This window comes from Copidosoma floridanum, unplaced genomic scaffold (genome assembly GCF_036245765.1).
Source record: "Copidosoma floridanum isolate Cflo_tuat_1 unplaced genomic scaffold, Cflo_Japanese_pri ptg000078l, whole genome shotgun sequence".
In the NCBI taxonomy this organism is placed as follows: domain Eukaryota; kingdom Metazoa; phylum Arthropoda; class Insecta; order Hymenoptera; family Encyrtidae; genus Copidosoma; species Copidosoma floridanum.
In genome coordinates this window covers 19,344-86,096 of record NW_028321955.1, presented here as the reverse complement: position 1 = coordinate 86,096, position 66,753 = coordinate 19,344, and the positions used below count along the sequence as shown (strand labels likewise).

The 66,753-nt window shown below is 35.6% G+C and overlaps 1 long non-coding RNA gene across 1 annotated transcript; it reads right to left on the bottom strand.

Moving 5' to 3' along the window:
• Positions 1 to 7,114: 7,114 nt before the first annotated feature.
• Positions 7,115 to 55,835, bottom strand: LOC149372972 (uncharacterized). The gene is made up of 3 exons (XR_016293550.1): positions 55,677 to 55,835; positions 7,970 to 8,117; positions 7,115 to 7,912 (listed from the first exon to the last, which is right to left on the bottom strand). It is a non-coding gene; the product is annotated as an uncharacterized LOC149372972 (long non-coding RNA).
• Positions 55,836 to 66,753: the final 10,918 nt, after the last annotated feature.

Genomic DNA, 66,753 nt, shown 5'->3' with positions numbered 1-66,753 from the left:
AGCACTACAAGGAAGGTAGGTATTAAAAAATATGGATGAACTTTTTATTATAAAATAACATGAATACAATCGTTGCAAACCCAACAAAATTTGAAGCTCGATAACTTTGTTTATAATAAAGATATTAAAACTTAAAGAAGCTCAAATTGTTTGTAATCGTGATCTCTATGCATATATAAAATGTAAGAAAAGTATTTCTTAAATTCACCGAGTTAAGCAATTTTTAGAAAAGCCGTAATTTAAAAAAAACTAATTAATACCATTTATAAGAAACGAAAGAAAATTTTTTTAAGATACCGAAGTATCAAATAGGTTGTAGAACTAGTGTAAAAAATTTGGGACGTATGTGAAAATACGTTGCAAGCCATAACGTTGAACTTAATTTTTTCAAAATTGTTAATTACATAATCTATTTTGCAAAATTGTAAAACCGATCTTAACGACATTTAATACGGAAGTTTCCGTAATTTAGACTGATTTAATCTGAATTTATAGTAAAAACAAGCCAGATGTATTTTTTCTAGAGCGTTGAAGTTTAAGTACGTTTTTTTTTGCAGTTTTATCTAATTCTGCAATCGAAAAATTAAAATTTTATGATTTTTATGAGATTCATATTATAAGCTCATTGAAAGACAAAAAAAGCACCCTCTGCAACATTTTTCCTACTAGTTCTGAATATTAAAATAATCGTCCTAATTCGCCAAAAAACACGGCATTTTTGGAAAATTTTGCAGTTCTTTAATTCTTTTTCTTTTTTTTTTCATTTTCACACGAATGTAGGTTGGCACCAAGCCTGCAAATTGTTTAAATATTACAGAATGAATTTAATATCTAACTCAATTACATCACGTTAAAACCGAAGCTCCATGGTTCGCACGAAAGACTCGCATATTAGGGAAAAAGAGGGTAATTGCGGAAAAAAAACTAGGTATGTAGAGGTTATAGACGTATGATACGAAAAAAGTATGGGGTGTATGTGAAATATTAATACTACTACTGGTGCTGCTGCTATTGACACTGGAGGTGGTGATGGTTTCTTTGGAATCCGGTGTGTGTGTATATACTATGTAAGTTGCTGCATACCCCCAAACATCACGATTGGCATCTTTAAGGAGCGGCTTGCCAAACTTGAGGTTGCCGTTCGCGTGTGCGGAGAAGTGGTGACATAGTCCTATCCAGTGACTTTAACTCCAAGGCCAGCGCTTGAAGGGGGGCCGAGAACCAACTTAAATGGGTGGGTGGTGCTATAAATGGCCACAAGGCTGGATCTCATCGTCTTGAACTCCAGTAGTGCAGCAACATTCAGACAACCCAGCAACCAGGGCATGATTATCTACCTTACACTGGCGTCGTCACAAATGGCGGCGTGGGTGTCTGACTGGCAGATTCTGGAGAACTTCACAGCTAGTTACCACCAGTATGTCATCTTCGTAGTTAGCAAGGGCCATGGTGCAAGCTCCCAGAAAATAATTCAAAAACACGTCACCAGATGGAACGTAGCGAAGCTCAACAGAGACTCAGTGCGGGAGGCCATGGTAAGCGCACCCTCTCCTATTAATTGAAACAAGATCACAAATGCAGCAGAGGTCAAAGCTCTCGCGAAACGTGTCAAGGAGAGGTGTGAAACGTGCATGCCCAAAATTAACACCAGGCAGGGATAGCATTCATGCTACAAATGGATCGAGAAAACCTACGCGGAGAGGCACAGCACCTATGCGATCTTGAACAGCAAAATAGAAGTCACCAAGAGACGGAGGTGGCTATTGCAACGTACAAGGAAGTAAAGAAGGTCTTAGATGGGGCGATGAAGGTGAGAAAGAACCGATGCTGGCACGAACTCATCGCTGAGGTGGATAGAGACACGTGGAGACTGGAATACCAGATCACGATAAAAAGACTGCGTGGCTCAGGCCCGATGATTTACCCGTGATAAACTAAGATCGATGGTCTCGGAGACGCCAGGTCGCAAGGTCTCTGGTCCAGACGGGATACCTACCGAAATTCACGAGTTCATGGCTACAGAAACATACCACGCCTTGCTAGACATGATTATGATGCTCCTTTTTAAAGACAAGAAAAAAAACCTCCCTTCTGGTCCTCTCAGATAATCAGTATGGGTTTAGAAGGGAACGTGATGAGAGAGGCATGGAAACCCTGACATAAGACGAGATAGCATTGCATGTCAAAGCAAGACCCCAAGAGGATATCTACCACAGAATCTGGTGGGCAGTTGCGATAGTATCAGTGAGGCTTCGGGATTACAGTTTCAAACTAGCGATCCAAAAGACAAAGATGGTAGTCTTTGCCAGACAAGAATGGTTCGAGAAGGGGGGACTTCCACTTTAATGTTGCTGGTTAGACTAGTTGCGCAAGCTCGGTGGTGCGCTACCTAGAAATGTGGGTCGACTCTAGGCTAACTTTGTGGAAGCACATCAAAAAAGCAGCCGACAAAGCCGGAAGGATTGCGAGAGCGCTTGTACGAATAATGACCAATGTTGTGAGCCCACGAGAAGCCAAAAGATGGCTTCTTGCGTATGCCCTCAACTCATACAGCTGTATGGTGAGGAGGCATGGGCAGATGCACTGGAAAAACGGGACGTTCGAGAGCGTCTCACTATGGTACAACAAATCACATCCCTGAAAATTACGTGCCCCTAACACTCGGTCTTCTCCACCGCAATCATGGTGACGGCATAAACGATACTCATTGTGTTCCTTGAACTGGAGTGACGAAAGAAATTTTTATGCTTCAGTGACAAAAGTGACGGCAACAGGCAGGAGGAAACCATGACAACACGGCAACATGAATAAGATCGGGCTGGTGTGGGTAGGTGGACGCACCAGCTAATACTGGAATTGCGACCATGGGTGAAGTAAGGGCACAGATATGTCAATTTTTACCTTACCTAGTTCTTATATGGGCATGGCAACTTTAATGCTTATCTTCATCACGTGAAATTAATAGCATCACCTAGATGCACTTTACTGCCCAGCGTTGGATAATACCATCGAACACATATTTTTTGTGTGCAAGAGATGGCACCATAAGGGCCAGCATTTCACAGACAGGCACGGTGCGGACCTCACTCCCAAAAATATTATCTCTGAGATGCTTCGCACCGAAGCAGATTTGAGGGCTGTAAATAGCTACGGCTGGTCGGTCGTCTGTCGGAAAAAAAAGAAAGCCGTCCCACAGGGTGCAGGCGTTGCCGAGGAAGCTTTCTGAGGCAACAAGGTTCTCACAGAAAGATAATAAATATATATTGCAGACCCACACGGTGCTAAGTACACTTACTTATCAGCTGGGGGGAACCTCAAACGTTCAGTAGTGCTTGGAAAGATTGCAGCTTTCAAAGAAGCGCTAGAAAAGGTTGTTGGTCCACGGAAACTCTTAGTCCTTTCCAGGACTCAGAAGGATTGGCACCTCTAGCAACTTGTGGCAAGCTTGCTCGCTAATGCTGTGAGATACGATAATCTCCCTGGAGGCTTTAATAAGGAGTAATGCTAACACAGTTACAGGGTGAAACTGGAGGAACGCGGCATGGGGGGAGGTGAGTGGGTATGAATACTATTACTACAACTACTACGACTACTACAACTACTGCTACTACTCCCGGCTGGAACTTTTAAGCTAGTTTCTCTATACCAGGCGCTTTCCCAGGTGGCCGATAGGGGCACCCTCTTAAGATCTGAGGTGAAACCGGTCAGTTAGGGCGGCTATTTGCGGTGGCGGTGAGGGGCATAGATAGGGAGGCATGCGCAGCACGGCGTTGGCATGCGTGTCTGTATCTTTGTTGACGTAAGCATTGTGCTCTCTGTCTTCATTGATGTGGATGCGGGAGCCAGCGCTGCTTGTGCTTTTTGCTTTCTGCAGCCGCCGCGCGCCGTAGATGACACATTAATGCTTGTTGCGGGCCAACAAAAACTAGCACCCCGTCGTGTATAGAAGTAAGCGGTGGTTATAACGTTCTTCTCAGATACATGTATTACACTCTCACTAAACAACACACAGATTCACTCACTAGTTGTTTCGGTTTGCGCTAGGCAGGATCTCTCTCTGGATGGTGTGGGGGGCCTGGCAGCTGGTGAAGCCAGACGATGAGGCTTAGGTAAGTCTGGGTAACCGCCATTGATATGGCTGCATGCCTCATAAACAAAAAAGACATGGTGGGCTGATTAATCTAGACTTAGTACCACTGAAGAGGCTACATGGCGGCACTTTAAGTGGCTTTTATACGCCAGCTCGTTTGGTCGGATTGTCTGCGCCGGTCGTGGGATTGTATACCTGCTGCCCGTCTTGCTGGGATGACTGTAGTGTACCAATATATACATACACTAAACCCAATCACTACTCTTAAACTTCCTACACAACGCCAGGATAGTCTTCACGGGTGAGACTGAGGAAAAGTGGAAACTCCCAGCCGGCGTGAGCAAGTAGCACCTATCTTCAGCAACGAATTGGGCTGCTGTACTGATTTTAACCATTTTCAGATGTTTATTTTCGGAAAGAAGGGGAGTGTTGACTTTCACCGGCCAACACGATCTCAAGAAGAACAAAAAATGAAGAACATCAATGTCAAACATGAACCCCAGGCGGTTACTTTTCCGAGGAAATCCGCTGGCAGTTCCAATTCAGTGCAAGCCCGGGTGACTGCTGCTAGCCCCACAGATTCTGAGGGGGGGGGGGCAAAGACGTGTCTCACGGCCAACAGAGACTGTTAAATGTTCAATGGCCTTTTCTTACAGATGAAGTCTTTGAAGTATAGGCAGTGATATCAGCAAGGGTAGTAATGTGACGGTCTTCAGCATCCAGACTCAAAATAAGCTTGAATCGATGGAAAAAAATGATTCTGAGTTCAAAGTGAAGTCACAGCGGGAGATTAAACAAGTTCAATCGACAACAAGAGAGATTGAAGAGACGCTGAAAGCAATTACTGATAAGTACGGAATACGGCAAACGCTGTAAAAAATGGTCTTAACGCTGCGCTTAAACACATGGAAGTAGCAGAGGTAATGAGAAAAGGCGCACTTTTGAATGAAAAAATGTTCATAAACAGTTGGAAGGATTGCTTCAAACCGCTAAAAATTAGGAAACAAAGGCGAGATAATTTCCGACGACATGGTTACAAAAAAACCCTGAACACTGCCCTTAAAAAAATGGAGCGAGTTAAAAGAAACAGAAGCCCACCAGACAGCTCCGAAAAACGCCAACAATTCATATTTTAAAAAAAAAGGAAAAAAAAAAAAAAAGAAAATAGGCAGAAGCCAACAGGAAGAGGTTCTTCTGAACGACAAAAAAGACCAGAAGAAGAGAGTAGACCCAACAACAACAGCACTGGTGAAGATGGCCGAAGGACAGACCTTTGCTAATGTGCTGAAGTCAATAAAGGCGAACTTTGACCCTGACAAGGCCAATGCCGCAGTTAAAAGTGTTGTTACAAGAAGGAAAGGAGACACACTGATAAAAGCCAAAGGTGTAGAGGATGCGATTGCATTCTCACAACAAATTAAAAAGTCGGTAGCTGGAGAGGAAACTATCAAAATGAACACGAAAAAAGTGATACTAGAGGTCCAAGATCCGGACGCTATTGTCGAGGAAGACGAGGTTAAAGAGGCTTTTGTCAAGACTTTTGGACTAGATAGCTAAAAGCCTAAAGGAGCTCTCTTAAAATCAAACATTAGAGGACAGAGGCTGGCGTTGATAACAGTAGTCGAAGCAACTGATAGACAAGCAGAGAATGAAGGCAGATTAAGAGCTGGCTTCATAAGCTGCCAAATCCAACGAAGAATCGAAGTAACAAGATGTTACTAATGCCTGATTTACAGACATGTCTTAGGCAACTGTAAAGAAGAAAGGAGGTCCAAGCTTTGCTTCCGGTGAGGAAGCTGCAACCACCGGAAAAAAGAAGTTCAGTGTTTTCTCTGTCCAATGACGGACAACAAGCACGAAGCCAGCAGTGGGAGCTGTTGAGGAAAGCGCTAGAAGAAACTAGAAAAAGGCTCAAGCAGGGCGCAAATAAGGCGGAAAGGCCTTGCGTAGAAAGGTGGGCTAATGTGGACCTACGCTGCTCTAAGTACTTGTACCTATCAGCAAGGAAAAGCATCAAGCTTATAGTGGTGCTTGCTAAGTTTGCTAACTTGCCTACTATGGAGCACTAGACAGGGTGCTGGTCCTCAGGGACTCTGAGTTCTTTTCAGGACTCGAGAGGATTCGCACCTTTAGCAAATGGTGACGAGCTTGCTCGTTAATGTTGTGAGACTCGATGGTCTCCCCACCGAGTCCCACACTATCGCTGTCCCTGAGGTGTGTCTCAATGCATTTCCCCTCCCTCTACAAAAAAAAACTACTGTTACTGCGACTGCTGCTGCTGCTGCTGCTGCTGCTGCTGCTACTACTACTACTACTTTATAAATAATAAATATATAGAATAAGAGAAAGGTGGTGTTTTTTAGCTCCGTACTTATTACTGTGAGAGATTCGAACTATTAGCGTTATTAATATTGTTGAACATTTGACGGAATTCAATTTTTTGCCATAAATTTATATAGATTTATGAGGTATGTTGTATTACAAAAAAATTGAAAGTTATATACAATTCTATTTAATCAATTAAGTTGTGTGACTCTTATTTTAAGATGTAACAATGCGAGCCATGGGAACTTTATTTTCATCGGCAATACCATGACCCACTTGGTTTTAGTAAACTCACATGTATTGTTTTTTTTAAGCAATATGGTGCGTATTTTATAGTTTTTATTTAATTTAAAAAAGTAATTCATAGCTATAGACAGTAAAAAATTTTCATGTTTTTTATAAACTAAGGCATACGATTTTCGAAGCCTTATTTTCTTGCATACAATTAAAAACACGTTATAATAATAAAATAAACACATTTCGTTGGTTTAAATTTTCTGAATCGAAGATTGAATATTACTTTTTGTTAAGCCACAGCATCACACAGTTCTACAGTTAAATGGAATTCTAGCATATTATTACAACAATTCTGATTGATTATGTATTTGTTAATATTCTGTTAAACATTTGTACTGGAAATAAACTCAAGGGCTACATCTATGCGAAAAAAATGAGAATTAGATTATTACTTACATATCAGGATAAAAATTATTTAACCATGTTTCCATCTGAGTACTAGTTGACATGGCTAAGCCGGCCCAAGAGTTAAGTTCTTCTGGGTGTAAACATAAGTCTAACATGTAATATTTTATTGCATTTTCCCACGACTGATTTGATGAGGCTTTGAAATAATGATCAGCAATGAGGTAATATATGTATGATATGCCATTGCCAATTATTTTTTCTACTCTTGGAATATCTCCTCGATTTCCAAGTAAAAAGGCATTCATATCTTCTAGTTTGTAAAATGGGTCACTATCCGATGGAACTAAATGACATATTTTTTTAAACAAGACAACTGTGTCTAAATTTATAGAATCATTTTTTCTTGATACAAATGATGGAAAATTTACTGGTTTATAAAACTCGAACAATAATTGACTTTTCTCCCATGTTAGGGCTATAGTAGTTTTAACATGCTCATCAAGGTATCTAGGTTTTGATCGTATACCACTAATAAACTTTGATGGATGCCCATACAAACAAAAAATTACTTGTTCTAGAGGCTGTCTCAATTTTTCTTTAATGTGGGAAAACGGTGGAAAGTTTAATTTTGGGACGAGTAATTCCATTATAAAAAGTAATAGTTTCCCATTTTTCATACAGCACAATCCATGTCGACCCAAAAATTTATGAGCTTTGAGCAAAATTACAATAGATGCTGGAATATCTTCATTGTCTTCATCTTCATTCTCCTCAGATACTTTAAAAAGAGCAGTAGACTGTAGTTCATTTTTAGTTACTGATGTAGTTTTTGCTCGACGTTTATCATCTTCACTAAAAGAAGTAAAATATTAATACAATCGTGATTATTCAAATACTTTTTTTACTTACAATTGAAGGATATGGTGTAATAAGATCCATGGTAAAACGGTGTCAATAGGTATATTAAAACTTCTTCCAAGTAAATCTAATTGATGACAAAGAATATGAATCAAATTTTGCACTAAACGAGTTCTTTGGTTGAAAGGCAAATATTTCACTGCAAAAAATAAGCTTAGTTGAATTTTATTTATTTTTATAGCATTTATTATATAAATTAGAGCTCTTATGTTTTAATTACTAGTTAAAAAAAAAAAAAAAATAAAAAAATAAAGTGCAGTTAAGTAAAAACTAAATATTTTTGTCATTTAGTAATAATAGAGTTAGCTTGGTGGTGATTATACTAGACTCGAAAGCGACGCTCCTAAAAAAGTTGGCTCTCTGCTTGAGATTTTCGATTTTTTTCAATTTGCTGTACGTAATTCCATTACAAAAATTAATTGCACATAAAAATCTCAACTCTGTTATAAATGCATGTATTAAAAAAATTTTAACTGTACAGATATTAAAACAAAAAATAAATGCAGCACTTTGAGTAAAATGCACAAAAAATTTCGCATAAAATTGAAAAATGCATGATTGTGGTGAGTGAGTGTTATTTGTAGTTAAAATAAAATCACAGAACTGTTACGATATACTTAGAAGTCCTGTAAAATGCATTTAAATAAGAAGCCTGTTAATTTATCATGTACTATAATAGTGACTCTCAAATGTATAAAGTTACATGAGAGTCAGACAAAGTTTATTTAAAAGTCACAATTATACTTCTGTCTTACTTTTTGTATACTTATCGAATAAGAACTCAAAAACTTGTTTATTAATCTCCGAATTTCATATCTTATCACTACATGTGACTGTGTGTCATAGTAAAAAACAGTAGATAGATACATAAAACTTTTTTGTTTTAACGGTATCTAACTTAATTATGTTTAGGTAATCTCTCCCTCATGTATCTGTACCTCTTCCAAAGACTAGTTATTGACAACCAAATTAAAATTTCTTTACCTCCCTTGACTCACTGTAGCCCGACTCTACCTGTTTGTCTTTCATCTTTTTTTTTCTAAGTAAAGTTTTCTTAACTTAAATTTTAAAAGAAAGAACACTACGACTATTTAGTTTTACACCTAAAAACTTATGTTCACTTAAGTAATGAATTTTTTTTTCTTCACTGGGTTACCACGACAGTCTACTGGCCTAGTCACTGTGATCGCCCAGTCACAATCTATGTGTGGGGGTGTATTGACACACCGATCCCTTAATTAATATCGTACCTATCATATCATGGGCACATTGGGAATGTCTCCGATAAAACACCTCGCACGTTAAGCTGAACATCCCACTCGCCACTAAGCACCTTTTTCCTGAAATTCCTGAAAAAGACTCCATATTTTAGGACGTCCACTCCTCACCGGTCAAGCTGGCACTCTTTGCCAAAGCATCAGATCCAGGCTAATTAGCATCCCCACAGAGGTTCTTTGTTTCAGGGTTAGTCTATTGCCTAGAGACAGAAGAAATACGATTAAATCTTATGTTTCGTAGAAAAGAAAGAATTGGTCATTCCCCTACAGAACTTCCCGAGGAAAAAGGAAAAAATAGTTTAGTCAAAATCAGAAGTCAGCATCTCTTATTTATTCAACAATTTATAAACAAACCCCAATTTTTTATTTAGTTTTTCGGTTACATCTTAAGTTTTGTTAAAGGCATTTCACGACCGTCAATAACTTTGTTATCAAATTTTCTATTAATTGGATACTTTTTCAAATCCATTATTTATTGTTAATAAGACATTAATGGCAAAAAATTGCAAAAGAAATCATTTCACACCAAAAAACTTTCGATTAACGTAGAAAAAAAATATTATATCAATTTGAAGGTAACTGTAAGAAAATATTGATTGTAATTTGCAAAACAAAAAGCTATTTGTAACATTGCAAAATAATTACTAGTTTTGTACAAATTGATATTTTTTGAGTAAAACTTTGAAGTGTTTTTGAAAACTTCATGGTCGGTTTATCAACATTTTCCTGCAGTAAGAACATTGCTTTAAATTTTAATAACAATAATAAAAAAAAATTGTTTTTTGTAAATTTTTACATTTTTTTATAAAAATATTATTTTGCAACTGAAACAATTGCGAATGTCTCCGTCAATTTTACATGCTTCTTTTCCCAACAAACGTGAGTGCCTTTCCCTTATGAACACGAATTTATTTTTAAAAAATGCTCTAGCTCACTCTGAAGCCAAAATACAAAAAATAAGAGTTTTTTGCAAGAACGGACTGATAATTAAATTTAGTATAGCAAAAAAATTTGTGTATCATCTTCATGTATTTCCGCATCACACTATAGAAGCGCATTATCAACTTCATTAGAAAAAAAGCTCAAAAAAAAATTTTAAAAGTAGCATTGTAACAGCCAGGGCAGCTCAGCGCTCTCATCTGTACCCCTCACTAGGTGGCCCACCAGATGCAGTGCGCTCAGGGCAACAACGCGGGCTGCAGATGGCGTTTGAATTCAATGACTTGTTATACACAACTATATAGTAACAAATATAATGTAATGATATTGTTGCATAACATGTTTAAGTAACAAATTACAAACAAAAACTTATCGGGATACAAAATTCATAAGTTCAAATTTTCGTGTACATTAAATTTCAGCTTTTTTGGTACATAAAAATTATGCTTTTAAAGGGGATCTATTTTTGCAATAACTATCATCTGTATCACTATCTGTTGCACTCTCCATTATAGCATACATACAGCCGTCAACATTTTAAAGCAGGGACAGGGACCGAAACACACGTTTCGCTCAGTTTTGATAAATTATTAAAACCAAAACGTATATTCAATATGGTTTCATTTCTTAACAACCAAGCAAAGGAGTTATTTAATTTTGTTTTGTTTTTTAGTCACTAAACAAAAACGTACTTCAGAAGAAAACACTTTAGGTTTTTTTTGTCTCTTGATAATGAAACAAAAGTTAAACGGAGTTCAGTTTCGTTCCTTACACACGAAACAAAATATAATGAGAATTAAATTCGGTTTTAATAAACGAAACATAAGTAGACATACTTATGTTTCATTGTACTTGATTTCCAAAAAACCATAACATTACTCAAAATTTGTTTCGATTTTTTTTAACGAAACAAAAACTTATAGTAAGAAGATATAGTTTCATTCCTATTTTATTTTTATAATATAAAAAACTGGCACTCTAGGAAGACAGAAGTTAAAACTTTAAGAATAACGTAGGCATTTTTGAATAGTCAGGATGTATTTTTTGTAGGAAATACTTTTTACGCGTTGCTGGGCTGGGCAGTGCCCTAAAAAACCGCAAGAGGGGTGTCGGGAACCCCGACACAAGCAAAACTGCTTTACATGTGTGGCGACGAAACATCCGACATCAATGCTTTCAGTAAATTCAGCGGATACACTTATAAACATGTCAAAGGACACATACATACACACACATGTATATATGTTCCAAATATCTAACAATTTATTAGCAAAGATGTCAGGAAAGATTAAGTTCTGAAATAAAATAAGTGTACAAAATGAATTTATAAAAAATAGTATAAACTATATACACGGTACATGCAGCTGCCAAAGCAGAAATTTTAGGTAGGCGACCAGTAGGGCCTGCTAAGGCTCCCTCTTTAGCCTACTGAGGTTCTACGTTGACAGCGTCAGAGGGCATTTGGTAGGCCCTAAGTAGGCTGTCTTAATCGACGTGACCTAACCACTTTCAATTTATAAATATAGATATGTCTATATAAGAATACATATTGTATTATAATTAAACTAAAGTCCTGCTTCACATAGAAGAAATTATTTTCAATTCCTTCATACATTAGATTTTAAATGAATAAAGGAGTGAGTGTAACCTTTGAAATATCACTCACTGTTAATTGAAAATTAACAATATAAGTGTATGATTTGTGTGAGTTAACTCTTAAGTACTTTTTAATATAAATCAAGTAATAAATACAAATTAACTGCTCACACTGCAACTTACTTTTTTTTTGTACGAAAACACATTGACTTAATTGAATGACAGATGAACTTGACTTGATAGCAGACAACTGAATTACAGTATACAAACTGTTGCATATAAAAGATTTTTAATGTAAGTATGGTTTTTAAGTAGTTTTCGACACATAAATTCTTTGAAGCAATAAAAATTGCTTATATAACCGGTACTTTGAAAAACTTGTTTTGTTTAAAACAAATTTAATGACGACTGATATTGTCATTCTCATGTTTATGAGAAATCTCATTAATCATGTCAATAGCAATGAATATTAATACTAGTCACTTGTGTACTTATATATAATTTTAGGCTACAGTTAACACTGTAACTATAGCTGATATAACTATGTATACAATGTGTAAGGTAAGATAAAGGTAGCTTATGAAGACTGCTTAATAAGTATCTCACGGAAGTTCCCTGACGCGCCTAGGTGTGCCCTCAGTAGACTACCTAAGTAGGGCCTCACGAAATAGAAAGGTGACGAACTGTCATTTCTGACTAGGTGCATGTATAAGTATATACACGATGTTGTATACAAAGTCAACGAAAGATCAGCTGAGATGGGCCCTCGGGATGGCAAAATTCAATCGCTTCCGAGATCATACAACTGACTCTGGATACAGTGGCAGTGCAGCAGCAGTAACAGCAGCTCTAAAGATATGAATACACACACGTTATGCTGCTACGACAGCTGAGTAAAGTGGGGGAAGCATGTCAACCTATAGATTTTCTCCAGTGCTTTACTTAAAGTAAGTCACGGGACACTTTGGAATGAAGTCCCTACCGTATGCAGGGTTTAGACTGATAGAATTAGATTTCACACCATTGAAAAAAAAATTAATTCCTATAAGCGAATAAAAAATTGGATTAGCGAGATAAAAGTGGTAGAAATTGCTACAACCAAAAACGAACCTCTGAATTTGTCAGCAAAGTTTCCAAAAAAAATGGTAAAAGTGCCAAAAGTTCCAAGAGCCGGAGACAGTAATGGATGGAAAAAAAGTTTAATACAAAAACGATGCACCTTTCCAAGCCACTCAAAAGTAGCTTTGTTGAAATTAATTTCATTTAATAGTTTTTTTGCAAATTGCAAAAAACCGCAAATTTGGCCATTTTTTGAAAAATTCATAACTCAGTCCCATTTGGATATGAAAAGCTGAAAATTTGAAACGACTTTCTTTTCGTAGTCCTTAACATATGCTCCAAATTTCAAGATGATACAATTAATAGTTATTGTAAACCGTCGTGTTGAAGAAAAAATGGTCCCTTCGAAAAATGGCTCTAAAAAAGTTTTGAGACTACTTACGGCCATTTTTCAAACGCGCTGCTCTTCGTCAAGAGTTAGTGTTCAACATGCTAAAATTTCATAATCCCATCTTGTTTAGCAGTACTGTTAAAATTGCATCGAAAAACAGTGATTTTCGCAGGAGGCCGTCGGCGGCGCGTGGTGGGGCAAGCCACCGAATTAGGCCACGCCCACTTCCTCGCTGAGCGCTCGGCGCACTTTCGAGCGTGTAGGTTTAAAATGACTACGCGTTGTAAGACCAACGATATCTCCGGAACTAAGCATCAGAAATTAATGTTTTTTTTAAATCTGGGGTAGCTTTCAATAATAATGAGATTTCAGTAAAATGTGATTTGAGATAAAAAGTATTTGTGTAGGATGTTATGTAATTATTTCATAAACCCTTCGGCGAAATATATCGATTTTATCACGTGTCTTTTCGACATTTAACGAAACATTAGTCATCATAAGTGGGAAGCTATTAAAGTACGTGTCGAAAAACGCATTATGAAACTTATTTTCTGTATGTACAAATTAATATTTTTATAATCATTATAATAATGATTATAATAGTAATAATAATAATTATTATTATTTATTGCAATGCTGACAATAATTATGACATACATACAGTCAGAAAATGAATATATGTAATATCTATTACAAAAGTACTAAAATTTGCAACAACTAGTAGAATAATTTTCAGAAGTACCGTTTTTCTATGATTACTATTATTTTTATTAATATGTCGATACGCGCACTCTCAATATTATAGAAAGCTACCCCAGATTAAACAAATAAAATCAATTTCTGATGCTTAGTTCCAGAGATATCGTTGGTTTACAACGCGTAGTCATTTTAAACCTACACGCTTGAAAGTGCACCGAGCGCTCAGCGAGGAAGTGGGCGTGGCCTTATTCGGCGGCTTGCCCCACCACGCGCCGCCGACGGCCTCCTGCGAAAATCACTGTTTTTCGAAGCAATTTTAACAGTACTTCTAAACAAAAAGGGATTATGAAATTTCAGCATGTTGAACACTAACTCTTGACGAAGAGCAGCGCGTTTGAAAAATGGCCGTAAGTAGTCTCAAAACTTTTTTAGAGCCATTTTTCGAGACCATTTTTTCTTTAACACGACGGTTTGCAAAAACTGTTAATTGTATCATCTTAAAAATTTGGAGCATATGTTAAGGACTACGAAAAAAACGTTAAATCAAATTTTCAGCTTTTCATTTCCAAATGGGACTGAGTTCTGAATTTTTCAAAAAACGGCCAAGTTTGCGGTTTTTTGCAATTTACAAAAAAACTATTAGGTGATTTTGGCACTTTTACCATTTTTTTTGGGTACTTTGCTGACAAATTCAGAGGTTCGTTTTTGGTTGCAGCAATTTCTATCAGTTTCATCTCGCTAATCTAATTTTTTATTCGCTTACAGGAATTAATTTTTTGAAAAGTCTAATTCTATCAGTCTAGTTAGCATAACTTATCATCTACGTGCCACGCGCTTATTTTTTCTACCCCACCTTTTTCTATTATTTTGTTTATTAATGCAATAAAAATATACATGTATACTCATAAATTCATTTGCCATGTATATATTTGCTAGCGGCTTAGCCTGAGACTCACTGAATGGAACACCACAGTGTGTTGACACATAGTGTAGAACGTTTTTAGAGGGGTAGTGTCACAATGTATAGTCAATGTGTGTTTTGAAATACATTATGTATTTCAAAAAAGACAAGTGAAAATAAATGTGGCAATGCCACACAAGGCGAAAACCCTCTACATATCTATACGTATAAGTATAGTATAGTATAGTATAGTATAAGTCTTTATTTCAGCCAGGGGGTACAACCACGTATGGCTTCAAGGGATTATTACAATGTATGTATTAAAAATAAAATATAAACAATTAGTTAATACAAGTTAGTACGCAAATTAATAGGTAAATACATAAAGAATGTGAATACATTTGAGTTAACAATTAGTGTTTAAAAGAAAGAACAAAAGAGAAAAATTAATTAAACAATTTCATTCAAAGATAAGAATTAGAAGTTTATAATCTAGGCAGAAATCTGGTATTCAGTATCCCACTCACTCTTGTCTTGGTTTAGGAGAAACGCAAATAGGAGAGTTTTAAAGCTATTTATTTTAGATGCGTGAAATACAGTTTGATGAAGTTTATTTATGAAAATCGATGATTGAACAGCAAAGGATCGTCTCATAGATTCAGTTCTGGAGTAAGGTAAAATGAGATAATCCATGGGAAAACGAGTAGACCGTCTAAGATCTGTAAAATTAGATGTTAATCGATAAAGGGACATAATATATGATGGACATTCATGCGCTAAAATGTGCAAGCGAATCAAAGACAGACAGCACAGTGCTGGAGAAATTACAGATAAGAGAGTCGAGATTGATTTGCGTGCTATCTGTCACATCCAATGGCTCTAGAAATGGAAAATGAAAGTTTGAGAAAGCTTTTGTAAGTTCAGTTGTTAAAACATTTAGGTTTATTTTATTGAAATTACGTGCGAAAAATTTTTTGATATACGGGTGTGGTTTGAACAAGGACAAGGTGAGCTCGATAAAATCATGGCCGGCTATGAAAGGTGAATCAGATTTTGAGTAATTGAGGACGGCATCAGAGCTATGGACAATAAACAGATCAAGCCAGGTGTGTGTAAAATAATCATAGCGAGGGGAATGGTGTGTGGGTTCTGATTGCACTAAAAACAGTGAATAGGAAGCTATGTATGATTTAAAAGATCGAGTAAGTATAAGTATAGATACGTTCAGAAGTTATATTGTACGTCAACATTGAGTTGGTGATGAAATCTACGTTGCAACATTTACATCTTCACGGATCTTAAAATACCCACTTTTGATTTATAACTAAACAACGGTAAAGCTACAGGTGATTTTCTTGAAATATGATGATTTAAACAGACTATTTTACATGATATTTGAATTTTAGCAAAGTCTAAAAGTTTTTTGAATTACTATCTATAAAATACTTTTTTCCCAATAAGAGTACGTGTTGAATACGTATTTAATTTCTCCAAAACCGTAGAGATAGCGTGTCTGAAATTTTAATATGTTTTTCTACCTATAATTGTTAGCTTATACAAATTTTTTCAAGGCGTTCTTAAATTTTTAGATTTGGGGACACCACCCCCTTCATTAAAAATTTTACATCTATTTCTGACACTTCTCAGAAGAAAAATCTTCTTACTAAAAACATGTTTGTTTGGAATCCATGTAGTTTATTTTGGCAAATAATAAGCAGTATAAAGTGAAAAAAATTTAATTATGCTAGAAAGTACCGTGTGCTTCTTACGCCATAAAATAATTCTTGTCCCTTACGTGCCGTTGATTTGCATTAATGATAGACAATGTCTTTAAGAAGAGGACTGGATTCACTGCTATAATGGACGCATTTCTGGAACAGAAGAAATCTTCTTAGCACGTCTATTAACAGCTGCTATTGTCATTTGAGAATTTTGAGTTTCACAATCATCTAAACTTTCGTTCGGTCTTCTAGATGACACTTACTTTGCGGCAGTTGTCTTGCGAGACAATCTCGATTTTGGCATTTTGTATTTTATGTATATTAATTATACGAATAAAAATAACAAAATACCTTATAGTTTCAATGGAGGAGAAGCTAAAAAAACAAAAAAAAAACTGCCAAATAATAGGACTATTTTCTATCTGTATTATATAGTTGTATTGACGAAAGTGAGTCTCAGCTCCCCCCCACTGCCCCTCAGCTTCCCCTTGCTCCCCCTCCACCTCCCCCCAATAAAATACTTATTTATCTAATGTTTTACCATCACAAATGTTAAAAAATATACGCAATTTAGTACCTAAGTCGTACCTCGTTTTTAGGGTTTTTTAAGTAACTGATCATAGGTCTCCCTCTGTCTATTCGCTTCCCCTTACTCACTATGTGTCTCTAAAGTACCATTGTTTGTTTAACTTGATTTAACTTTAACATTTCAAATCTCTTTCTGGTCCATGTCTACTTTACCCAAATATAAAATTTTTGATTACTTGAGGACTTTATTAAGTAAAAGACAGAATTCAGAAGGAGGTATTATTAAATAGACGAACACAATTAAGCTTTTAAAACAATAATTCATTCTGTTAGCTTAATGTTGTGACATTTTATGTGTCATTCTAACCCATCTATTCTTTTAAAACCCTTTCCACATTTTTCACATATTTGTTTTTCATGGTTTTTATGAATTAACATACGTCTGTTTTAATGTGACGATCTTTAAAGTAACATATTTTTGAATTACTAAAAAATTTCTAGCTAAACAGTATTTTCAATTTCTGATTTATTCTCAGATGCAAATTGAATAAAAATTCTTTTTGGATGCTTACATCTTAATAAAGCAACGTATAATTGTCCGTAAGAGAAAAAAGGTTTTTTAATATACAATCCTGAAAAATAAAAACTCTGTTTTTCTGATTTTTTAATAAATATAGAACATGCTAATACGAAGGGAAACTGTTTTCTACAGCAGACAAAAGGTAATGATAATAAGATGCCAGTATTCAATGTTATTCTAGGAATATAAACTTTGCTTTTTTTCTCCCATAATTATTTCTGCTTCTATGTTATACTTAAATAATTTTGTTATTTTTAATCTTGTGCCTCTACAGAGACCGTCTGATATACTTAAAGTTCTTATTAACACTACTATAGCATTCATTTTTAATGTCAATTCGTGTGTTAAATTCAATTTCAATGAAAGACCCTCTCTAATATTAGTTTGAAATACTATTGGAAAATAAATATTTATGGTAATTTAATTGTATTAAGTTAATCATATGTTTTATCAACTCCTTTGTGAGTCACGTATTCTGCTGTTGTGAACTAATTTTCAGCTTGCATTGATAAATACACAAGTAATGTCGTTAATTTGTCTGCTCAATCTGTTAGTGGGGGGTTGGCGCGCGGAGCACGCAGGGGGCGTTAGCCCCACTAGTGTATGTATATATATATCAAGATTTCTTGCACACCACATACGCTCAGAAACGATCAAAATTATATAAGGTATAAGATTTTAAGAGATGTGTTATTACTCGACGATGACTATATGCTGATGTGCGTGTCACACGTTACTGAAGCCTACTACGAACTTTTACTGGTTAAAGTTACTCCATAAAATTTATTGCGGAAGCGGCTCAGTTAATTTAAAGTAGCATTCAAAACATAACCACTTACCCTCTAGTGGTCAAAAGTTAAAATTTCTTTTAAGAGCTGTTCTGCAGTTGGTTTTTATAAGAAGCATAAGCAAATTTATATTGAAGTTATCAATAATTTTAATAGCCTATGAGACATTAGAAGTTGTAACTGAACTTCTGTCAAAATTTGGGATTGACCGGTTCAGTATTTTTTAAGATTTTTGCGAGTATACAACGAAAAGCCGTCTCTTTATCTAACAGTAAGATTTTTTCGCTATTAAAAGATTGCACTTATTGGCAGTTTGGTAGCTAAGAATAACAAATATTTATTTTTGACTTATCTTGCTTTTCCTCTAAAATATCGTTTTTTTTTCATTTTTTTTAGTTTATGCTGTAAAATAATTAAATAATAGATTCTAAATGTATATCATAATTTTCTAATCATTCAATACTTTTTTACAATTTTAATAATTAATTTTTTTTCTTTTTTTTTTGTTTTGTATTTTTAGCCTGCTTTTTTCGGAGTTGCAAGTTGTTAATATTTGACTCACCCAAAAAGTGCACCACGCGCTTAAAGAAGTTATCATTTAAAAAATGGAATTATATAATTTTCAAGATTATTAAAACTGTCAACGTGATGAATTATGTAGAACTATTCAAGAGTCTGTATCTGTCATGCATGGCTTGAACTAAACACTTTACGCATAAGCTACGCCTGTAATTCTCATATGATGTAAGCTAGCATCATACAGTGTACTTGTTTCGATAAATACTATCAACAGAATAAATTCACAATGTTACTATATGAATCCATGCGTTTTATGCAGCATTTAACTTATAAAATTGAAGTATAAATGGTATTTATGCTGTACATACTTGATTTCTTGATTGATAGAAGTTGTCACTATACCTATCAGTATACTTTTTTTACATTATAGTGCTAAACTTTCACCTTTAATAAAGGGCACTACTCTGGGCATTGAGCCCTTAGAAAAAAGAAAGGAAGATAAATGGGAGGCTTTCCTTTACTGAGAAGTGGGTAGAGGAAAATTAGGCAATTTTGCTGCGAGAAGCTTGTCTACTCTTTTCTCGAGGAACATTACGTGGTGAATAAGCACATGTGAAAATTCACAAAGGTACTTGCCCGAAAAAGTCGCACTGGCCAGGAATTGATTTGCTATCTCTCGCGTGCCGACCCACGACCTAGCCGGCTAAGCCACCACGCGCTCTATAAGTTGAGATATAGCAACTGCACGGGACATGAGACTCTCATGATGAGAAAGAGAGAGAAAAAAAGAAATGTGCGTGCCGGACTCCTGCTAGACTGTCAGTACCAGTTTCACCGTTGCCGGTCGCACAGCGGTAGTTGTGCCCGCGAAAGCAAAAATATGTAAGTACACAGAGGCATACCTGCATTGCTACCAAAATAATATACCAATATCAAAAGCGTAACGGGACTTAAAGCTTATATACTTATATACCTACAGCTACAGCGTGATAGAACGTGAAGTTTAGACGTGACAGACTCGTGGTTTGACCCCCTCTCCCCATCTGAAAAAGCCCAACGTGCCTAAAAATGTTTTTACTTCAAAAAAAATAGAACTTATTTTATGTATAGATAGTGTACCTATGCCCAAACGCCACATTTTTTGAATAAATAAAAAGAAATAGATAGCATGGTTGAATACCTGACAACAAACAACTTTTATTTTATTTAAGTTTATCGTGAATAAAAAAATGCCAAAAATATAAGATTGGTTTCATCAGGTGAACTATAACTCTGTAGTTTTGTTTTGCTTCGTTTTATTCTCATCAATGAGTGTTTATACATATACATTTATATCTCTATATTGTAAAGTTGTATAGACAAACATGAGTCACAGCCTCCCACTTTTTCTCCCGCTGTCTCTTAATTACCAATCACCACCTCTTTACCTCCCCCTAAGAATCACGTAATTATTTGCTTTCTCTAACAGGATTATTAACTTAACGAAAATTGGATTAGGTTCCTCTGCTACTTCTCAGCTCTCTCTCTACTCTCCTTCTACTTCCTCTTAAATATTATTATTATTATTATTATTATTATTAAGCTTTAAGGGTGTTTTTAATCACTAACTATTTAGTTATGCCTCATTCACGCCCTGCCTTAATACCAGCTTTTAAAAAAAAACTATACTGTATGTTTCACCAAAAGTTTTTCTAGAAATTTTTAAATGAACTACTGTATTTCTTGCTCAATAACTGGATTATTTAAAAAATTTTTTTCATCTGCCATATAAGCTCTTAAGCACGATATTTTATACATTGTTATAATTTAAGACGATTTTTAAAAATTTCAGGTGTGAATACTAATTTCTTACGTTAAATTCTTTTGAGCAAACTTTTCGATGTATTATATTTTGAGCCACAGTATTTACAGGTGAAAAAAAAGGCAACATCACGGTAGTCAAATTTTTTTTCCTAACCACGAGTTTTTTCTTTGGAAAGTAACTATTGTGATGTGTCTTACTCGCTTAGCTATAAGCAGAAAGACGCGGCACATAACTATTTTCCTTTAGGGCTAAATGGATAAAGCGCATAGTTGGCACTAGAATAAGTATGAATGAGCAAGATTAATATTTTAACGCACAGTTGCTGTTTATATTTTTACACAACTCAATATAATGAGTACATAAAACTACACTGCTTAACTATCCGACCTGGACTAACTTTATGCAGCATTAGCCCTGCTGGTGCAAATTCGACAGTTGCTGATCAGCACAATGCATTTACGCGATAGAGATAGGATACACAGGAGTAGGACTACCTTACTGGCGCAGTGGTGATATGTTGACGGTAACACTGGATGCAAGCACCAGGAGATCCGATCGGCAGGTGTCGGCACTTGGACCTAACTGTCCTTGGCAGCGTGCGTGAGAGGGTTATTGCAGCAGCCCCCAGTCGTTAACAAGTAGTCGTTGCCGCGTCTCCTGTTGTCACTTGGTGCCGTAAAATACTATTAACAGCAATTTGCACACACGCCCGTGAAAACGCACGACGACTATGTTTACCTCCTAATTACACGTCCTGACGGCAAGCAGACCAGAACGAAAGTATCTCTCTTGCCAGCTCGCCGATTCGTGCTATCTTCGTATCCTAAGTACCTGCATGTGTTAGTATACACACACACACACACACCAACTGCTGCGCACAGTCAAGAGCTGGCCTTGATACCCATAGTAAAGATGGGTGTCGGTATATGGGCCTTGGATAAGGTAGGATTAGTGTGCATTGTACCGCCTCTCCTCTTGCATGCTACTGTTAAGAATACACTTGTACCGTGACGTGGATTTACCACGTCACACTATATATAACTTTAGTTACTACAAATACAAGAAAGTTTCTCTACTAAAACATGTCAAAAAAAAGGAACTTTAGTTCAGTTTCAAAAAATGTCTTAAAAGAGAAAGAAAACGTTTTTCTACACTGCAGTATGATAAGAAAGGTTTATTTTTTAAAAATATTTTTTTAATTCATTCTTTTTTCAGATTTTCGCAATTTTCACAATTATTTATGTATATAAAAACGTAGCCCTTTATATTTACACTGCCACAATACTAGTATGAGGCATGCCTCAATTCTACACAATAAAGTAGAAAATTCCACTACTGTCGAAATCTGGTCGCCAACTACACGCTTCAAATGATGCTTAGCGGATCTGACTGCTAATTCCCATAAACCCCTAAAATGTGGAGCAGAAGCCGGAATAAAGTGCCACTGTGTACCTGATTCACCTAATTCATAGGGAAAATTAGGGTCCTGACTACGTTCTACCAACATTCTTTTTAACTCAGTATCAGCACCGATGAAATTCGTGCCATGATCACTGAATAAATCTGTGCAGTGGCCACGTCTAGAAATAAATCTGCGAAAGGCAGCTATAAAGGCCTCCTTTGTATAATCCTCCACAACTTCAAGATGTACTGCACGAGTTGACATGCAGATGAAAACTGCAATGTAACCCTTGAAAGTTCCTTTACCCTTGTGTTTTGTCAAGCGTATTGGAAAGGGGCCAGCATAATCGATCCCTGATTTTTGAAAAGGAGAACTCTGAGTAACACGAGAACAAGGCAAGTCTCCCATTAACTGAGATTGTGATTTAGACTTATATCTTTTACAAGTGATGCAACGAGTAAGCTCAGCTCTTACAGTCCGTGTACCACTTACAATCCAGTACGTTTGACGGAGTGTAATGATCGTCAACTGCACTCCACCATGTAAAGTTAATCTGTGATAATAGTCAATGAGCATAAATAACAACTGATCTCTATCTGTTAGTATCAAGGGATACTTGGCATCATCATCAAGTAAGGCTCTACTCAATCTACCCCCAAATTTTATCAATCCACAGTTTATAAACGGCGTAAGATTAAGCAAACGGCTAGATCGAAGTAGTGGTAAGCTATCTTCTAAACTACGATCTTGAATTTGAGTTAGTACCTTGAACTTAGCGGAAAAGTGGTATTGTTGATGCTGATAAACTAGACACAGTCTAGCACAATCAATTTCTGATGTTAAAAGGTGAATCGAGTCAACTTTAATAAAAGAATACAAGTCAATAAGCTGCAAACTAGCCTGTAAAGGGGGCTTAAGATTTTCAGCTATAGGTAAATATGAATTCTTTTGTTTAACCTTATGTGAACAACGGTATGTAAAACGAAGGCAATATGCTGTTACTCTTAGCAACCGTTCCCACTTGGAACAACGAGTTAATAGAGTCATATAAAAGGACTCAGAACTATTTACAAGACTATTTACAGAAGGCATTGAACTATTTACATTTATAGAGGTTGGAGAAATCGTTTCTACTCCAAACTCTGGATGGTAAGGGTGCAATTCATGAAGAATCTTAGGGCCCTGAAACCATAATATTTGATTCAGCAATTGGCCCAGAAGAACACCTCTAGAAGCTACATCAGCTGGATTTTGCTTTGACGTGATGTAATGCCACTTAGCATATGAAGTCAAGTCATGAATTTTTTAATACCTATTAGCTATGAAAACTGGCCATTTGGAAGGAAGTCCATTGAGCCAATATAGTACATTCCTAGAATCGGACCACATGTGAACTGGCACTTCTTTCAATGAATTAACATCAACGAAATGACTAACTACTGTGGATAACAATTCTGCAGCACGTAGCTCTAGTCTTGGAATACTTAGCGTTTTGATCGGAGCTACTTTCGTTTTGGCTAATTGAAGATGAACAAAAATCTCACCCTCGCGTACAACGCGTAAATAAACAGCCACTGCATAGGCGTTTTTAGAAGCGTCGGCAAAACCATGAAGTTCGAGAGATTCACAATCTAGTGAAAAATGATTCCATCCAGGTATTCGAACTTCGTTCAACAAAGGTGTTTCATTTAACCAATCAGTCCAGGTTTTAACCAAATCAGGTGACAGAGAATCATCCCAAGACACTTGCAACAACCAAAGAGATTGAAATAGTATTTGAGCAAAAATTATCGTTGGAGCCAACCAGCCTAAAGGGTCAAAAAATTTTGACAACTGCGCTAATAAAGTACGTTTGGTCCAGCGAACGGGTGTGTCAACGTTTACTATAACGCAAAATCGAAACTCGTCAATACTAGGATTCCAATGTTAGCCTAAAACAGAAACAATTGGTTCATCATCGCTTAGGATCTTTGGCTTACTAGATAAGTGGCTTTTTGGTAACTCAGCTATTAACTCAGATAAATTGGCTGACCATTTTCTCAGTGGAAATTGACCTAATTCACACAATTAAATCAGTTGCCGACATTGAATCTTAGCATCTCCTAACGTATAGCTACCAGACAAACAATCATCTATATAGAAGTCTTCACGAAGAACTTGAGCAGCTATAGAATGAGATTCAGTGTAATCCTTGGCAAGTTGCCTTAAAACACGTGTGGCCAAGTAAGGTGAACTTGTCAAACGATATTTAACAGTGTTTGAGACGTAAGATCGAATAGGTAAAGATGCATTAGGTCTCCGTAAAATGGCCTGAAACTCATGATCATCTTACCACTAGAAGATCCCATATTTTTAAAAGGAGTAGTTGCGCGAATATTTACAATATTATTTACAGGTTTACAAGGAAACGATTCCATTGTAATGATTTGTGCCAAAATTAAGTCTCGTAGTTGACCTAAAGTAGGAGGATCACTGCTACTACCTAACATTTTTTGCCAATCTTTGTTCGCTTGAAAATCAAATCTACCAACTACAAAAGCGATAAATATGTCAGCATCTCCTACTGCTCTCTCTAAAGATATCAAGGAATCAACAGAACTTATCATCTCCTTAGATATACGCTTCATTTCAGAGCAAGAACTGCCTCTCATAGCTTGACAACTGAGAATAGTAGTTGTATACGTTGTTCAGTTTTGTACCTGAATATTTGCCGACAAACCTTTTCTAAATTCAAATTGCGTCACGTTTGTTATTCTTGTATTAAAGTTGAAGTAATTTTCCGATCATACGACTTTATCATCGCGTACATTTGCAATGCCCAAGAGACCGTTTTACCTTTACTCTTGTACCTTTATTTATCAATGTACTAGAATTTCTACTTTAACTTTTGTCTCTATAAATATTGCTCTGCGAGCATAGTATGTTAGTTAGCGCGCCGCGGCGGCAGAGAAAGCTTCTCTCCGCTTGCCTTCACTTGAGCACATTTTCATAATTTAAGCACTGTAAATATATTGTAAATATTTTTATTGCACATTTGCGTTATATTTATTTTCCGCCGTAAACCACTTCCACCTCTACACGACTGAACTGGATTGGGAGCAGCATAAAACCCCTTCCCTCGTGAACATTTTTGGTAGCAGAGCGTGGTTCCAGGGACCGACGGTCAGTGCAGGAGTGGATATGTGCTAGTGCTCAGTGAAGCCTTGAATTTTGCCTTGACCATTTGATGCCGTGTAGGTGAACGCGCTCTCGCGAAGCTGCAGTAGTGAGTCATTTAAGGAATCAGAGTGTGTGCATGCTCTCCGTGCTTGAATTTGCCAAGGCGGGCGGTCGTTAGCTGCCAACACTCAGCCCTATTATCAAGCGCTTCATCGCGACATCGACTGCGTCATGGCAGACGTCAAGGAACTCAAAATTTTACTTAAGCGTTAACAGGAGTTGTACAAAAGCATTAGCAATGCTTACGAAAACCTCAAGAAGCGCGGCAAGGATAAGTTCACTCGTGCAATCATCGAGAGCCGTATACAGCAACTACGAATAAACTGGGATGACTTCAAGGACACTCATCTCAGGATTCTCAAAATTGCTCCAGACGATACTAAGGACATCGGCTATTTCGATGAAAACAGCTACGAAATCACCGAAGAAGCTTACCTCGATTCGGCAGCTAATTTGGCTGAACAGCTCGAAAAACTTCCTGCATCGCCCGCATCAGACCCAGCTCCTGTTCCACCAGCTAACTCTCGCAACCTGCCGTCCATTGCTGTGCCCACATTTTCCGGACATTTCAACGACTGGCTCGAGTTTAAGGATCTGTTCTCTGCGATCATAGTCAACGATTCTCGACTTTCCAACGTCGAGAAGCTTCAGCACCTCAAGACGCATGTGCAAGGCAAGGCGGCTGAATTGTTGAGGACGATCCAGGTAATCGACGCCAACTTCGAGGCTGCATGGAAAAGGTTGGAGAATCATTATGCAAACAAGCGGCGCTTGGTTGCCGCACTAACTCGCGATTTGCTAGCCGCGCCGGCTGTAAGCAACGAATCGCCGCTCGAACTCAAGGCATTGCTCAGTAGCACTGTAAATGCCTTGGCTGCACTTAAACAGCTTAAGCGTCCGACGGACCAGTGGGATGACTTGGTGGTCGCTGTTACAGCTCGGAAACTCGACGCTCGAACATTCCGAGAATGGGAGTCATCGCTCAGCAGTACCCACGAGCCTCCTGCACTTGAAACGCTCGTGCGTTTCATTGAACAACGCATCTCGATGCTCGAGATCGTCGCGTCTTCTACAGAGAAGGCAACACGGAAGAAGGACAAGACGGCGTCTTCTACTTCGCACGCATATACCGCCTTTACGGAGAAATGCCGCTTTTGCCAAGGTGAGCATTTCATACTACGCTGTGCCGATTTCAAAGCAAAATCGCCACATGAACGCAAACAGTTTGTTGAGGCCAAGAACATGTGCTATAATTGCCTTGGTGCTCACAAACTCGCAAGCTGCAAATCAAGCAAACGATGCCTAACTTGCAACGGGCATCACCATACGCTGCTGCACGAGAATCCTGCCACTACAGTGCATCTTGCATCTTCTGCATGGCCTGCTACACTCACGAAAGGGAGTCGCGTATCCTGTCATTGGATGGCATCGCCAGACTCTTCAAACACTACGCTGTTGCCTACTGCGCTCGTCCGAATTCAAGGCCCGGACGGACGCACACTCATCGCTCGTGCCATGCTCGACAACTGCTCTCAGCGATCCTTTGTTGCAAAGAGCCTGCTAAGTAAACTTCGCCAGGAATATGAAGAGGCCAGCATGGAGGTCATTGGCATCGGTGGCATCAAGACTCCGCGAGTTCATGGAAAAACTTACCTTACTCTCGCCTCCATGGTTAGCGACGGGAAGCTCACGTGCGAAGCTCTAGTGCTCTCGCTCATATCCAGCTACAGGTCAGAAAACTTCAAGCTTCCAGGCGACTGGAAGTATCTACAGGGCTTAGAGCTTGCAGACGACTTTCGAGCCGATCTGACGGAAATCGAGTTGCTGCTAGGAGCTGATGTGCTTCCACGAGTTCTTCAAGAGGGCTTACGCATCGGACTACCTGGGACACCCATGGCCCAGCGCACCATATTCGGCTGGACGCTTTCCGGTCCATTACATTATTGACATTTTCAAAATACAGACTTTAAGTTTGTTTTACATAAGTGCAGTGCTAATTGTTAATACTCCGTTTACCCCGAACCGTAGTATGGCGGGCGGTATGTTCAGTTTTGTACCTGAATATTTGCCGACAAACCTTTTCTAAATTCAAATTGCGTCACGTTTGTTATTCTTGTATTAAAGTTGAAGTAATTTTCCGATCATACGACTTTATCATCGCGTACATTTGCAATGCCCAAGAGACCGTTTTACCTTTACTCTTGTACCTTTATTTATCAATGTACTAGAATTTCTACTTTAACTTTTGTCTCTATAAATATTGCTCTGCGAGCATAGTATGTTAGTTAGCGCGCCGCGGCGGCAGAGAAAGCTTCTCTCCGCTTGCCTTCACTTGAGCACATTTTCATAATTTAAGCACTGTAAATATATTGTAAATATTTTTATTGCACATTTGCGTTATATTTATTTTCCGCCGTAAACCACTTCCACCTCTACACGACTGAACTGGATTGGGAGCAGCATAAAACCCCTTCCCTCGTGAACATACGTATTAATGAGACGACGTTTATTATCATAATACCGGGTTATGGTATCCCAGGCCTGTATATAACTCTCTTCAGACAAGGGTATATTTTAAATGAAGTCTGAAGCTTCACTCTTTAGATGCGCCCTAAGATGTTGATATTTAATAATAGCTGGTAATTCTTGCTTTCTATGGACTATAGCCCTATGAACATCGCGAAAATTCTCCCAACTAGCAAAATCACCATCAAAAGATGGCAAGTCTATTAAAGGTAAAAAAGAGAAACTCTGAAACAAACTTGCATTGGCATTGGGAGAAGGTAAGGTGCCTGTTGGATTCGAATAATCATTGAGCGAATTGAAAAAATCGTTAAAATCACCCTGAAATGAATAAAAAGTATCCTCTTTCACTTTATAGCACTCATTTTTGAAATAATTATGAGTTGTGGGTAAAGGTTTTATATTCATAATATCATCATAAGTAGATTTAAAATAATCAAAAGAATCTCTGAGTTGTTGAAGCCTAGAGTCAGCCTGACCCTGGTCATTTTTACCTGGCCAAGTTTCTTAAAGTTCGTAACGGAACCTTTTATTTTGTTAAACAGTTTAACTTGTACTTCATAAAGGTTATCCATTTTGATAAGGTAAATTTTAATTTGAGTAATAAATATTCAATAAATAAATACAAACCACGCACCGTAGTCAAATTTGAGTCAGACAAAAGCTAACTAATTCAACAATAACGCTAAACGACGGTAGTGTTCTTAATTTTTACAAGTGCTTACATAAAATTAAATTCGCAAAAACATATTCAAGTCAATCGGTAAACAAAAAAACGAAAAACTACAAGGAACTGATAATACATACCACAAATATACAATTTTACAAACCGTGTAAACAGGACCAAGTATTCGTAGTTATGTTGAGTTCGAAAGACCTGCAGTACTTGACAGCAGCGATGCTGACTCAGTAGCCTGTATAAGTTGGCAGTAGCACACGATGAAGATGAAAGGACCCGTGGAGCCAGCAGCAGCAGCGGTGTTGTCTTAATAGCCTGCAGAGGCAGGCAGCAGCATACGCTGACGACGACCAAAGCACGAGCAGTAGCAGCGGTGTTGTAACAATAGCCTACAGAAGCAGGAAGCAGCACACGCTGACGACAACTTAAGTACAAGCAGCAGCAGCGGTGTTATCACATTAGCCTGCAGAGGCAGGCAGCAGCACACGCTGAAGATGAAAGGACCTGTGGAGCCAGCAGCAGCAGCGGTGTTGTCTTAATAGCCTGCAGAGGCAGGCAGCAGCACACGCTGACGACGACCAGAGCACGAGCAGCAGCAGCAGCGGTGTTGTCACAATAGCCTGCGGAGGCAGGCAGCAGCACACGCTGAAGATGAAAGGACCCGTTGAGCCAGCAGCAGCAGTGGTGTTGTCTCAATAGCCTGCAGAGGCAGGCAGCAGCCCACACTAAAAACGACCAAAGCACGAGCAGTAGCAGCGGTGTTGTCACAATAGCCTACAGAGGCAGGCAGCAGCACACGCTGAAGATGAAAGGACCCGTGTAGCCAGCAGCAGCAGCGGTGTTGTCTTAATAGCCTGCAGAGGCAGGCAGCAGCACACGCTAACGACGACCAAAGCACGAGCAGTAGCAGCGGTGTTGTCACAATAGCCTGCAGAGGCAGGCAGCAGCACACGCTGACGACGACCAGAGCACGAGCAGCAGCAGCAGCGGTGTTGTCACAATAGCCTGCGGAGGCAGGCAGCAGCACACGCTGAAGATGAAAGGACCCCTGGAGCCAGCAGCAGCAGCGGTGTTGTCTCAATAGCCTGCAGAGGCAGGCAGCAGCACACGCTGACGACGACCAAAGTACGAGCAGCAGTGAGTCCCCTACATAAACAATGGACTCGCTTGCACCCGACGACAAACGAACAAAGAAAAGAGAGAAAGAGATATGTCTGTGTGTGTGTGTGAGTGTGTGTGTGTGCGTACGGACTACGCACCGGCACGTCGACCGCGTCAGCCTCGTCACCCGAGAAGACCGCAAAAAGAAGCCAAGATGGCCGATAAAACGACCATGTGTCTTACACACAAGGAAAATGTCCTGCACCTATATTTCACCTCCCCAAATCAATAATCAATGCACAACACACTTTTAAACACTTGAACTGTTTATTATAAAAAAACAATCTCTCTGTTCAATTTTACTTTAACATGTCATAATGCTTGCTTACTTGCAAGATAAAAAAAGGAAGAACTAATTTATGAGTCAGACGGAGAAATTACGTGTCAATCGAAAATGTGAATCGTTTTTTGTTACAGAAATCTTACATAAAAACGATACACGTGAAAATTATAAACACGAGCGCAAAGCGACTTACCGAAAAGGGCGTTTGAGGCTGACTGACGATAACCGCAGCAGCAGCAAGCTGCTGGACAAAGGTAAGTATAAACAGAGTCTATTGGTGTTTTAATAGACGCGTGCACGCTTATGATTGGCCCTTATAGGTAAGAGAATATCCTAAAGCGCGAGATTTCAAATTTCATAAACTAAGTTTTCTATTTACATCAGTGTAATGTTACTGATGTTTCACACTTTATATACGTGGCATCACTTGATATTACATCCTGAAACAACAGATGACTGTCCAATGAGAAGTTCATATATAAAAAAAGCTATTTCTTGGATTTTTCACTTTCACTTGTTACCTGTGACTGCAATAATAGAATTAGTTGTCTTCTTATGATAAGGTACGCACACTTACAATATACCAAAGTGAAAAATTAACCTGAATGTGTGACTTTTTCAAATAATCAATGAAGAAGTCTTTATTGACATTATCTTATAATAAAGTCAATATAGAAGAGGACTCTTTAAGACGTAAAAAATAATCACATCAGTTATATCTATCTATTTTCTTGAATTTTTGACAAAAATTCAAAACGGACAAAGATTTTTTTGGTTTCTTTTTCAATTCTCTCTCAGAGTAGATTATTTTACTCCTGAAAATATTTTAGATAGCGTCTTCGCAAAGAATTTTGTATTATAATGAGTATGTCAAAAGTAGGGAGAGAACAAGAATTGGTTGATGATGTAGCTTCTAAAATATTGCAGAAACTTTTCTGGCCTACTATCCGAATGATTTGTATGAATAGTAGTGTTTATCACGTTCCCGTGATATTTTATTAGTGTTTCAAAAGTTTTACAGTCCTAAACACAAGTAGATATTTTGACATCCGAGCACTATATCTTATGCGCTCGAACAATTTAATAATAAGCTTTCAGAGGTAGTTAATTTTATTTTTCTTAAAAGTTCCAGAAGCGAAGTAAATTCTATCTTTTTTTATAGAAAAAAAATTTTTCATTCATATAAAATATGCTAATATAAAATCCATATAACTTATATCTGTGGTAATTTAATTAATTTTAATACCGACAAACAGTATTTGTTTTGCACGCTGGTGTAGGGTTTGTTTATCGATGAACGAAACGATTGGCGTTAGCGATGTGTTATTAGTAAATTATTTGTACACATATTTATATACCTAGTGTTATAAGTAAATCATATATATATATATATACACCTTTTCGACTATGGCACTTTTTAAGCTGAGCTGAATACCATACACATACTTAATTAGTGTTGTGATTAAATGTTAGTGGCTGCGGGGAGGGGGACAATAGAGTACCTATGAGTTGTACAAAGGCTTAATTCGCAGCGTTAGTCCACGCAACGCTTGATTTTCAACCAGTTGATTTTATGATGCTGCATACTTATGCATACGTAAACACTACCTATATAGGCTATTTAAAGAGTACAGTATATACATATATGGTTGATTCCACCGTAACTTACTTAGACTGTGTCCTCGTCTATCTTGTGCGTATTTAGTGCTATACGTCTGGCTCCAAATGAGAGGACTACTCTGGACACTGAGCACTTAGGAGAAGGAAGGGAAGAGAGATGGAAGGCCTTCCATTACTGAGAGAGGGGTAGGGAGATTTAGGCAATTTTGCTGCAAGGAAGTCACCCTTCTCCTCCTCAAGGAGTATTCCGTGGTGAAAAAGCAAATGTGAAAATTCACAGAGGTAGTTGCCCGAAACAGTCGCACTGGCCGGGAATCGAACCACGGTCTCCCGCGAGCTAACCCACGACCTAGCAGATTGAGCCACCGCACGCTATGTACCATGTTTACGTGCACGTTTTATATGTCCATGGTGTTTAGTACCAGAGTTTTAAAGTCCCAAGGGTGTTATCACGTAACTTTTTTTGGCTGTATGATCCTGTATTATAGAATAGGCTGATATACTGAAAAGGAGTTACGCAATCCAGCATGATAAGCGTACTACAAGCGCTGCTTGGGTAGTTAAAACTGCAACTGTAACTTGTTCCTTTTATATTATTTTGAGATTTTTGCAGGCTTCATGGTAATTGCAGTGTTGTCTGTATTTTATTCTGTCAGCCTAATTGATTGTTTACTTTGATTTATTACCTAATTTATTGTATTTGTGCAGTTAAAAATCATAGTTAACACCTAATACAAGCTGAACTCTAATTATCACGAAGTCTACCAAAATTTCAAAACAATGTGAATATAGCAGGCTATAATTCCATTTTCAACCACCAGAGCAGCGCTAGCAATACAGTTATGCTGAATACCCCACTAAAGGTCACAGTAGCCACCTGTTGGGAATATGCCTGTACCACGTAATATGATGATACATTTATGATTACTACAGGAAAAGTAGTACAGGGTTTACGAGAGAAATTAAGTTTTTTTTCCACGGTGAAAAAGTGACTAACACAAAAAATTGTTGGAGTTCGTATTCCTAAAATTATGAGAATTAGGTTATTTTTTTCATGTGATGAAATTGCTTATTGAGGCCAAAAACAGCGTTTTAAAGTTAAGAAGTACAGTTTATCCTAACATCAAGCTGTTTTTTTACTTGTTGAACAGGTGCAACAGCGACAGCAGCAGCAGCAGAGACGATACGCACAATGTTAAGTTAACTGTACTTTGTACCGTAGAAAAGATGTTTTCGGCCTTAATAAATGATTTTATCATATAAAAAAAGACCACATAACTTTCACAGTGTTGAAAATATACTCTAAATAAACTCAAGTTTAGCTTATGGACATCTAAACTTTACAAATAGCAAAAAATTGTCTATATTAGTTCATTAATAAATAAATAATCAAAAATTATAACTTAAAAACGTGCATACATAATTTACTACAACAATATATACGTTGGTCTGCACATACGACTTATAGAAAAAGTCATACAGAATATGGCTTCGAACTTCGGCCAATAAGATTCCGCCTGCGACACAAGCACGCCGCTTAGCCACACGGCTATAATGAAATGGTACACATCAAGAATTGTCTACGTATCGTACCAATAGTTTGATTTATTTTAATTCATATCATAAAATTGACTTCATAATTTTTCTAAAAAAATTTTCATGTAAATGTATTCAGTTACAATTAATGGTATGTGAAACATTATTTTCTTAGTGTATTGTCAAGCATATGATCTACAATAAACGTTTTCATCACGTTAAATTTGCCAATTTTAGGTGTACATTTATTGTTTGACGTACGATTAATCATAACTATATACATTAACGTACAATTTTTTTTACAAAAATTATAAAGTTAATTTTATAATATACATTGAAATAAACTATAGTGTTGATACGATACGTAGACAATTCTCGATATAAACTATCTCATCACAACCATGTGGTTAAGCGTGCTTGTGTCGCACTCGGAATCTCTGTGGCTGAAGTTCGAGACCATACTCTGTACGACTTTTTTCATAAGTCGTATGTGCAGACTAAGTAAGATATTGACGTGATAAATATATATGTATATTTCTGGTAAAAAATGACGAGCTTTCACAGCCCGAAAAAATCGAGAGGCGAGGACAGGAAAGTACACAATGAGAAGGCCCGACATGTACAGTGTATAAAACAGACAATCTTTATTTAACTACAAGACATTAACATGTGCGAGAATGTTTGTTAAGATCAACCGTGGTCCACAGGACGTAGCATGTGCTGTCGATGCGTGAGCCAGTGCCAAACTGTCGTATGCTTCAATCGGTCGAAAGAGTGATTCTAGTGGTTTTCAGGAGGAGGCACCAAAATACGGTCTTGTATGGGTTATGTGTTGGCCTTTAGTTGGCACTTTCTAGCAGACCCATAGCTGCCGTGTTAAAAGCCTTAAGAGGAAGGTTTCTAGGACGAAGAATCAACACCTTATTAACATAACTAAAATTGGTTTTTATTCACTAGGTTAATATTACAATGCTTCTTGTTAGAAGCTGTACAGATGTGCTCACAATGGCAATCGAGAGACGGCGCAGCTTGTCGAAGCAAGGACCGAGAGACGCATGAGCAGTAAGCGCAGAGAGAGGGGAAGCCTCTACTCTAATCTGACGGGATAGAGTCCCCACACTTGCTGTCACGAAGACCGAACGTGGAATCAAATGCTGCTTTCGACGGTGCGTCGTGTTGGAAGGCGCGGTGGCCTGCGTTATATATATGTTCTTAAATTATAAATTTTTAATAATTTTATATTATTTAATAATTACAAAAAAACGTTTGCTAATTGTAAAGTTTGAATAAACATTAGTTAAACTTGAATCAAATATTTTAGAAAAAATCGAAATTTGGGATTTTTTCATTGCTCATGTTTAGCTAACGTCTGGCTAAACTTGAACTTTGGTGAAAGTTTAACCAAATGTAAAAATTTTTACGCAGAGCCTTTATGATGAATATTTGGAAAGCTTAATGTTTACAGATAATAAGTCAAAAATTACTTGAAAATATTAGAAAATATAAGTATTTCTGCTTTGATGTATATTTATTTAAAAATTTCGATACTTAAAACGATTGAAGCAAGTTCTTAACTTAAGTGTCCAAAATCACCTGACCAGGCTTGAAAGTGGTGTGTAGTGTTATACTGTACGATTTTCTCAACATATATTGATCAGTGTAGACGGTATCATCCGTGTGATAACAGTAAAACTGAGGGCCTAAGGTATTTTTAAACAATTTTTAAAAAACTCGAAATTGTATATGATTTCTTGTTTTTTTTTCTACTTATTCAAAAATACTTCAGGCCCTTAGTTTTACTGTTATCATACAGATGATACCATCTGTACTGATCGATATATGTTGAAAAAATCTGACTTTTAACTAATTTTTATTCATTATTTGTGAAAAATTTACAGATGTACTTTACAGCTATATTTATAGCTGAATTTTATACATTATTATAACTGTTTTATAGATAGTGATAGCTATAATTATAGCTATAAATTATAGGCATATTAATAGCTATAAATTTTTGACCGAGATATAGATTATAATTTTACTATTTTGCAAAGCTGAGTATTAACTTTAGAAAGTACAATTTATTAATATTTTATAGAAGCCTTAAAAGTTATTTGAATACTTAATTCTTATTTAACACATAAAACTTTTCTACATTTTTTTTTTTTTTCAAAGTATATTTAGAGGGTTACAATAACAATAATTAGCAAAGGGACTTTTTTAAGTGTAATAGAGAAAACACAAGCAATTCAGCCGCATTAAATGAGCTTATCTAAATACAGGACGAGAATACAAAAAAAAAGTGCTTTTTTAGTGCATAGAGCGTACAGTCTGAAGCGTTTTAATAACCATACAATTAATTAACTCAGTGATTGACTCTTAAGAGTACGGAATAATTATGTTTTAAATGCTTCAGTTTATAGTATTCTGATTAATTAAATACCTGACTACCGAACGTAGTCACTGGGTTGTTGGCACTTCTGTTAAAGAATAAGCAATGCATAACATAAATTCAAGAAACAGGTTATTATATTTTTAGGGCTTATATTAATCAATAGTTTCTACAGTAACTATTAACTCTAAATTGCATAGATTTATTTGGTTTTGGGTGTTTTAGTTATAACTAATGAACTGAATTACATTCAAGGGAAATATTTTTGTAGGTACTGAGCGTTTTTTAAACCAATACACAGTAATTACAACGATGAACTTGTGAGACTTCTAGGAAGTTGAGTTTTGAGCGTTTATGTTAATAAACACTTAAATATTAGAACTTCCGATCTATGTCTAAAGAAAAAATCATTTTGTTACGAGATCAGCACTTTGGGCAAAAAAACAAGATTCAGCATTTACAAGGTACTTAAAAGTGAAGATATTAGTAATCTGTAGAAGTAAGTTTTTGTTTTTATAAGCATTTACAAAAAATCTGAAATTACAGAAGCCAAGCTCTTTCGTATAGTTAGCATTCATGGAGTTATTGCTACTGTAACTGTCGGTTCCCCCTTGAAAAAAAACATTTTTTGTGCATAAAACAAATGATTGAACCGTGAATGTTAATGAGAGAGGACGGGGTGTAAGAGAATTTACATTATAAGAACATATCCGTCTATAACATATGCGGTGACTTACGTGCTGATAAAATCTCCATGTTTCTGTTATGATTTATCAATACAGAATTTCATCACGAATCTTTACTACTTTGCTAACGCCTTGTTCAAGTATACCTATACATCTAGTTTTCGTAGCACATTTTCAATATTACACGATTGGTTTCTTAGGAGTATATTGTATAAAATACACTGACATGTTGAAAATTGTAGCAGAAGAGAGATGTCAATAAACAAAGTCAGTGTCCCTCTGTAGTGCATGTACTATATGACTCAGGTAGTACGGGTAATAGTGATACATTTTTTTTTTTTTTATTCAAGTATGCTAATCTACGAAATATGAACACTGGCTTGAGATACACAAGCACGAAAATTAGTGAGATAGATGAAAACCGACCAATAAAAAAACAAGTCACGTTGCGCACACATTGTGGAAAGCCTCTAAACACTGTAAGTGTATATTATACTGTTATGTTAACGGTTAAAACTGCTGCTCTCCTTATCGCTGATTTTATACATAGCTAATGACCCTTCTTTTTTTCAGCAATGAATACGAGAGGTGTGACGGTGTTCAGTCATCATTCATGGAGAGAAATGCGAGAGCTTGCTGAGGAGGACATTGTATACTCACTTGTCTCGAGCACTAATGAAATTCTGTCCCCGATAAATCACACGATACATCCATGTATCATCTTATACACGAGTAAATGAGGGAGCGCACACGCAAGTCGTAGTATGGTTGCGTTAAGTACATACAGTAATATACCAGAATGCCTTTCAGGGATCACATGAGTTCGTGCCGCAGCAGAATAGCAAGGAAGCCGTGGATTAGATAAAAAGAATAGTGTAATCAAGTTATTAAATGTTCATAAACACCATACATATTTGTCATGTCTACGGACGTCGATACATGCAGTCGTGCAGACAGCTGAATTTATAGGTGTCTATTTACATGAATATTTGTTATAAGCCTAATTCAGGTGGCACTGCTAAGTGGGAGTAATTGTTCCTCACTGAGATCGCCAGATTGCATGAAGCCTTATGGAAAATTTTTTTAATCAATTGAAAAAAATTTAACTGAGAAATAATTGACCGAAGAAACCACAGATTTGAGTGTATATTATGCTAGAGAACAGTTGTAAATTTTGTTTGGGGTTGTCATGTGTACTATAAGATTGGAAAAAATAAAAACATTATTGCAACTACACAACATGTATGTGTGCCTATATATGCTTGCACTTGTGTAAAGTATAAAAGACACGAGTAGTCCAGGGAAAAATTATATTAATGTGTAAAAGTTAACGTAACCTGCCATTTATATTTATGTTTATTGAACCCTGTGTTGTAACAAATGGATGAATGCAAGCTGTATTTGCGTCTTTTAAGCTTTACACTAGAAAAAAGCATGTAGGTACACTTAAATATGTTGTTTTAACATAGTCGCAATCCATGTTTTTATTTTTTTCAATCTTGTAGGATATGAGACAACATCTAACAAAATCAATCTTAATAATCTTTTTTTCAGTTCATTAGAAAAATTTCCTATAAGGCTCCGTGAATTCTGGTGATCTTAGCAAGAAACAACTACCCTCACTAGGCGGCGTCACCTGAATTAGGCGCATAGCGAATAGTGTTCAAGAACACTCGATCCTCCCACTCTTTTCATCAAATTAAAAAAGACTGTGCACATTTGACAACCTTGACTTTTGGCTGCCTTTTGATTCTTTAATGACTCGATCTTATGGCACTTTTGCACTTTCCACATTGCAAGGAGAACTCCCTTACAGTAAGTGCTCGTTTTTTCTTTCCCTATGTTTGTGTGTTGACACTTAGCTGGAACTCTGGTAATGTGCCAGTTAACTGTAAGGACCCCACTACCTCCATTTTTTTCTCATCTCTCGGTGTGTTTAGTACCAACAGCATAAAATTGTCAACTGTTACCTTCAATAGACGATAAATTCATGTAGGGTAATCCACTTAAACTCTGATGGACAAAAAATAGTTTTGATCTAAACCAATAGAACAAAAAATTTTGTTTTATACAATTTAATACTCTAAAAATAGTACATTGACAGAAAATATGACTACTGCGATTGTTGCATGTTTGTGTTCAAGTAGCAAACAGTGCTTTTCGTACCTAGGGCACAAAGTGTGCCCACACACCTGGACTTTCTGCCCACTAGAAAGGCTCTGCCACATTTTTTATCCAAGGTACGAAAATTTCAGGTAATTTATAAATTTGTTAAAAGCACGAAAAAACATCAAACACAAAAAAAGTAAATTTTCATTTTTTTAAATAATTTACAAAGCATAGATTTACCTACTTAACGAATTTTTTTAAAAAAATAGTTTTTTTATTCGATGGACTCTTGAACAATAGAATTCAGGTAATAGTTTTTTCAGAATCGTTTTTGTACACTATTAGAGGAAATAGCAGTATGCGTAGCAGTGCGGCTATTGACAATGCTTAGCTATAGCTAAGAGCGACGCAGACGGATTCACTGAGCACTGTTTGCAGTCATGCCTAGTAGAGCTGTCCCGACTGATTTTCACTTTAACACTGCTAGCCTTACTCGTACGTATGTTTATAAGAAGTTAACTACGTCCCGAACTTTTTATGACCACGGTTAATTCTTTTCATGTACGTACACTCAGTGGAACTCTGTTCTGTCCCGGACCCCATTTCGGAACTATGGCGTGAAGTACTGTTCAATAATAGGGTCCAGGACAGAACAAAGTTCCACTGGCTGTACGTACAAACATCAGTACGTACATTGATACATAGACTCATACATACTTACAAACATACATACATGCGCACATACACTTATACTTCTAAAAGACATACATGATACATACATATTTCATCACAAACAAACAAACGCTAATATTATTTTATCTATTGAAGTGAAACTTCTCAGGTTGGGCTGCAAACAGCCACGTGAGGGGAAACGCGTTAAGAAAAAAACGTAGCTACCCACCCTGCGGCCCAAGCCCTTTCCTCAATCTTCTCTCTTAAATACTCCCTCCCGCTTCTCTTCTCTCTCTCTCTCGAGTGTACGCCAGGCGCTCCCTTCCCCTCACGCTGCTACTGCACCTATATATACACATATATCATAGGTATGTGGTGTGTATATTTTTACGCTACGACTAAACCGATGCGCTTGCTCAAGCTGAGGTATAGGTATGGAGAAAAGATGAAGAAAAAGAAAAACAGGTATACATACATATACTAAAGGCAAAGTATACGTATGTATATTGTATACGTATATACGTATTGCATGCCAATCATTACATGCATGTATGTAAAAAAACGTGTATAAAGTATTAAGTATGTATAATACAATGAACTAAAATATCTTCAAACAAAATTCACCAACCAATTTTAAAATTAGTGACATGGTCGTCCATTTTCATTTATAGAGAAAGAAGAGATTAGAAACTGATACGACCAATGATTGATGCTCTCCCTAAAAATTAACGATTCAAAACGTCTAGAATTAGCATTCAGAATTGAATGATACTAGAAGCAAAAAGGGTCGAATTTAAACTAACGTTTTTTCTGCGATGCTCGTGTATAATAATAGTTATTGCGACACAGTAACCCATCAGAACAAACCCTCGATATCTTGAGTGAATTTCTGAATAGAGCCACTGTGCCGCCGCACAATGGGCAAAAACAAGTGAAAAAGCACGCAAAAAAAAAAATCTTTTTTCTTAATGTTGTAATGTTTATTATTTTTTCTAGATATGTTAAATAATAAGAAATAAAAAAATATTTTAGAAGAAAATGTATGTAAACTCAATAAATAACAAGAGCTTATAAGAAAATTAATATAAAAAAAGGTTTTTAAGTACAGCTTTTTAATACCACGTATGAACTTTCTTTTCATAGTCTATCCAATATTCGTGATTAAGACGAATAAATTTTTGTATTATTTTGTTGAAAAGTCTACTAGGTGTTGTAAAAATTTGAAAGTTTCATGTAACTAAATAAAAATCTAGTTCACTAAAAGTGCTTCCATCAGCTGCTTTTTTAAATGAATACGTTTAAACGTGTTTGTACAAGATAATTTAGTTATTGATTATGTGTAAAAATTACGAGCGTAACCGAGGCACTAGACTTATTACGGCTCCGAATCATGGTCCTCATCCCAATAATCATTATTTTTTATTTTATTGAAATTCAAACAGTCCTACCAAAACTTTCCTTTTTTCAGGATTACCGCAACAGCTCTTACGCCTAGTCGCCGGGGCAACCCACTCACCACCTATGTGTGGGGGTGTATTGAGGCACCCATTTCTAACCCTTTCACTAGTGTCATACCTAATTTATGGGCACAGTGTGAGTATATCCTGTGAAATACCTTGCCAGTTGAGCTGACATTCTCTGCACCGATGGTGCATAGGATCCATTCACCACTGTGTAGTCTTTCCCGGAAAGGACTCCATATTTTAGGACGTTCACTTCCCCCTGGTTAAGCCAGCGCTCTCTGCCAAAGCATCGGATCCAGGCTAATTAGCATCCCCGAAGAAGCCCCATGTTTCAGGGACCACTCCTCACCAGTAAGGCCGGCGATCTTTGCCTCGCGCCTCGGATCCGCTAATCCCTACCGATAGCCCTAACACTGTTTCGCATTCACCCAGGCCCAAAGACTTGTGGGGCAAAAAAAACCCTCGGATTGAAGGAAAACTCCACGAAAACCCGCCCCAAAACAGCTGGGGTTACATAGGAACTTTTCTCGATGAAAATTGTTTTGGAAAAAATCTGCATTAACCGAGAATCGAACCCACGACCCCTAGAACAGTGTTGTATCAGTTACAAGGACGCTTACCACTAAGCCAACGACGCTCCAACTAAAACTTTACTTATTGTCTATAGATATAATCCATTTCGTTGTACTACGTAAGTAACTAGTTAATAGTTATCAAAGTATTGTGAGTGGTCAACTGCTTAGATGTACTGTTTATAACGGGTAAGGCTAATGTTTTATTCCATGTCTTAGCTAAAATTTTATCAAAAAATTGCTGAAGAGCGAATGATGATTGTTGTTACGATTGTTGTTTAATAACTAACCTTGTGTTCTTAATTACGGTTTTTGTTAAAAACTCACTTTCAGAGTGTAACAAACGATATTATTATGAAAAATATCTAATATAAAAACTGGATGAAGAAGTTCTGACTAAAGTTAATAAAATAGAGCAACATGCACATCAAAATGGATTGGAAGAAAAACACGATGCAGCAGAACTTTTTATTAAAAACTTAAGAATGCGTTGGAGCAACTCAAGAAGAATACGTGAATAGTTCAAAAAAAACAATAACAACTGGTAAGATTCTCCATGGTATGTGTCGAAAAAGAGATAGTCCATCGAAGGAGGCCACGTTAAAACTCCATTTACAGATTTGAGCAAGTCACAAAAACGAGGGCGAACTGCAGGTTAGTAAGATCAAAAGATTTCATCTATACGTACTTAAAACTCAATTTTAGCAAAATATAATTTATTATTAGCATGTAATTTAAAAATTTTTTATTAGATTGACGTTAAGAAGAAAGTTATATATTATCATTCGCTACTTCGAGTGTCTTAAAAAAAGATGGAAAAATAAGAGTCGCTACATTACTAAACAAATCACTCAAATCTCCAGACAGAGCAACTAAAAATTTGAACTCGTATCAAAATACATCCAATAGTTCAATAATTTTATTATGTGTAGGGCAAATGTCTGAAGAATCATTGTAACATTGCAACAAAAAATTGAAGGTCTACAAAAGTAGTTTCGGTAGACAAAGTTCCAGAAAACAGAATTTAGAAGATATTTTTGATCGATTTCTTTCAATATCTGATCCCTATATATGCCACTTAAGATCGCGCAATGAAAAAAAAAAAGAAATCTATTGCCTTACCTGGAAAAGTGATAAACTAACTTGAGTGCTCATTAATAGAACAAGACTAATCAAGTACCATAATGTCAAAAATACGACTCATTAAATACAACTGTTGATAGTAATTTTGTCTATATTGTACACAATATTCCTTATTTTTTTATTACTAAATTTATAGTGTTTTTTACTAGTTACTCAAAACTAAATTAATGTACGAGTGTGAAAAAAAAACCAGGTGAGGGTCTCGGGACCCCCGCCAGAAGTGAAACTTCTAACTTAATCATATTAAACTTGGTCTTACAGAAACTAAGAAAATTAGATTACAGCTAATTTTAATAGGTCTTTAGGCATCTGATAATTAAATAGTAAAAATTTTATTATTATTACGTATTCAAGCACGCACGTGCATAAAATACATGGACTTATGTAATATGTGATTCGAAAATTTTAAGCAAAACGATGTTTACTATGATATACGTATTAATATATGTACGAAATTTTCACCACAGTGCCCCGAAAAAAGGTACTTTTGTCCAGTTACGCAGGACAAAAATTTCTTTTATGTAAAATTACTATTCGTGCATTTGATATGTACAATCAATTCTTGTTAGAATCATTGCATCGACAAATTAAAAAATTGAATTTTTGCTACTCTAAAAGTAAAAAAAATTCACTTTATATTATTGAAATTAAAGAAAACAAAAAACATATAGGTTTTTTTTATTGTAATATAATAAATTTTCATTTAATTCATTTTCTATTACTTTTAACAATTTAATATTACAATTTACACGTTCTTGTAACTAATTTCTACTAACCTCAAAATTGATAGCAAGAATATAGGTTTTGGTCACGTGACAATTATTCTTATAATGCATGATAAATAATAGAATATAGATTAATTATAGCTATGATACGTACGATGTAGCTTTGCCTTTGAGATATGACTTGTTATTTTTAAAATTATTACAATTGTTTGTATGAATCCATGTAACATATATTCTTGCACTTCAACAATTATTTTCTATATGTAGAATTATTTTTGGCCTATCTGGCTTCCTTTTCAAAGTGTGGCTTTTTTCCGAATTTTAAGAGGTTACGTTGTGACAAAAATTATTCAAAGATTTTGTAAATTTCCATACTAATTTTTCAAATACGGCATACTTAGAAAAGAATATTTTTTTATCCGTTATTTTCAAGATTCAGTCACAAAAAGATATAATTAAGGTTATGTTTGTGCATAGTCCAACCCCTCTATATTTTTGCAACCTAATCATGTTGTTCTTCTCTGAAAAAAAACGTAAAAATTGTTATTTTTAGCCAATTTTTCTTGCTTTTCGAGATACAGCGTTTTTTCTTGTTTTCAAAAGTAAGGTTGTATAAAATATGTTTAATACTTTATGCGCGTTTTTTATATATATGTATACATATGAACATGTATGTAATGACCAGGACGTAAAACTCATATATATATATATATATATATATATATATATATATATATATATATATATATATATATACACATACGTATACTTTGCCTCTAGTATATGTACAGCTGTTGTTTTTCTCTCCTATTCCCTTTTTCTCGATAGCTATACCTCAGCTTGAGCAAGCGCATCGATTTAGTGTTTATTCGTAATACTCGTAATAAAGAAACATATATACTAAGAAACCTATAATATATGTATACATATTTATTATAGGTATAGTAGCAGCGTGAGGGGAGGGAAGCAAGTGGCGTATATGCAAGAGAAAGAGAGACAGAGCAGTACACGTAGAGTGGCGCATGCTGCGTAAGAGAGAGACGGAGCGGGAGGAAGTGTATAAGAGAGGAAATTAAGGAGAGGGCTTGGGCCGCAGGGTGGATGGCTACGTTTTTTTGTAACGCATTTTCCCTCACGCAGCTGTTCGCAGCTCAACATAAGAAGTTTCACTTCAACAATATTTTTAAACTTATACATTACAAAAATTAATCGGAAAATATGTGTGCGCGCTTTTTTCACTATTTTTGCCCATTGTGCGCCGTGTGCTTCTTATAAAAAGGGGTATCCCTTTCGCTTACACCTAAACTGGAGAGACTTTCCGGGCAAGCCAACGTATGTTTCCATCCTCACATTTTCTTACCAATTGACGGCTATGATTGCCTAAACCCTTTTTGCGGTTGTATTTTATTGTATTAATTATTAATAAGCGGATAAACTGAAAGGGTATTCAATCTTTTTACTTCAATTCTATATTTTAATTTGCATTGTTATAAGTAAAAGGAGTCAGTTTACGGTTAAATAATAAAAAGATGGATATAGCTATCTTATTTATTTCTATGGTTAATAACATAAACAAGGGCCTTTGCATAAAAAAATGCAATTTTGTACACAATATCATACGTAAGATTTTTTCTCAAAGTCTCCTGTTTTACAATATCACGTGCTACAATTTTTTCGTAAATACTTTGCGGACTGTTATCATTCAAATTACTTACTTTATTTTTTACATCGTTTGGTGTATGGTAATCAATTTGCGCTTCATGCACACTACTACCTTTTCTGAAATAAAGTCTATTAATTCCTGCGCTACGATAGGCATAGAATCTGATATTTCGCTGAACGAGTGTAAGTTACAATTAATGCAACGTACAATAAATTTGTGTAAATACTTAAACGTTACTTCTTTCCACACTAAACTTGAATGATACTTCTTTGCAGCTCTCTTGTCTTTACATTGTCGTCTTATATCTTTAATCTCTATGGCTTTTACCTTATAGCTCATCGTAAGCTTCGAGGACCAGTTGTATCCGTAAATCTTGATATCTTGCAAGTTACTGTCATCCATCGTAAAGTATTTCTCAATGTCAGAAAAGGCTAATTTTAACTTGCTCCAACTAGAAACTGTAGAAGAAATTCCTTCAAAATATATGCCCAAAAGACGAACGATAGGTTCCCAATCGTGGTCCAACAATTTTTCGTATTCAAGCCCAACAATCATTTTTTCATCAAATGATTTGTTCAAATCGTAAAGCTTGCAGATAATCTGAGGGCGTAATGATTGTTAATGCTTCCTTCAGGCTAACAGATACAAAGCTTCTATCTTTCAGATTCTCTTTTTCACAAGATCCATATCCTCCTCGTTACGATGTATTAACTGTCGGATGATTGACCAGAGACTGACAGCTGCTTTTTGTTGAGGCATAAATGTATGCTACTCATTGTTTGAAAATGCGGGAGTAGTAAAAACGCTTGTAGCTGGTAAATCACGTTTGAGCTTGTCAAAACTATACCACCTAGCAGTTTAAATGGTATTACTTGAAAAACAAGTAGAAACGCCAAAGCACAAAATGCTGACTGTAATTTTTTTTTACAAAACATTCAGAGGTAGGCTTGTAAAATACTGACATTTTTATCACTTAAAATTTATAACAGTCCGTAGCTACATTTGTTGAAATGCGCAGACTACGAATTATAAGCATAAAATCACAATGATACATAACAAAAGCCTTAATTTTATATCAACGACATTTTACTAAAACTATTTAATAAGTATTTTATCGGACATCCACCACTACCCGATTCAACGTTTATATTTCTTTTGTTCTATCTCAACAAAATAAAAGATCTCGCAATTTCGTCATTTTTTTTTAAATCATCGGACAAATCGTCAAAAAATTTTCTGAAAACCAATCCATTACTGATGTAAAACAGAAACATTGAACAAATATTATACGGTGTATAAGGTTGTACACTACAGCTATCAAAATAAAAGCCATTACCTTGTTCATTAGCGTACATAATAACCCAATAAGTATCTGGCTTTGTATGATTGTCAGTGTTTATCACAAGTGTTGTCAATTTTGTCCACACCCATGGAATCTGAAGTGCCGGAAATACACCCACAGTATGCAAAAGGATTTGCCAGAGAGGTAATGCAGTATCTGTAGACTGTCCATGGTTAATTTATGTTGTTTTTTATGATTTGTTGTTAAAATTGTGTTCACAGTAACGATAATTTAATTTGCAAACATTATTCAAAGCATATCGATATTTTCTATGATCTGGCTTCAATGCATGGTGTATGCAGTACCCCTCCGTTGATAAAGCTTTGAAAGGCAGACAATCAATCTCGTATTCCAAATCTATAAAGTAACAATTCGTAATTTTGTGCAAACCATACTACTTTTCATAACTTCTGACGTTAACTTTGCGTGTGTTTCTTCTAATATAATTTAGAGTTTTGAAAATCACTTTTCAAGGTACTTTACCCTCGAAGAAATCAATTCCATGTATACGTCGGAATAACCAAATATTTCGTCGTTACGTCTTTTTACTCAATTTTTGCAAGCGATAAGAAGATATTACTACCTAATGTGCGGAAAAGTCATTGTTCAATGCAATGGCAGCAATTTCTTTTGGCATCATTACGTCTTTTTTCACCCTGAAATACTAAATGTCTACTACGAGGTCCATTGCGATTTATGAATAGTTGAGCGTAGAAACAGAAACTAAACCAAGAGATGATTGTCGCACCTAGCAGTAATTGTAAGTGTATGTAGTTAGTGGTGCCATCTAGCCACCTAAGTCAACCATGATTTGATGCGACGCATCAATTTCGAGAATATTCTCGTACTCGGCATACACTATACAGTTAACAGTAAAACTTGGAGCGTCGAAAAATCAGATGTCCGATTTAATGCTACAGTGTTGAATCAGGTTCCAATAAGAACATTTCTTCGCCGATAAATTTAGTGTTAAACCAAAAGCAAAGAGATAGTAACCGTTGTGGTTAAATAAATAAAATAATTAATTATTACTCGTGGGTATAAAGTCATTCTACTTGCGTCTTGGTCAGTATAGAAAAATGTATGAAAGTATGTATATAAAAGTATGTACAAGGTCAGTGGAGGGCATTGGGGTGGACTATTAAAAAAAAAAGATACAAGTCAAAATAACGGAAAAGACGACCGCATATATTTAAAATGTTAGTAACATTTAAAGGATAAAAATTAAGGTCTATAATCATCAGTAGAGTATTAGTTAGATTCTGCAAAAGTATAAACAATATCGGAACTTATTACCATAATTTGTTTTAAGATGAGGAATAAAACTTTTTTGACCTTATAGAATGAATAACTACAAAAAATTGAAAATAATATAAACATTACCATTACTATATAATTGTTACAATTATCTTACCCATGTACATAAAGCAAAGTCACTAAAACCGTTGTAATCGAGAACCACGGAAACTACTAAACCGATTTTGCTAAAATTTTGCATAACGATTCTTGACACTTTCTAGATGGTTTTATTATGGTTTTTATCTTGAAAAATTTAATAAAAATAGCAATAAATAAGCTCAAAGTTTTGTAAAAATACGCCAGCTTTTTACTTAAGTTCAGTAGGATCCGCTAGGGGGCGTCAACATAAAATCGAAGCTACCTGCAACAAAATTAAATAAGTGTGGTTATGATACGCTGGAGTGTCGCTAAAATTTCTGCAATCGTCTACTGGCAGTTCATTGAGCTGCATCTAGAATGTAGATGATAGTCTTGCAGCTGGGTATCCCGGTTACCGATGACGCTCTTCTCCAATGGGCAAGTGATCTAGGTCTACTTTTACCCTGAACCTCTAGGATTGACGAGTGCCACCAATAAAAAATGTATTCCAACCGATGATGTCTCAGGCGGAATACCAAGAGACGTGTCTAGCCAGAGCACATCCTTTTCCTGTTCCAACACTTCAGAGTTATGTGGCCATACCACAATTTGGCCTGGTGCCATCAGAGAATTTTTTCACTACAAATGTAAGCCAGGGAAGACAGCCCTGAAGAGTACGGGCAGCCAGAACTGACAACTTTTTAGTGGTCGTTCCAACGGCATACCTACAGAGACGGTATTTTCCAGGCCCACTTTCCCGACTAACGATGAGCGGTTGGTTATCCGGGGAACGATCTAAAGACGAGACATATTTTGGTCAGCGGCGTATCTCCCTCATGTACGGTCTCCGTACACACACTTCGAGGGTAAGAGTCAAGCTACCAATAGCTGGCTCTCCATCATCAAGAATCATAATAAGAAATAACTAGAAATTTTACCACTGGCCCTATTCGGGGGCTTTTCAAGTATTAACGTTCTCTACTTAACCATTAATCTCATCGGTTCTTTCAAGGACCACCTAAGTTTAAACTACTTTGCCAACAAATACACTTTTACTAAAATTTCTGAAAATATTATTCGTCGACTAAAAAACTACATAAAGCAGGCCACTATTAAATCAAGTCAATTATTCACTGGCAGACTTCACGAGCAGAGTTGTTCGTCGCAAGGTTGGGAGCCCCGGTGACCGACGACCCTATATTAGCCTCTCGACTCTAAGCATTCAACCAGGAATCACCAATCGTCTCCAAGGTCTGCACTAGACGAACTTAACAGCTATGAAGGAAAAAAAAACTTGAGCCAACGGAAGTATCTCATGGGCAAGCATCACGAACCAATATCTACTAATCTCTCCACCATGGATCATCAAAACAACTGAGTCTGCAAAAAAAGGTGCTTTAGACACCAACGTCTTCGACCTTATAACAGGAGACGTTGGGAAAGAGCACTACAACTAGCCTTAAAGCTTCGGACTTTGTAATTTTTCTCCCGATTAGTCTGAATTTTCAACAGAAGGCCAGAGAAGATCACTCTGAGATATCCAGGCAGTTACACTTGCTGTAAACTTTAGTCAAGAAAGAGTTTACTTAAGAAGCTCACGGGTCTTTTTTACGGCAATCGGACGTAGAACTACCTTGCCAACAAATATATTAGAACTTAACAAAGTTGACAGAAAATAGCCATTACGGGTCACAAAAGTCGCAAGACGATGAATTGGAAGGAAAACTTCAAATGTATCTAATGAATATAATTTCAGGCTTCAAGAAACTGACACAGAAAATTTATTGAGATTGGAACAGCAGCCTCAAAATCGACAAATTAAGAATCCTTTACGTGAGAGATCAGCTTTTCATTTTACCCTCACAGTAATCTCTTAAATCTTTACAGATCTAAATTCAGATTTTTAAATAAGAAGAAAATATATTTGAATTTATGTGGCAATAAAAAATGTAGAGATTAAGCTCTAGAACTTTGTTGCTCTGGTAATAAAGTTGTGAGATAAGAGAAAAAAAATTTTTTTAACATGTATTTTTGGGAGTTTAAAATCTTAACATCTTGAAAAAAAAGCCCTTTCCGTAAATTACACGGGAGAAACTGCAAATCAACCGCTGCTTATGGCCAACGATTACTTCATGGCATAAGGAACGCACGGTATTTTTCAGCATAGTTATATTTTTTTTAATTTTTACAGCTTATTATTTCACCAAATAAACTATATGAATTGCGAACAAATATGTTTTTAGTAAGAACATTTTTGTTCTGAGAAGTGTCAGGAATAAATGTAAAATTTTTAACTGGAAACGTTTCACATTACGTGTCAACACACAACGGTGTTCCATTGAGTAAGTCTCGGGCGAAGCCGAGGCGGGGGGGGGCCACTAGTTTACGTTTCAAGAGTAAAAAAATCTTATATCTAACCTTTTTCCACGAAAATATTGTGGGGGCGGTGTGAGGTTAAGAAGAAATCGGTGAGGTAAAGAAAATATATAGTGAGGCTGTTGGGGGTCTGAAAAAAGTGAGCTAAGCTGAAATAAGGGAGAAAACGACGGAGTTTTACCTTACTATGAGGAGGAGGGTCAATGCGGGCCTGTGGTAGGTTTGTATGGAATTCCCTACACAAACAACTATACAATTTAGGAATACATGTACATACTTACAGTACCTCGTACTATCCACAATTCTACAAGCTACTGCTAAAAAGCTAAAAAATGGAAAACACAGAACCTAACCAACTACACACATTGTAGAGGGTATCATGTTGAAAACTTTAAATAATCGATTTTTTTCTACACTTGACAAGCTGGAATTAATTAGATGGTGATGTGTTCAAACGTATTTTTAGGCATCCTAACTGGTTAGACCATGTATACAGTCTTTTGGTTTAAAGTGCAATAAATAAGTATCTGCAAAAAATTATTTTTTTATAAATAGGTATCGTATAGGTACATTCATTTAAGTTTTTTTATACAACTAGCAACCACAAAGCCAGGATAAAAGGACTTAGCACTATATTAATCAGTGCCTTATAAAGAATACTAACTTACGACTACTTTAAGTCGTTAAAATTACTTGTAAAAATTTCGGAGCATGGGATACATGATAAGCTTATTACAATTCAAATAAATTAAATAAAACCATAAAATTAGTTTTTAAGTTTTAATCTATGTTTTATAAAAAAGATTATAATATAATATGCAGTATACATTTAAACTTTTTCTTAACACGCACAAAACCAGAAGTTTTTTTTTCTTGTAGATTAGTTTGAAGGTCTAGAGCTCACGACTCCTCAAATTTGATCGGCTAGAAAGCTAGCAGGCTTACTACTTAGCTATCCAAGCTTTTAGTAATTAATAACAATAATAATAATGATAACAATAATAATAATAATAATAATAATAATAATAGTAACAATAATTATAATAAAAAGTGATGAGATAGAAGTAACTGGACACGAGGTAGTAATATACCTTAAACAAATGTGATATAATTAAGCATGCAACCAACACATCCATTATAGTATACTAAAGCAAGTCATATTAATATCTACGTTGCATATTATAAGAAAAGTAGAAAGAATGACCATAAAGATAGTATGTAGTATGTAAACCATAGTAGTTAATAACAAAATGCGTTAACTATTTTTTCTGTTTCCTTTACTATAGTCTTTCATAAAAAAGCCTTACCCAATAAGAGATTTCTGCATCAGTTTGTTTGGGGCTAATTTGAGATTTCACGAAACAAAACTAAAGCCAAGACTCAGAAGAAACCTCGTACTCAATCCAATAATTGTCCAAATCTAAAAATTTCTGATACTTAACTAGTACATGAGTGGCAATTTTCGTTGACGTATCGGAAAAAAATTTCATTATCTATGACCTACATGTATTACACCACAGGACTAGGAATTATTCAAGACTTAGGGAACAAGTTTTTTTGTTACAGAATTTGTTGTCAAATTTAACGTATAATTCAAATCTTTTTCTTTATACAGCAGACGTAGGGCAAATAATCTATTGTGCGGATAATCTATCAGAAAAAACAGGGACTCAAAAAATACTAAAATCGTTTTGATTTATCGTATAAACAATATTACATAACACAAACATGTCACGCTACAGCTCCTTTACCTGTAAAAAAAAGAAAAGGAGGAGGGAGAGGTACTGAAGCCAAGGATACTCGCCTCGTACGTCTCCTCGGTCTTCCGTCCTCCAGATTTCCGTTCCTGAAATGAAAGGGGCGTTTGTGCATTTTCTCTCTCTCTTCCCGGGGAACGAAATAAATAAGGGGAGGAAGCACAATTACTTTAAGAAATTTGTTTATTCACTTCTACCAATTTACATAAAGCTTTAATTGGATGGCACTTCAGCGGTTACGCCTCGCTGTACCAGCGACGAGCGCGCGTCTCGGGTCCTATGGCCAGAAAGGGCCTCCTCCCTATCACACCTGGCTCTTGTCACTCGTACACCCACACACGCTTACTCTCACAAGCACGTCCCTCTTCTGACTCTACTATATTCTCTCTCTTTCTCCCCTTACACTCTTTTCCTCGTCCGTTTTGGTGGCCGCACACTAGGTCACGATACTCGAGCTTCTATCCCTCTCTCTTTCTCTCTGTTCTTCACCGTTATCCCTTTCGTTATATGTCTTGGGTTTCTCTCTCACTCTCTCTTTCTCCCTTCCTCTCGACTACACCCTTCCACCTTACACACCTTGGACGGAGACGCGCGAGCACTTTCAGTGGCACCCCCGAGCATGCACCTGCGATTTTCTCGTACCCTTGTACACTCTCTCTCTCGCTCCCTTACACACGTTTACTCTCTCTCTCTCTCTCTCTCTCTCTCTCTATCTCCTTTTCTCTTGTTCTTTCTACCCTATCATCTACTCCTGGACCGTGTCCGATGTCCTACCGGCGCTCGCGAGCCCTAGCACGACCCACGAAACAACAAAAAGAAGGGGAGGGGGGGGAAACACACTATTTCGCGCCTTCTCGCAACTCGTTCTCGTGTTATGTCGGCGTCCCGCTGGTGCTCGAGCTGCCTGGAGGTTCTTGGCTGATGGTCGTCGTTTCTCTTTCTCTCGTCCTGAACCTCTGCCTCTCTCTCTGGGTGGCCGCCGACCCTGAGCGCGGATACAGCAGCTAAGCCTCTTTCTCTCTTGCTCGTCCTAGCTTCTCTTTCTGTCTCTCTCTCTCTCTCTCTCTCTCTCTCTGCTCAAAAAAAAAACTTTCGCTCGAACCTCTGCTCACGTTGGCTCTCGACTCGAGACTGGATCAGCTTGTCTCACCGCAACTGCAACGCCTACGTCTGCAGCCCTTTTTTTCTCTTTTTCTCTCATACCCGATAGCTGCCGCCACTGCCCAGAGTTGCACGCGCGACTACTCGTGCTAACTCTCCGCTGTTGCTGCTGTGTCTGACGCCGCAACGTCCTCTTCTCTTTTTCCAGGGAGCCAAAACAGAAAAACAATTCTAGGAAGGTAAGCCTATGCCAGTGTGACGTCATACGCGTTGCGTCAGCGAAAGCAGTGCGAGCATGGAGGCTGGATTTGTCTCGTTACAAACAGTACCACAATAATTTTACTCTGCTATAAAAATTTGAGTTAAAAATAAAACCACCGTTATAGACGATGACACCACGGCAACGAACGTGTTACATACGATGTACATGACGCATTGGACGTGGTCACCTCGTCACCGTCATAATCACGCGATAGAGGAGGGTTATTTTATACTAGTTTTGTAATAATTAATTATCTCCTATTTAAAAGAAAAATCCTAATAGAACCCACAAGTTGCTGAGATTCAAGACCATTGCCTGTACAGTTTGTTCCATAAGCCGAATATACACTTCTCTTGTACATGGTTTGAATAATAAATGTTATAATATTTGAATATGAATTTTTGATTTTTTTTAATATTTGCATTATTAAAGAAAAATTTAGGTCATTCGTGTTGCAAAGTTTAGATAAACATTAGTTAAATTTGAGTCAATTATTTCAGCAAAAACCCAAGTTGGGGATTTTCTCACTGACCATGCCGCGCTTATGTTTAGCCTAACATAAATTTTCGCAAAAATTTAGAAAAACTTGTAATTTTCTAGAAAACCGATGACTTACATTTGTATTTCAACCATGATTCAACACTTTGGAAACAATACAAAATAATAAATCTTCTTTTTGATTTTAGTAATAAATTCACACTGAATCTGCAACAAATTTTCACTATGCCAATATTAAAAGTACGTACATGCATAGTAAGACAACAATGGAGGACCTCCAAAGACAGTATTAAAATGGCTAAAATAAAAATAAAAAAAACATTTTAAACGTACTTCCATAAGAGATGGCGAAAAAGCTTATTAATACAAGAAGTCTATAACACTCATAATACTTTATGCTGATGGTAATGAAAGCAGATTTTTAAGTTGTTTTTTTTTCAACATTTTTAAAAATTGTTTTGTAAGGTTCTTCTTCAAGTTTATGAACGACTTCACACAAATGATTCTTTCATTGTATTCTGCTGTATTATACGTTCAATAATTATGTCAAATAAGAAATCACATCTTTTTACGTTAAACAATCACTAATCAACAAAAAAATTAAAATAGTAAGTATTAGAAAGAAAAATCAATTTTGTGATGCTATAAAGTAATGAAATTATTTGTAACTGAGTACTATTAAGATGGAAAAAAGAGAAAAAATGCTTAAAGCAATAAAGTAATGTGTGGGTGCGCTCAGGTTAAACTCGTTCGGTTCAGTCTAGCAGGGTAAAAGAGCAGGGACACGATGTGGTGAAAAAACAGAACACAAACACTTAAAGCCATATGATTAAGTTTATTACTTTAAACTCATCTTGTCTAGTTTTTTAATATTACACTTTTTTACACGCAACGGCTTGTTAGATTCGTAAAAGCTTGCAAGCTCGTAAATACATCAGAACCGTTCGACTGCCAGACGAAGGGAAGTAAAGGTACGGTGCAGCTCTTATTATTATTGTCGTTGCGATGAAAAGCCGCGCAGCAGTTATCTATTAATTTTAGATCTGCTGCGCACCGAGGAAAGGTGCAAAGCTCGCAACTTAGAGAACCCAAGAGTCAATTTAGGAGCGATCTCAATAGTAACTTTTCGATATATTATTTTAGATATTCGTAATTTTTGTCAAAATTTATGAGTTATCTCACAACTGATAAGAATTTAACTGCATTATCATTTTTGCATAATTCATTGTTATTAAGATTTTTTTTTATTTTAGTTAAGTATTTTTCTTAACAAGCTTTAATTATATTTAAATTATGGAAATGATAAGCTTTGTCCTTTTTTGCGACCATAATTCATTATTCTCTGTATTTTCTTGATATTTGGGACTCATAATTTAAAGATATTTTGTTTCACGTAAGATGCTTTTTAAACAAGAATACCCTACTTACTAAGGTTTATTAAATCATGGAGTAAGACGATTTAAATGCATGTCAACTAACTTTAAATACGTAGTATAGTTACGAAAGACAGGTCAGTTTCCTTTTTGTGACACACACACGCGCGCTCACGCGCTCACTCGTATTTATATATCTAGAATATACGCAGCGAACCATTGACTTAAGTATAAGCCCAAAATGAACATTAGTCTAAAAATTCATCCATTGCCAAAACTACACGCAACATAGTATAAATACTAAAATTCGATGTCAACAGTGGCAACATCGAAAATTATAAAGTATAATCGTACAGTCCATACATTTAAAGTCTTGATGTAGCATCACTGTTGATAATTCTAGCTGTAAGAAAAATTTACATCTAAATCTCGAAAGAAATATTTTAGGTATGTACTGCTCATTTTCACAGTTAACAATACGGGTAAGCGTAGCAGGTTATTATAAGTCACGGCATAATCGAACAGCACATATCCAACATATTTATTTCGAGATTTGGGATGTAAATTTTTGTTACATCTAAAATTAATAAGTTTAGTGGTGCTACATTAGGACTATTGATGTATGCAGTGTCTACTTCAAGATGCTTGATGTCAGCAATATTTACATCAGATTTCAGTGTGTGTACTATCTGGCGTATGGATATAAGATAATTACTAAGACAAATGTATTGGGTTCTAAAAGAATCATTTGAGCCGTGTGACACTAAAACGTTTATATCTACAAGACAACTGGTTAAATATTACTGGCTCTACAAAATCCTGTTAATTTTAAATAATCTTAATAACAGATCGCAATAATTTGTTTTGAGTATGTAACTAAAACTCAAAGAAGTTTTACAACTAATGTACTTGCTAAACATATATATTTTAATAAATCTTATTTAGATAAATCAGTAACTTACCTACGAAGACATCAATCTCTTTAATGCATGTATTTAATTTATCCAGCGAGTGAAGTATAACTTGCAACCATTTTTGATTATCTTCTTCGTCTGCATTTAAGCTAAGGAAGTCTAAATAATAATGCCATGCTTCATTCAGACATACTTCCGCCCATACGAAGCAATCCTAAAAAATAATCTTTTTTTAAACTAAGATAAACATATTATTGTGCATCTTAGTTTACTGAGAACTTTTGAACATGAAAACCAATAAACGTCACAAAGAAAGACATTTATTATCCAATAATAAGTATAATTATTCTATGTATTACTAATGTTTCTGCGTACTTAGGTAACTGTAAGCCAATAATTCAACAGAAGAATATTTAATGTCATAATTATTGTTAGTGTAGCTAATATTATGAATTCAGTTGATAAGTTATGTTGATATGATCATTTGTAAATTAATTAAAAGCATACTAAGAAATACAAAAACGTTAAAAGGTAATGCTAGTGTGTTAGGTAGACATGTAAAATCTACTAAGGCAAATCTAAAAAACCATGCAATATCAAATTTTTTATAAAGAATTTCATCGAAATAATTACGATCAATACGTACATGTAGCGTTTCTCAAAATATTTTTTTTGACCTTATTATTCTCAACGTCCAGAATTTTTATGTTAATGAAATTAAAAAGTTGTGTCATAGTTTTTATGTCAAACTCATTCCAACTTAATGTTTGAGTATGTACAATTGCTTTTATGATTGTTTGTTCTTTTCTTAAGATTCCTAAAAGACTGCTGGATGCAACGCGCTTTATTACTGCTAAAATTTAGTCAATAAGCTATACTATTAATATTATTAAAATCCTTTGGAAAAAAGAAAATTTACTTACGTAATAAAATATTCTTCTGAAAGGTATTAGTGATTTTTTGTGATAGTATTTTTTTGGTTTAAAGTTATTTTAACTACCGATTTATATGTTTTTCATGATCTTTTTCAAATACTAATTATTTATTAATAAAGAAGATAATTATTAGCCATTAGGGATGACTTCAAAGTATCAACGTTTCTTTGGTTGAATTCCAGTCCGATAATTTGATACTATAGTCAACTAACGTTTACACTATTACTTTTTTTGAAGCAAAAGGCAATAAAAGTAAAAAGTTAAGCAATGGCCCAAATAGGCTGATTTTCAGTACCATTCATTAATTATTGAGTTATTTTAAATAACCAGCTTACAAACAAGGCTATAAACTTGATCCTTTTCTTCGACTTCTACTGTTAATTGTAAGATATTATTTAATTTGTTACAAAAAAATTAGATATTATTCAAAAAGTGTATTTGAACGCAAGTTCAGATACCAAAAACATAACAATAGTGAGAACATACTTAACGATAAAAATTTTCAAAAAGTTTTTTTCAGACGTCTCATCCCCAAGTCCAGTAAGAAAGAACTGGCAGGTCTGTTTGCAACTGATGATCCAAGGGTTGAGTTCTGATATTTTTTATTAAATCAAAAGAATGTTTCGTTAAACACTAGTAAGACTTCTTTACTAAATTATGCAAAAAAAATCATTTATTTCACCATGATAATGTTTTCAATAGGCGATAAACGCCTTTATGATAATGTTTTTAAAATTTTTAGAGAAGAAGCAAACAACATCTTAACTTATTCAATTGTCCATAGATCTTGTAAACGTATCTTACTAGTTTTAAACACAACATTCTTTCAATTTCACAATTATATTTATCATCAATCTTTTGGATTAACTATGGGCGTTCATTATGCTAATGATACCTTTAATTGCGTTCCGTAATACTTAAATAACTGTACATTAAACATTTTTAATGAATTGGACAATGACTTACTATATATATAACATGAGTTTGTGACGGTGTATGTGTGAGAGGGGGCGCCTGGAGGTATTGGTCAGGCCGCGAGAGAATCGGCGGTAAGACGATGACGCCATGGTGGCAAATAGTGGGGAAGAGGCGAGCGTTAGGAGAAAAGAAGGAAAAAGAAAGTAGTCGTCGAATGTACCCAAGAGAGAAGGGTCCTCGTCCTAATTATCGAGTCGAAGAGGTTGGCACCGCCGTCCATCCGACCCGTAACCGGCAAGTCCGCACAACACCGTTGTCTGGGAGCATTGTCTGGTGAGAGCCAAGGCCACTTCCAAAAGAAGACGGAAGAAAGGCCGAGCCGAGAGGTGTCCCGAGCAGTGCCCCCCAACCTGCTCAAAAGAAAAACCGGACCTCGCCAACGTGCTGCCCCAACCAGGGCAGGCCGGAGAAGGGTACGAGAGGAAACGCGCCAGCGGGGCGCTAAACACCGTCGAGCCATCTTCTAACATCGAGCCTAACACGCCGATTTCCACGGGACCGCCTTCCAGGTCACCCTCCTCAAACTTGATCGTGACATGAGCGTAAGCCTCCGACGTTCTTAAAATTTAAATATTCGAAAAGCATTAAGGGACGCGAGAGCCAAGACTACGGTCGGCCTTGTAAATTCGTTTTATTTCTATACATTGTTTTTTATTAAGTTTTGGCGGCCAAATGCGTAAATCGCCTAAGCCTCAGTCGAACAAATGGCAACTCTATTGTAAAAGTTTATGTTTCAAATGAATAAATGAGTTTAAGAAATTCATTATCATCCCTCTATTCTGTACAGCCCTGTTTCTCCCCTTTTATCAAATTTGATTAAAAGAATACATAATCATATATATTCACCCACATTTGATACCTTGACTATATATAACTGTTTCAAGTTGCAAGAATAATCAATTTATAGTTCTTGATTGGAAGTTAATGATCCAAAACAACAACTCAATAATTACTAAATGGTAATAAAAACCAATTGTTGCTTAAATTTTCATACTAACCATCCTTTGCTTTAGAAATTTTAAGATTTTACACGTTAGTCAAGTACATTAATTAATTAATTTTTAAGATTTATGTAATTATTAACAACATAAACGTTGCAAGACTAAGTTTTAGAGTGAATACATGTACAGATTTAGAAAAATCGAAAAATAGGCTCAACTGTGTTCTCCTTTCGTAGTGTGGTGAGCTTATATGATAAAACTGAGTATAAAAGTAGTCACAATAAGTCAGGTCACACAGAAAAAATGTTGACAAGTAATGTAAAAATTAAGAATCAGGGATCTAGCCATAGTAAAGCGTAAAATGACGCAAGATATTATTTAACCAAGAGTACACAGCAAAGTCAAGAAAAAAGAGGAAACCAGTAGACAGTGGATGCTTGGGAACCTAAGCAAAAAGTTATACGTTTATAAAATTATATGGCAAATAATACAATTATCAATATATGTATACGTCGTATGAAACGATTTTATGTACAAAGGTAGTGCAATTATCGTTGGAATAAGAATATCTACGTTAGTTGGGTGTGGTTTAAATAAATACTTTAATATTTAATAACAGAACAATTTTAATCAATATTTCATGGCACAGTACAATATGAAAAATATGGCGGCTGGCTAGTACAAGACTGTGATCTTTCTTCGAATCTTCCGATGGTTTCAAAAAAACTTCGTAAGAAAATAAGAAATACCCTTATTAAATAGCAGAGAGTTCAACTGTACCCTCTTTTATACGTATAATTTTAAAAATTGACAGTTTGACATGTATCCTTATAAAAAATCACTTAAAATTGCATTTATAAGGTTTGTATAAACCCTCCTCCCTTTTTTTTATGAAAGATCACTTTTAGATAAACCTGTTTCATTTTCAAATAGATCTATAATTGTTTATATTTTTTTTAATAACACAAAAAAGAAGGGGTTAAGTATGCGTAAAAGCGTGTATGTAAGTTTATCCTTATAAGAAAAATAATTTTCAGAGTTGCAGGATATATTTGCGGTCCTCCTACCTCTATAAATTTTGGGAAAAATTGTGAATGAAGAAAACGCTATAAGAATCAATTATTGTATTTATACAGTACGAAAACGTTGTTTTTTTTTTATTTACGTTAATTCTGAAGCAACATGAAAAATTGTATAAACAACAATTTATTTGCTTTAAAAGTAATAAATTAATAAGAAATAAAGAAATATTTCAAATTTTTAAAAAAAACATGTACCAAAAAAATTTATTTTATTTAATAACTTATTTATTTAATGTTAAATGAAACTAAATGAATGAGCCCACAATAAATGAAAATTTCCATTGAAAATAAGTTACGAACTGTAAAATAAAATGAAGTAATCAATTTTCCATTGTCAGGCCCGCTCATAGCAGAGTGGGTAAGGGGCGCTCAGTGTTTAATAGGACAGGGGTTCAAATCTCTTTGTAAACTGTTCAACTTTCGTTACACTTTTTCTCAAGGTCACCAATCTGAAATCTTCGATTTACTCCGTAGAGCAGAACGCACCTATAGAAGTATAACTTCAAAAATAAGGCCATTTCAACGCATTTCATGCTAGATTGTTAGTGGGAATCATCAACGCAGCCGCGCCAACGACTTTAGCCACAGACGTCAGTGTCGCAAAATGACATTTCTGCACATAATATACATTCACATACCGTTACCATATGCAAGATGAAGCAAAAGGGTCAGGTCAAATAGTTCAGGATCTTGTGCATCGTTTCTGTTTTTCATAAATACTTATTAAAGAAATATATTATAGAAAATGTTAAATAATATTGTAGATTTATTATTTTCTACCGAATCTCGAACTAGACCACTGATTTACAATTTCTAAATTATTAAAAATAAAACTTGTTTTCAGTTCAAAAAAATTTTCATACTTTTAGTTGAAGACAAGATACAAATTAACGATGAATAAAAATGTTGCTTAACATCGTGTTCGTCCTAGCCCATCAGTTTTATCCTGCATTCACCAATGATAAATAAATAAATACTATACACAAAAATTGGATTCTGCTGCACCGTCATCTGTGGCTAAAATGGTTGTCATACCCATAATGATGAGATTTACTAACGGTCTGTGACACAACGTACTATATAGATGTAATGACAAAAGTAAGTCTCAACTTCACCCCTATTGCTCCTCAACTTCTACAAAATTAACACAGTAACTTACTTATTTTAACCCAATTGTATTTTGCAATTTCAATTAGCAACTTTATTTTCAACTAACATAACGTCAGTGTACTTAGCACAATACTAGACCCTTATAGCCATTTGAAGAACTGTTTTTTCAAACACAAACATTAATGAACGTATTTATAAACATTCATAACTTCTAACCCCTCACATTTCTACTACTAAACTCTCGCTCTTTCCATTAATTCATAAATATTTAGATTATTTTCGAAGTTCTCACTTCTTCGGTAGGTCACATGTGATGCACCCCGTTTTTTTTAGTCAAGCATTTCTGTCATAATGGCATGTTTCAAAAAATTTAATGTGATTTTGTTTTTATTTGGTTTTAGTGCATGGTAATAAAAAGGATGATAGACTAATAAGCAGTGCACTAGATTAAAACCAACAAACATACACGTGTCGTTATTAGGCTACTTATATTATTTTATGATCTTTTTATCAAAACTTTTTTTTAATGACATCAATGTTATTTTTATATTAAAACACTAAGTTTTATTTAAATTTCTAACTTAAATAGTAGCTATTGATCTTACTTCTTTGCAGTGCAAGGATTAAGTGATAATATATAACAAAGAAAGTTAATTATCATCAATTACTTATAATCAAATTAGTTAAGACATCACGCGAAAATTATTTCTTTTTTAAAAAGTATTTGACCTAATTAGGCTGTACATACAATATTCATAATGACAATAATCTCAAATTTGCATAAGTTTTACTTTTATTGTAAAATAGTTTTTTATGTATGTACATTACAATAAAATGTATATTTTTGATCACCGATTTCTCTACTATTTCTCTAATGTGAATTATAAATGCTCTTTTTCCATTTCACTAAATATGTTCCGATTGTTGAGCAATTTGTTGTAGTCAAGAAAGAAAATGAAAATGATTGATGCTGTGAAGGTAAAATTACATTACCATCTTTGGCTTAAAAATAACACGCATGTAGCAGCCACTAAATAAGTGCTTGTACCTCCTCCGTTTTATTTGCCCGAATTTCGGATTCTTGCCAATCAATAATCAAATAACCCTTCCTATCCCCTCGATAACACTATCCAACTTTCCTCTCCACTACCTCCTGAATTACTGATTTATGTACACGATGGCAGTGGTGGAGACGGCAAAATAAGTTTATAATGTAGAGATACATGTGTATATACATAAACACACACATATATAAATATATATACATACACATACATATAGGGAACTATGTGTGGACATGAGACCCTATGTTCGCCAAAATTTGTTAAGGATTTGTAAGTTGTTTAAGATCGCAAAAGTTAACTTGAAACATCTAGCTTTTTATGCCGAGTGGAATAATGTGATTATCTAATATAGCGTAGCCAATATGGGAGTTGAAAGTGGTAAACACAACTCAAAAACAGCACTTTTACTTAATTTACATGTTTTCAAGGTATTAAAAAAAAGTTTTAAAAGGCCAATGCAACTGACTTCCTATTTCCGGATACAAATGTAATCTTTTTTGTTGCTTAACGTACAACTATTGGTCCCTAACCTAAAAATATTCTTTGAAATGTCGTTTTCCCATTATTTATAAATACAAATCCCCTATTATAAATACAAACTAGTAATAGTGACAAACTTATTTTACAACCTTACAAAAAATTTATATTAAATATTGACTATATTATATGCCAAAAAGAAAAATTTTAATGTAGTAAGAAACAACCGAATCATTATCATCACTCAATGTGGCATACCAGTAGTAGATCGAGGACTACCGCACAATGATTAATAAAGTAATTTTCATTATTGCTTTTTTATCCCTTTTTAAGTTACCTAGGTATCGTTATCGCTTATTGTATTCTACTCTTCATACTCTTTAATTTAATACCTATTTCAAGGAGGTTGTAAGAGAAAAGATAATCCTCAATTCCGTGTCAGTCCCAGCGAAATGCAGGGAATGTGCCTTGCCAGAGCACAATTTGCTCTAGCAGCTGGGGGTTCGATGGCCATTTTTCTAACCATCCTGGAGCGACCAGAGCAGACTTTTTTACAACGCTAGCACGAGAAAGCAACCCTGAGGAGTTTAGGCAGCCACAACGGCCTCCTACTCAGTGTTCATCCAAACAGCATACCCACAGAAAAGATATTCTCCAAATCCACTTTTATGACTAACAATGAGCAGTTAGTTATCCGAGGAACAAACCGAACACGAGATATTTTCTAGCCAGTGGCGTAACTCCCTACAGCACAGTCTCCGTACGCAGGGACTCCGAGGGTAAAAATCAAGCTACCCGCAGCTAGCTCTCCATCATCAAGAATAGTAATAATAAATGGCTGGAAGTATCACCACTGGTCCTTAAGGGCAATTAAAAGTATTTACGTTCCCTTCTTAACCATCAATCTTTTCGGTTCTTTAACAGGCCACCTAAGGTTAAACTACCTCGCCAACATACATTTTTACTACCATTTCTGGCAACGATCCGTGGGCTTCAAGACCACATGAAGCATGCCACTATTGAACCAAGTCTGTCATTCACTGGCAGACGTCACGAGCAGAGTTGTTTGTCACAAGGCTGGAGACCCCAGTGACCGACGACCGTATATTACCCTCTCAAGGCATTCAACCAGGAATCAAGGATCCTCTCCGAGATCTGCGCTGGGCAAACCTAACAGCTATGAAGAAAGAATAAACTTTAGCAAACGGGACAGTCTCTAACGGGCCAGCATCATGAACCAATCCTTCATCCTTAGATCACCAAAATAACTGAGTCTGCAAAAGAAAAGAGCTTTAGACACCAACGTCTTCGGCGTAATAGCCGGAGAGGTTGGTAAAGAACTATAAAACTAGCTCCAAGGCCTTAGACATTGTAGTTTTTTTCTTAATCAGTCTGATGCTACAATGACAGGCTAGAACAAATACTTTCAACTAATGCGTATTAAACTATTTTAGTTATGTTGAGTATGAATACTCTTTTTTTTGACCATTTATGAATGCTCTTATTAATCAACAGTTTGTTACAATTAAGAAAAAAGTTTTAAATAATTGTTGTTGAGGAGGTGAAATAATGTTACTACATCTAGGTTAATACAAAAAACGAATTTAGCAGCTACTATTTAATGATAGAAAACTTTGACAGTTTATTGAGATTTATTAAAAATTATTTGATTTTGCAGCATTTAATCCGAAGCGATTGCAAAAAAACCAAACTGTAATTTAAACTAACAAAGCAAAAATCGTCACAATTATTCTTTTACTTGAACAAAGTCAGTTTTATTTTTATAACAATAATACAGTTAAAAAATAATGTCAACATTCAACAAAAAAAAAAATTATATTAAATATTTAAAAATAGAAAAAAAATGTCGGGTGGAAGAGAATTGCAGCTTATTATTATCAATTACAAAAGTATATTAACTAAAAAAATAAAAAACTTATTTTCTCTGCAAAATAAAAAATTTTAAAAAATTAATTAATAAAACATAACTTAATGGCAACCTAATGCAGCCAAATTATTGTATTATAATCTACAACGACTAATAAATTTAACATTTGTAATTTATGAATAAAAAAGCCAAACAATATTCCATATCAGCCGCACTCAAATAAGTTATTATGATTTCTAGATTAAATCGTATTTATCTCAGTGTTTTCTTTAGAATATCTGGCCAATACCACAAACATTTCACAAAATATCACTGTAATAAAAATATTATAATTCATAAGCATTGCGATTATTGTATTTACTGTTAAAAACTAAATAAAACGTTAACTATTAATAAACATGTGTATTATATAGTATATTAATGTATATACATTATATATTAAGTGATACTTAAAAATAACGTTTTCGGTGCGCTAAGTTTTTTATTGATAATCTGGGTGATGAACTGTGTACAAAATATAAATTTTTTATTTATCTATGTATGACACGATACTTATTCATACATTAATTCAAACAACTATTAATTATACTGTACTACAAACCGCTAAAATATTGCCACATAAGGATTTCAACTTACAGAACTGCTTATTTATTGTTAGACGTATGCATGTATATAAAGAAGTTTGAAAGTTCATTGTATTTTTAGTAAAGTATAATAAAATAAAAAAAGTCTCCTCTTTTAAAAGATAAAAAATAAACAACACGTATAGAAAACTTGAAGCAAAAGATTTATTTAAAAACTGTTCTCTTATCCCGATCGAAATTTGGCTAAAGGGGAGAGAATGACTAATACCAAGTATATAATTAAATCTGAGGATAAAATAGCATCGCTAAAAGCTTCGTATACTATAACAGAAGAAATATGATCAAGAAAACATACAATAATAAGAGATACATCTGAACAGTTTCTTATTATTTTACGTATAGCAAGCATGAACTGTCTCATAATAACCGAATAGATAATATTTTTTATGCAACCACTTTAGATACCGCGTAAAAAGCATAAAATAATAAATATTGTGGGGGTTTCCGCGCAAAGCGTACAAAAACATGGAACCTTTGAAGGACAGATAAATACGTGTGCGTATATGTTATCGTAAAGTCTACGTAAGTCATATATATAGTTGTAAGAGCAGGCCTTTACACACCAGTCCCCGGCGCCCCCCTCAGTCCCTCCTCCACCCCCAAAATCCCCCAAACAATAAGAAAAAATTAGATTACTGTCAATAATGTTTTATGCAAAAAATTATAGCCAAAGACCCACTAAGCCCCCCCTGGGCCCCACAGCCCCCACACACAACTTTTGAAGCCTCCCCCAGGACCCCTTTACAGCCACCTCCCCCTCAACAAAATAAGGGAAAATTCCGTTAAGTTCACCGTTATTTTGACCCATTAAACATTTCCCTTTTTTTTGTAAGGCCCTTTACACCCCCTTCCTCCTAACCACCGCCCATTTTTAAGTGTACCCCACCCCACCTCCAATCCTTGCACCCCCACACTATATATTACCAATCCAGCACCCCTTGCAATACAAAGGATAATTCTACAGATTTATATCAGCTCAGTCTATAGTCTATAGTACATCGATAGGCTATTGTATACACAAACTAAACATGAGCTGAAACTAGCTGTAGCTAGCAATCGCAATCGGCAGCTCCTACAAATTACAGTAAACTAGCTCTTAGCTGTTTCCAGTCATCTATTTTTTCCACACCTCCCAAAAGGCAAATAAATCGGTTTTATACTTGGTAATAACGAGTACAAAATACATTAAATACATTCATTTTTTTATATAAACATTGATAAGTATGAAATCTGAGGAGCGTTGACCTTTTATTTGTTTGTAGTACTTCTATTTTACGGAGAGTTTTAAATCATTAGAAGTAATCGTATGGCATGATATGATCGCAAATATTAATTAAAACTCAAGGAGTAAATAAATAATATAAACCATAGAAGTTATCACCAGTAGCCTTATAAAACAACGAAGAGAAAAAACTCCCTGATGTTCGATTAAAAAAAAAATAAAAAAAAATAACCATCAATATATCTAGTAATTAAATAATAGTTCATTCATACTTCTATGCATTTTCTTCCAATTTATTTCTCTTAAAAAAACCTGTCTTTCTTAAGCCTACTACTATTTATGTAAGCAAATTTTAAAAAAACCTACGTAATGCGTGGAAGTTTTTATTTTATACATAACTCTAACTTTCTCTAAGATAAGATTTTTACTACAGAATCTTGAAATTTGATTATTTTAAATTATTGTTTTTTAATACGTATACGAAGTCATCACAAAAATGAACCAATTTTGCTAAAGAACATTGAAAGATGGATTTTATTTTAAAAAATGTTATGAATAGTTATACTTAATCAAAATTTAAACTTTTATGATTTCTAACAAAATTTCAACATTATAAAACATAAACTCATCATGTTATATGCTACTACTAAATAATGTTGTTTTAATGTCTGTGATAATTTCCCATTCGTTAATTTTTTTCTTTTCATAAAGTGTACTTTCGCTTAATCGAAAATTTCTCCCCAAACAACATTTTCTGATTTTGAATTATTTTTAAGTTTAATTT